The 66,606-nt window shown below is 49.2% G+C and overlaps 1 protein-coding gene and 3 long non-coding RNA genes across 5 annotated transcripts in view; 3 read left to right on the forward strand and 1 right to left on the reverse strand.

Moving 5' to 3' along the window:
- Nucleotides 1-2,162: 2,162 nt before the first annotated feature.
- Nucleotides 2,163-8,391, reverse strand: LOC121137225. Of its 2 annotated transcripts, none has more exons than XR_005874459.1 (6): nucleotides 8,163-8,391; nucleotides 8,004-8,024; nucleotides 7,593-7,655; nucleotides 4,712-4,788; nucleotides 3,879-3,999; nucleotides 2,163-2,405 (listed from the first exon to the last, which is right to left on the reverse strand). It is a non-coding gene; the product is annotated as an uncharacterized LOC121137225 (long non-coding RNA). The 2 variants fall into 2 exon arrangements; XR_005874458.1 differs by having other exon boundaries at nucleotides 7,555-7,655.
- A 1,773-nt stretch (nucleotides 8,392-10,164) lies between these two features.
- LOC121137124 lies at nucleotides 10,165-11,980 on the forward strand. Its single transcript, XR_005874353.1, has 3 exons — nucleotides 10,165-10,359; nucleotides 10,453-10,490; nucleotides 11,333-11,980. It is a non-coding gene; the product is annotated as an uncharacterized LOC121137124 (long non-coding RNA).
- Nucleotides 11,981-22,154: 10,174 nt separating this feature from the next.
- On the forward strand, nucleotides 22,155-47,405 carry Psen2 (presenilin 2). Its single transcript, XM_005078141.4, has 11 exons — nucleotides 22,155-22,239; nucleotides 31,720-31,879; nucleotides 33,969-34,183; nucleotides 35,804-35,945; nucleotides 38,559-38,626; nucleotides 39,233-39,453; nucleotides 40,376-40,474; nucleotides 44,289-44,372; nucleotides 44,699-44,800; nucleotides 45,258-45,376; nucleotides 46,680-47,405. Exons 2-11 carry the CDS (start codon nucleotides 31,739-31,741, stop codon nucleotides 46,833-46,835), a joined length of 1,347 nt encoding a protein of 448 aa, XP_005078198.2. The 5' UTR covers nucleotides 22,155-22,239; nucleotides 31,720-31,738; the 3' UTR covers nucleotides 46,836-47,405.
- Nucleotides 47,406-58,002: 10,597 nt separating this feature from the next.
- The window catches only part of LOC110342458, a 12,139-nt gene continuing 3,535 nt past the window's right edge, over nucleotides 58,003-66,606 (forward strand). Inside the window, exon 1 of the long non-coding RNA XR_002384532.2 lies at nucleotides 58,003-58,398. This is a non-coding gene — a long non-coding RNA (uncharacterized LOC110342458). The remainder of the gene's footprint in view (nucleotides 58,399-66,606) is intronic.

Here is a 66,606-nt window from a genome sequence, read left to right on the forward strand (position 1 = left end):
GGATGCTCTATGCATGGGAAGGTAAGTAGCATCCAACACAGTGCACAGAAACGATGTCATCGGCAGGTGACGTGAAAGTCCTAAGAAGGAACCATCGGGTCACCTTGGTGGGAAGGACATGGCTCTTCAGGAAAATTGGTTTTCCCAGGGCAGTTTCGATTTGGATTCCTTTGTCTGTATAAGATCATTCAACTATGTGTTCCAGTTTGGGCTCCCAAGAGTGATCACTTTCCAGATGCTGGATCCCTGTGGAGAGTCAAAGTGGAAGCCCTGCACATGCTGTCCATTCTGACCTGTAGCAATCTGGGATTGTGTCTGCTCTGCCTCAGTTTCCTTAGTTCTCAGTCCTAGGGGCCATACCTAGGCCTGCTGTTTACACTGTAGCGACACTTTTTGGACCTTTGGTTGGTGGACAGTTCACAGGGGATGGAGAGAAGGGGCCCTGATGCTCATCATATAATTCATTAGGGCCCCAAGGGGTGAGGGATGTTTGGGTTTGCAGTAGCCTACCTTCAGGTGGCATAGGGCGTGGCCTGAGAGCAGGCAGGACCAACAGAGGCCACTCCTGGCTTGGAGTGGTGGCCCAATAGTGTCCAGAAAAACTGACCTGTCAAATGAAAGCACTTTGTCTTCCGGAAGATGTCCAGTGAGGGAAATCATTTAGGGGAGGAACAAAGAGAGAGAGAGATGCTTAAGAGATAGTACTGGCTGCACCCTATGGTGAGTCCACATCTGGAAGGAGCCCAAGCTCTGGAGCTGGGAATCTACTTGGATGAAGGGATGTTTATAAAACCAAAAATGCGGCGACTCAGGAGAGTGGGGAAGGGCATGGGGAAAGCAATTCTTCAAAGTTCTAGAAACAAGTAGTGCTTGTGCTTCCTAGGTCCCCAGAAATTCAGAGGCCAAGAGGGTCTAAGAAGCCAACCAAATAGAAGAGATGATGAAGTCAGGTCAATAGGTGCCATAGGCAGCTCTGGGTTTGATTCATTTGGCAAATATTTAGTGAGTGCCAGTGTATGCCTGGCAATGGTATTCCCAAAGTGATAAACAAGGAGGCCTCACACTGTCCTGGGGAGTTCACCAGGACCGTTCAGTTTGTCTTGTGTGCCATTCCCTTTGGGGGTTGGGAGTACAATAAACTATTCAAATTTTAAAAACTCTGTTTAGGGCTGGGGACAGCTGGCACTGAATCTAGATCTCCAGAATCCATGTACAAACTCAAGGTGAAAACTCAGCTTGGGAGGAGGAGGCAGGTGGATCCCTGGGGCTTGCTGGCCAGCCAGCCTAGCCTACTTGGTCACTTCTAGCCCCATGAGAGACCCTGTCTAGTCCCCGCACCACACATATGTGTTTAATTGGGAGGATGAACTGTATGTTGTCACTGTGTTTGACGCCAGATTTTATACTGCAAACTTATTTAAATTCTTCCCTTGAGGGACACTTTTCCTCTGTGTAGCCATTTTTGCTGTGTGTGTGTGTGTGTAAAGAGAAGAATCTGTCAATAGGATCTTGTTCTGTTAACCAAGAAGGAAAATTCTGAACAGTGTATTTTCTATTAAAAGGCTTTTTTAAATGTGGGGGTGGGCAGTGAGTCCGTGCATGCATGCGTAAGGCTGTTCCCAAGCCTGACAACCTGAACCCACTTGGTAGAAGGAGGGAACCAACTCTTGCAAGTTGTCCTCTGTCTTCCAGAGACACACCATGGCGCGCGAGCACACGCGCGCACACACACACACACTCACACACACAATCTTAAAAATGTAAAGTGCTGAGGTGTGGCTCAGTGGTGAATGCCTGCCTAGCGTGAGTGACACACACACACACACACACACACACTCACACACACAATCTTAAAAATGTAAAGTGCTGAGGTGTGGCCCGGTGGTGAATGCCTGCCTAGCGTGAGTGACACACACACACTCACACACTCACACACTCACACACACAATCTTAAAAATGTAAAGTGCTGAGGTGTGGCCCGGTGGTGAATGCCTGCCTAGCGTGAGTGACACACACACACTCACACACTCACACACTCACACACACTCACACACACAATATTAAAAATGTAAAGTGCTGAGGTGTGGCCCGGTGGTGAATGCCTGCCTAGCGTGAGTGAGGCCCCAGTTCCATCTCCAGCATCACAATGAGCAAACAACAACTAAATGAAACATGCTGGTGCTTTTTATCTCACAGAGGGGGAATGGACGTGCCCTGGGCTCGGCTCCTGGCAGTGGCTACGTAAATGGCAGTGTGTCCCTTTCCTCACCTCCCCCTAGCTTGCCATGAGCCGGAAGAGTCAGACTCCAGGGCTGTCGCAAGGCATCTTCTCTGGGGTCTCCCTTTGGCTTTCAGCAGAGGCCTCAGCCTGATGGTGGTTCCCCTTGGAGTGGGCGATCCGGGACCTGACAGAGACCAAGAGTGAATAACAGGAAGCTCCACTTCCTCCTCCTGGGGCCTGAAAATAAGTCAGGCCCACCCATGGGCTGTTCCTGAGCCGTGCTCCCCAGGAGCCCAGGGACCTGTGGGAGCCACCTGTCTAGGCGAAAGGTTCTCCGACTGGGATGTCTGTTTGTCCAGAGCCTTGGGAAAGAGGGCCTTGTAAACTGTGAGGACTCAGTTACTTCAAAACACTTCCAAAAGGGCTTCTCCTCCCGGTGGCTGACCACTGATTTGCCTGGAAAACAGCTGCTTCCTTCTGTTTCCTAGGGAAGCACCTTTGTCCTTTTGTCAACCTTCCTGGTGCTTAGGTGACGCACAGCCCTCCCAGAGCCCAGCTCTTCAAGATGGTCCTCCCCATGAGGGAGCACCTCTGGGCATAACTATGTTCTGCTCCCCGGTGTAGAGAATGGGGGGGCTCTAGCGAGGGGAGCAGGCGGCACAGCACTTGCTGTCTGAGGGTCTGTCAGGTCCGCCCGGGAGCTCTCATGTGGAGCTAACAGCTGGCTGATATCCTTCCTGAACAAACCAGGGAAATCCACACCAGCTCTTCAGATAAGGCGAGGGAGCCCCTGGCAGCGCCAGGCAAAGACTGAGCCGGGCATTCGGAGTTGCTGGCAACGGTCTCCCTCAAGACTGGTTGGTTCCATAAACAGGAGCCACTCTGGGGATTTGTGGGAACCCGAACACAGGAAGAGATCCAAAGAGCAGCCTCAAAGAAAGCAAATTCTCATTCTCTCTGTCTCTGTCTCTCTGTCTCTGTCTCTCTGTCTCTGTCTCTCTGTCTCTCTGTCTCTGTCTCTCTGCCTCTTTCTCTCTCTCTCTCTCTCTCTCTCTCTCTCTCTCTCTCTCTCTCTTCCTCCCTCCCCCTCTCTCCCTCCGTTGATTGATAGAGAAGCTGGCCCTGCCCATCTCCTTTGTTCTCTCCCACCTGCTTGCTCTGACCAGACCTCCATACTTTCTCCTCCTCCTTCTCCTCCTCCTCCTCCTCCTCCTCCTCCTCCTCCTCCTCCTCCTCCTCCTCCTCCTCCTTGTCCAGTCCCCATAGAAGGGATCATGGAGGCAGGTCCCCTTAGCAGAGTGGTGGGCACGACAGTGATGGGTGAATTTCCACAAGACCTCCACAGGTTGCCCTGTGGTGGGCGTTTGGGTAAGACGAGGAAAAGTAACACACCCGATATTTAAAATTCTTTGATTGGGTTGGGGTCGGGCTTGGGGGTTGGCATTCTTACTGATCAGAGACTTGCCCACAATTTTGGATCAAGTATCCGGTCTCTACATCATGCCTGGAAGATGGGTGCAGATATGTGACCACCTGGGGTGTGAGGGCTGTTAGCAAACTGACAGAGGTAGGGATGACAACAGGATGGCGGTCTTGCTAGCTCTGCCCTGGCTCCGGGACAGAGCGGACGGTGGAGGACTTCTTACTGTGACCTTACGTGCAGAGAAGCAGGCGTGGCAAGGTTGCTGGCGCCCCAGGAATGCAGCTTCACCCTGGTTCAGATCCAGGGAGGTGCTCGACTGCTGTTGTGCTTGGACACCGTAGCCTCTCTGGGGGAGCTGCAGAAAGAGTGTGAAATGAGTCTGGGGTTTCTGATTTTCCGTGGCGTGGCACAGTGAGGTGTTCTCTGGAGTTGCCTCTGTCCCCTTGGCCACACTCTCAGGTCTGTTCTGAAGGGCCTGGCTAGAGCAGCCCCAAGGGGTCCTGAGGCTTGCTAACAAAGGCAGTTGGGGAGGTGGCTGAGCTCACTCCTGCTTACACAAATGGAAAATCTAGGCAGACATTTGACTGCACACAACACCCCTCTGTGAAGACGGCTGATCTCCAGCTAACTGCGTGCATTCCAAGCCGGCTTTAGCATAGTCACAGCCATTGCTTGGTAACAGGCAGTCGCCTGACTGTGCCCTTCGCTGAACAACCCTCACTTGAATAGCTCCTGAAGCAGCTGATGGGGCCTGGAGAGGATGACCTTGAGCCCTATGGCCTGCGATTTCAGGTGTCTTTGAGAGAAAACCCACGGCAAACAGATGGAGAGAAATGCCGAGGGGTACAAGGTCAGCAGCGGGAGCCACTCCCTGTCCACTGCCTTGCTCCTGACTGGGGCAGCACAGGCTCACTGTCACTGTCAGAGAGGCCGGTATGGCCACAGAGGTCACAGTCAGAAATCCCACAGCTTAAGGTAAAAACAGGACCTTCCCTCCTCCTCACCCCACCAAAACATCTCAAGACTTGTCAGTGCCAAGGGCCCCTTCCTCTAGGACAAAGCTTGACCTGTTTCCTCAGCCAGGCCTGAATCCCACAAGAGACTGGAGACAGCCCCTCAGCTCCCATTAGGACTCTGCTGGGACCTGGGGATAGATAAAACAGTTACTTGAGAGAACCTAGACAGTCACTTGAGGTAAAAATCGTCATAGGCGATAACCATATGACTTTTGACTGGAAGTGATCTATCTAAATTTATGTGACCAATGTCCCTGGTCACTCTGTTCCTTTTCTTGTCTTTAAATTTTTATTTCATTACTTGTTTGTTTTGAGACAGGATCCCATTATATAGCTCTACTGCACTCGAACTCACTTGTAGACCAGGCTGGACTCTGAACTCAGAGATCCACCTACCTCTGCCTCCAACTACTGGGATTAAAGGTGTGCACCACCAGGCCCGACTAGTACTTCTTTAAGTCTCAATATTAGTGCACCCTGAGTAAATATTAAGGTCATACAGTATCTTTTCCTGATACTCGCAATTTCAAAGTCAAAAAAGTCTGTCAAAAGTGGTAAGGGTTTTTGCTATATACCAAATTATTTCCCAAAGTATTCATGCCATTTTATAATGTCACCTTCGGTGCATAAGGGTGCCAGTCTCACCTAGCTCTACAACATTTATTATTATTACTATCATCATCATTTCTTTATTTTTATTATCATTACAGTCTTGAAGATCAAGCCTGGGTCATCTGCACACAGGAATGAGTAGATGAACTGCCCCCCTCCAGTTTTTGTGTTGTGCTTTTTGTTTTGTTTTGTTTCTTTTGGTTTTTCGGGACAGGGTTTCTCTGTGTAGCCCTGGCCATCCTGGACCAGGATGGCCTCCAACTCAGTGATTTGCCTGCCTCTGCCTTCTGAATGCTGGGCTTAAAGGTGTGAACCACCACCGCCCAGCACACTTTTCCCCCTTTTAACCTAAGTTTGTAAGACAGAGATGAGAGCAAGAGCAAGGCTTGGGGAATCCATGGTCATGGGGAGTGTGAGGGCTCTACCATTTCCTGCAGGATCTGGCAAGTCACCCGACAGCTCCACGCTTTTAAAGAAAAGCACATAGGGATGGACCAGTAGGGGAGTGCTTGCCCAGCATCTACAAGGCTCTGGATTAAATCAAATGCCCTGTACAAGGTGGGAGAGGAAGGAGAAGGGAGAGTGGGGAGAGGAGGGAGTGTTGTGGAATATTATTCTAACTATGTAAAGATGTGTTACATTTGCTTAGGCTGCATTTGTTTACTGGTGTATAGACGGGCTGCATTTGTTTACTGGTGTATAGACGGGCTGCATTTGTTTACTGGTGTATAGACGGGCTGCATTTGTTTACTGGTGTATAGACGGGCTGCATTTGTTTACTGGTGTATAGATGGCTGCATTTGTTTACTGGTGTATAGATGGCTGCATTTGTTTACTGGTGTATAGACGGCTGCATTTGTTTCACCTTGCCTTCCTGAGACACCTGCTTAGTTTACTAAAAAGCTGAACGAGGGGTAGGAGGGCTGTCAGGCAGAGAGAATAAGCAGGAGGAGAAATCTAGGCTCCAGAGAGGAGGAGGAGAGAACGAGGAAGAAAGAAGGGACAGGCCTGGGACCAGACGCCAGGCAGCCACCAGCCAGCCAGACACAAGAAGCTGTGAAAGTAAGATGTACAGAAAGAAAGAAAGGTTGAAAGGTCCCGAGGTAAACCGTAGATGAAGAAAATTAGGGTAAGTTATGGGAGCCAGCGGGACAAGCGTAAGGTGGAGCATTCATAACTGATAACAAGTCTCTGCATCTTGACTTGGGAGCTGGCTGGTGGCCTAAAAGAAAAGGCCCAGTACAGGGAAGAAAGGGACATGTGGGGAGGAGGGAGAGAGAGAAGGAAGGGAGAAGGAGGAAGGGAAGAGAGGAAGGGGAGTAGTGCCAACTTAGTAAGTTTGGAAGATGCTTTGGATAGCATGAGTGACGTGTCTGAAGACACAGACGCAGGGCCTGGAGGGCTGGCTCGCATGGACCAGCCCTTGCCGATCTCCAGAGGACCAGAGTTCAGTTCTCAGCACCGCACTGGGCTTCTCACAACCATCTCTAACTCCAGCTCCAAGTGGTCCACACCCTTTTCTGGCCTATCCAGGTACCTGCACACATGTGTGCACCCTCACACGCAGAAACAAACATCCTTTTTTTATTTTAAGGCAAAACTCATTCAGAGTTGCCTTGATATTTTCCCTGTAGTTTCTGGTCTTAGAAACTTTTCTTGCCTGCTTGCCAAACCCTTAATTAATAATATTATAGTTCGGTTCAATATTTAGGGAATACTTTAAAAAACATTTTTAAGTGCTTGTCTTTTAGTTAGACTGGCATTACTTTGGCACATTGAATAAAAAGGGTGTTGGCCACATACGAAGTTTTCTTGGTTGCACATTTAATTCTTATACATAAAAGGATGTTCTTCTGGTTTCAAAGTACCTTTCAAGTTGGGGCTGTGCTGTTTGAACAGGGCAGACCCTTGTCCACACTGCAGGGTCACAGGAGTCCCTCCTCACAGGTCCAGAGATGCCTTTGACATGTGTGTCTGTCACAAGCCCAGGTGACTCACTCACTTCAGTGTCCCTTTGCCCCTGGATTCCCTGAGACACCAGAGCATCTGATACAATGTCACATTTACTCGAGTCAATGAAGAGGTGCCTGTGTCTTGTGACTGTGAGAGTCTAAAGGAAACCTTCACCTTAATAGTGACCTAAATAATATCCCTAGCCAACAAAGCTGCATCCCTCGATGCCAAGAAGGTGAATATGGTTTCCCTAAGGAGAATATTCACCAACAGGAGATATTCACAACAGGGTTGGCAAGACATCTACAGGTCAGGCCAGGCACACCCACCCAGCCACTTTGATGATGATACGTATGTCCAAACTGACCAGATTCATTCTAGTCCCCCAGAACAGATGCCCCTCACCGCAAGACCCTGCCAGCTCAGTAACCTGCAAGAAGACAGAAGACACGATGTCTGTGAGAGCAAAATAAACATGAGCAGTTGTTATTATTAGTGTCTTGTTCCATCCCCACCCAAACTGAGGTGACATGCAGATGAGAGACGGATACAATTTGAGAATAATTATTAAACATGTCTGAAGATCTGTTCGACATGGTCATGGTTGAGGCATATCATTTCTCACCAGCAAAACGCCTGAACATAAAGAAGCTCTGTAGCTGCACTGATCCTGGATTACACCCTTATGTTTTGGTTTTAAAAATCCCCGATTAGTAGCTTGGGTTAGTAAATAGTAGTAGCTTGTTGGGTGGGGAGCACCATCTGTTTGCCGTTTGACCTTCATTTTTAGATCTGGAATCTGTAAGAAGAATAAAAGCAAAGTTAGGGGTTCCGTTACAGTTAGTTAGCTACCCTAGAGGAAGCCAGAAAGAGCTGGCAAAACAGAAGTGGAGGAGAACACGTAGCTCCCCTCCCTGCCAAGGGAGAGGTGACTCACCTGGAAGCTCCGCCCAGGCAGGAAAACCCTTCACGCTTGCGCATTTCTTCAGCCCTGCACCTGCTGGGATCTCCTAGCTGGCATGGACTCTGTACAGTCACCTGGTGTCCCCAGCACAGGACACCCTGAGGCCTTTTTCCTACTCAGTCAGATGCCAGCGGGTGTGGCCAGCTTCAGTTACAGAGCGAATAACAAAAACCATTTCACCTCCCCTGCTGCGGGGCACCGAGCTCCTCAGAAGGCTGGCACACCCCAGAGGGACGTTGCATAAGCTCCGGACCAACCCTTTTGGAATTACCACTCCAGAAATGAAAACCCTGGCTCTTTGATGGCCATCTGTTCTGTGTTTGCCACTGGTCCATCCTTAACATTCCTGTCTTTCTTGCACACCCGTGGCATTTCTAACAGAAAGACTCACAGGGTCATCACGCCCCTCTGCTTTGGGAGATGATACTGGGAGAGATCACACTAACGTATTCATAGGGAACAATGGCAACCTAAACCGTTGAAAAGATTAAAATATTAAGCTCTATGCATAGGCACAGCGTAGGACATTCCTCCTATCCCATCCTCCCTTCTCTTAGGGACTCCCCAACTAGAACATTCCAAGTTGAACTCAAGTGCTCTTGTCATGTCCAAATTCCTCTGCTAGCAGCGGATCACCTGAGCTTATCAGGAAATGCTGGCCTCCGTGTTCATGCCATCTGGTTATTCAAACATTTCAACCCATGATTTACATGTGCTCATTAGGAGGCTTCCTCCATTCAAATGTGGAGTTGCCAGGGAGGATCTTTTATTTTTCCATAACCTAGAGATTTAGTTGAAATGTGAAAATCTCCAGGGAAGAAAGGCAGGCAGCATACTTACGTGAATGTCCCCAGCTTGTGTTTCCTTTTGGAAACATGTTAGGTGGAGCCCAAGTCTACCATAGACCAGTGAATTCATCTCCAACTTTTAGTTTGCTGGAGTCCTTTCTGGTCTACAGAAGAGGTGTGATGAAACCAGAATCCTCAAAGTGGGATTGGCTGTGCCTAGTACAACCCCCAGCACCCATCACAGGTTCCTTCAGTCTAACAGGCCATGGGGTATCCGGAAGACTCAGGCAGGTGTCCTTCAGGAACAGGAGTAATGGGGTAACACACAGATTGCTACTTCATTTTTCCTATTAAAATTGTTCCCTAGCCAGGCATGATGGCACATTCCTGTAACACCAGGTAGAGGCAGCCAGATGAAGTTCCAGCCAGTCTCTACTATATAGCAAGTTCAAGACGAACGTTGGCTACAGGAGTTCAGCCAGCCTCTACTACATAGCAAGTTCAAGGTCAGCCTTGGCTACAGGAGAGCCTGTCTCAATAAAACAAAATGTGTTTCCTGTGGACCCTTTGCAGTGTTTCAAGTGGAAGCATGTTGAACTCCATTTTATCATTGCAGTATATTGTCATTAAAATTGAAGTTATAGAAATGACACTATAATGAGAATGAAGACAGTGGTTGCCTGGAGCTGAGGGTAGATGGAGGAGTTGGCAGTCAAGAGCAGGGAGGACCCTTCAGGATGACAGAGACAGTCTCCATCTTGAGCCCAATGGTGTTTGCACAGGCATCCCACTTGATGAACATCACTGAACTGTATATTCACTTTATCGTGTGCGAATTCTTCCTCTGCCATAGGAATGTTCAGAAGGACCGGAGCTTGAGAGGTCGTTTTAAACAAAGCCGTATCAGTGGGGTATACTATATTTACAAACAATAGCGAATTCCTTCGGGGAGGGAAAGGAAGCCCAGAACTAAAGGGGATGTGTTGTTCATTCCAAAGCAGGATGTGTCCGCCTGCTGCGATTGTGCTTCGCTCGATGTCGTTTTCAGAAGCCCAGTAGGTAATTTTGGTATTTTATAGATTATTGGAGAGCAACTACATCCTGTTTCCTGGAATGCAGGAAGGGCTGGGATCACGATCTCACAGCACACACAAACAACACAATGCGTAGGTCACTCGGGATGGGCCATCTTGGAATGAGGTTGATGCTGCCAGCCTCGGAGAAAATGAACTGGTGATCTTTTCAGATTGTCCGTTGCTAGCTTTGGGAGTTCAAATCCCACAAAACAAGTGGTCTGTGTGTCTTAGTTACTTTCCTCTTACTGCAACTAAACACCCAACCGAAGCAGCCAAGGAAGAGTGATTTTGGCTCAGAGTTTTTAGGTACGGCTAGTCATAGCGGGGAAAGCCACAGAGGCCACACTCAGGAGCCAGAGACAAACGCTCATGCTCAGCTCCCTTTTGTATTTTTTCCAGGACCCCCAGCCCATGGAATGGTGTCACCCACATTTAGGGTAAGTCTTTCCACCTCAGTTAACCTAATCAGGAAGTTTCTCACAGACTTGCTTAGAAGTTTGTCTCCTGGATGATTCTAGATCCTGTCTAGTTTGCAATCGATATTAGCCATCATAGGAAAGAAAGTTTGCATGTTATTATAGTGTCAAGAAGTATTGTCCTGATGCCCCCATAATGTGCACGTTTCAGGCATTAGTTAAACTAAAACACACAGGCTTGTGAGATGGCAAAGTGTCTGGTGCACAGGCTCGGGGCCTGAGTTTGGATGCCCAGCATCCAGGTAGCGGCTGAGCATGGTGGAACACAGCTGTAACCCTAGCACTGGATTCTACCTCTGAGATAGGAATGGGAGGGACACGGTGTGTGTGTGTGTGTGTGTGTGTGTGTGTGTGTGTGTGTGTGTGTGTGTGTGTGTGTGCAGAGATCCATAGGTCCCAGAAGATCCCCAGGAATTTGCTGACCAACCTGTGTGGCTAAAATGATGGGCTCCAGGTTTAGCAGAAGAATATTTTAGAAAATAATATGGACAGTAGTTGAGGAAGACAGCTATACTGAATTCAGGTCTCCATATAGGCACAAGGAAGCATGTAAATATGCACACACATATACAACAACACACACAAATAATAATAATGTTAATATTCATAATAATAATTAACTTCAGAAAAATAATACCCTCTTATCCCTAGCGATTATGTCCATTCACTCAACAACAAAATTCCGCATTGTGGCAGAGGGCCTGGAGCAGCACAGTAGGCACATGTTAGCTCTAGCTGTCTGATGAGAGGCTAGCTCTGGGGAAATCGAGGAAGCAATGTTTTGATTTTCTTGTACTTCACAGAGGCTGTCCAAGAAGGCACATGTTACAAAAGCAATGCACCTGCTCCAGGAACAGGAAGGGACAAGGATCCCCTCCATGGATGATCTAATGGCAGAGGGGACAAAAGGCATCACTCGAGGACCCCTCCCCCCACTCCGTGTTCACTGTGTATCCCAGGAAGTTCTAGCTTTGTCAAGGACTCTCTTAAAGGAACACATACTTGGGAACACACATTAAGCAAAAGTGAATGTGTGAATGTTTGGTTGGAACTGTATCCACATCAGCCATGATTTCAGTTATTACAAGGGATCAGCAGCCAAGGTGAATAGAGCCCACTGGGTAGGAATCCTGGTTCTATCAGAACTCTGCTTGAACTTTTAACTAGAAATAACAGGCCCACAGCAAACCTTCTGCAACCAAGCTTCCTCGTGTGGCAAAGGCCAAGCATCCCCCCCCCCCAGCAGCCTGTCTTCCTGCTCTCCTTTTAACAGGCTTGCTGCGAATATTGACTGTTCCCCTTGCCATTCCCTCATCAGTGACCAGTCTTATCTTCCCACCCTGAGAACATAACCATTAGAACTCATTTCTTGAGAGTGCATTTCACTGAAGGAACATTGGAAAGATCTGATGAAATGCCATGTTGATTGTTATTAAATTGTGAATTGTGAATGATGTCTTATGCTTCCTGGAGATGTTTTTATTAATTCTCTCTCTCTCTCTCTCTCTCTCTCTCTCTCTCTCTCTCTCTCTCTCTCTCTCTCTCTCTCTCTCTCTCTCTCTGTGTGTGTGTGTATGTGTGTGTGGTCATGCCATGGTTCATATGTGATAGTCAGGACAGTTTGTAGGAGTCAATTCTCCTCCTACCATCTCTCTCTCTCTCTCTCTCTCTCTTTCTCTTTCTCTCTCTTTCTCTCTCTCTCTCTCTCTTCCCGAAATGAGACAGAGACAGGGTTTCTCTGTCTAACAGTCCTAGCTGTCCTGGAACTACCTCTGTAGACCAGGCTGGTCTCAAACTCATGAGATCTGCCTGCCTCTTCCTCCTGAGTGCTGGGATTAAAGGCTGTGCCACCACCGCCTGGACCACCTTGTGTGTTTTAAGACTGAACTCAGGTCATCAGACTTGGCAACAAGTACCTTTTCCACTGAGCCATCTCACTGGTCGTCTGAAGACTTTTAGGCTGGGCTATTTTACCTTAAGCCATAAGTCGTGGTGCAGCTTCGGGTGGGGTGCTTGCCTAGGATGCATATGAGCATGAGTTCTATCCCTGGCACCACAAACCGCCCTTCTTCTGGTCACTGTTCTATTCAATCGAGACAGATTTTATGAAAGAAAGCATTTAACTGGACTTGCTTCCAGTCTTGGGGGGTGCTGGAGAGGTAGCTAAGAGCTACACCCTGATTCACAGGCAGCGGCGGCGGCAGCAGAGAGAGAGAGGCCCTGGGCTAGGTGTAGGCTTTTGAAACTTCTGAGCCCACCCCCTGTGGCACACTCCCTCCAACAAGGTCACACCTACCCCAACAAGTCTACACCCCCCTGTCCTTCTCAAATAGTGCCACTCCCTGGTGATTAAAAATTCAAATATATGAGCTTATGGGGGGCATCCTTATTCAAACCACCACACCATCCGAAGGTAGAATATAGGTGATGATAATTATTTTAAAAAATCTGTAGTACTGGGGAAGGAAGAAGCCTCCCTGGCATTAGCAATCTCCAAAGGAAGCCATAGGCAAGACGGTGACACTTTCTCATGAGTTGCAAGAACCTTCACTCATGGCACCCCCCACCCCCCAGATCACTCATGGCACCCCCCACCCCCGGAGAGTGTGGAAACACTGCTAAGAGGTGCAGATTTGACTTTTCAGTCGCCACGGGTCTTAGCGACTGCCCGCCCCCCCCCACTTCTCCTACACTCTCTAACTCTCTATATGCTGTTGAATTTTCTGGTCAGCGTTCTTGGCTCCGTTTCAAGAGCTGCTTTCAATGTGGAGGCCTGGGATAAGCACCTCCTTTACAGCCATCCCCACGACACTTCTGGTTTCTGAAGTGATGTTGTAAACTGTCAAGTGACTCAGAAATCCCAGGAGCAAGTCCCTGATGGAGTGCAGAGGGAAGGATGGCTTGGCCGGAGGCTGACCCGGGGAAGGAGGCACATCTCTCATCAGCAGCTCCTGGAAGTGTGTGTGGAGGCCTGACTCCCAGCTGGCCCATCCATCCCTCAGCTTGGCCCAGATTCCTGAGGGAGGGAGAAGAAGAGAAAAATCAGGTGACCAAGCAGCTCATCCCCTCCCCCTGAGAAAGCAGGAACCCACCCCTGGGGAAACCAACTCAAACTCCAGCGTCTTTCTCACCGGCATCCAAGGAGACTGCCCACCACCCTTCATCTCCCCCAGGCAGTCCTTTCTAAAGCCAACCTGCAAACTCCATGTTCACCTCCAAGCTCAGTCGCTATCTGAGCCTGTCTCCTCCATGGCTACTCAGATCCAACAAGGTCCAGCTGCTCTGTGGTGGCTGTGACGCTCTGCAGCTGTAGCTGGGGACTCATCGGCATTGCATTTCACCGGACAATTCTGCTTGGCTGCCAAAGGATCAGGCTTCACCTTCCTGCATTAGAACCAACAGGCTACTACCCTGCCAGGAGGCGACACATCCGAGCAGAAGAATCTGCAGTCTGAGACTGGGTAGCAGACAGATTTATGGACAGTCTTAACCAGTGGTTCTCCACCTGTGGGCTGAACAACCCTTTCGCAGGGGCTGGCTAAGACCATCCTGCATATCAGACATCTACATTAAGATGCATAGTAGCAGCAAAATTACAGTTGTGAAGTAGCAACAAAAATAATTTTATGGTTGGGGGTCACCATAACCTGAGAAACTGTATAAAAGGGTCACAGCATTAGGAAGGTGGAGAACCACTGATCTTGACAGAACCATAAGGAAGGCCAGGAAATCAGATCCAGAAATGCTACAGTGTAGGATGGTACTCAAGCCCGGACGACGGGAAATGAGCCACGCCAAGGACACGGGGCAGGGGAGTCATATGATAGCTTATTAGAGAGAGAAGTCAGAGTCGTATGATACTTTATTAGAGAGAGAAGTTAGAGCTGTATGATACTTTATTAGAGAGAGAGAAGTCAGAGCCGTATGATACTTTATTAGAGAGAGAAGTCAGAGTCGTATGATACTTTATTAGAGAGAGAGAAGTCAGAGCCGTATGATACTTTATTAGAGAGAGAGAAGTCAGAGCCGTATGATACTTTATTAGAGAGAAGTCAGAGCCGTATGATACTTTATTAGAGAGAGAGAAGTCAGAGCCGTATGATACTTTATTAGAGAGAGAGAAGTCAGAGCTGTATGATACTTTATTAGAGAGAGAGAAGTCAGAGCCGTATGATACTTTATTAGAGAGAGAAGTCAGAGCCGTATGATACTTTATTAGAGAGAGAGACGTCACTTACATGAGAAGCCAAGAACTGAGGTCAGCAGCCCCAAGCGTGAGCCAGCCCCTTCCTCCTTCCCTTTATCTCTCCTACCCCCCACGTACCTGTGGCCACGCCCAAATGGGCGTGGTCAATGTTCGTGAGAGCTCTCCCTACAAACCCTTCTTCCCATTCTACAAAGGCAGGTGCTGCTGACACCTGAATGGTGAGATAGGATACATACCAGTACCAAAATGACTGCCCTGGAGATCTCAAGGTACCACAAGAAGGTACCTCTGCTCACACAGGGGCCTCTCATGGGCAGAGTAACATGTCTGTGACCTACCTGTAAAACATCTGGCCTGGAAGTCCCTAAAAATAGGAAAAACAGTCATAAATGTGGCACATGTTCATCTTCTAACTTTAGTCACCACGGCCTGGAAACAGGTCCTTTATATATACAGGTGTGAATTTTGCATATGTCCTACACACATGCCCCTAAAACTTCATCTCTAGGTAACTTTTTTAAAAAAGAAATCCTTGGCTTTTTTCTTTTTTTAAGATTTATTTATTTATTACATATACACCAGATTGAATTGTAGATGGTGTGAGCCATCATGTGGTTGCTGGGAATTGAATTCAAGACCTCTGGAAGAGCAGTCAGTGTTCTTAACCTCTGAGCCATCTCTCCAGCCCCTCTAGGTAACTTCTAATGCCTAACCTGCTATAAGTCCATAATTACCGCACTGTACGAGTTAGGGTGAATGACAAGAAAAATGCCTACCCACTTTCAGTAAGGATGACATTTTTATTTTATGTGCTTTTGGTCTGTGATAGTGTGAATCTGTAGCCAGGGAACCCACAGATCGAGTTCTCTCTCTCTCTCTCTCTCTCTCTCTCTCTCTCTCTCTCTCTCTCTCTCTCTCTCTCTCGTATGTATTTAAAACTTACTCTGTTGTTTAAAAGAGGTACAGAGAGTTTCTTAAACTCTCTTAAATGCTGGTGCCTTTTTCCTGTCACCTGAACACAAATCCAGTGATTTGAAAAACGTACATTCGTTCTCTCACAGTTCTAAAGGTCATCATTTTGGAATCAGTCTCACTGGGTTTTAATGAAGGAACTCACGGGCTGACATCCCTTCTAGAAGAAACTGTCCCCTTGCCTTCTCAGCCTCTGTCACTGCCTGCTTCTTGTGGCTCATGGCCCCCTTTCTTCTCTGATGTCCTGTCTCCATCTCACAAGGACACCCTTCCCAGGGTGACCACTTCATCCCCAGAACACCGACTCAACAGTCCCTGTTTCATAACAGGTAGCCTAGTTCCAGGTCCCAAGGATTTATACCATGGGTTTATTTGGGACCAGTATTCAAGTGCAGCATGTCTCAGGGGAGGGCCGCTTGGCTGACTGCACAAAGGCCTCTTCCTGGCAAACTGACCATAGTCCAGAATCCCACCTCCATCCTTTCTGCTAGGGTTTTGTCAACCTGACACAGGCTGGAGTCACCTGGGAAGAGGGAGCCTCTGCTGAGAAAATGCCTCCCCAGCTTGGCCTGGGTAAGTCTGTGGGAGCATCATCTTGACTGATGGTTGATGTGGAAGGCCCCGGCCCTCTCGGGGTGATGCTGCCCCTAAGCAGGTGGTCCTACTGAGCCGGGTTGGAGAGATGGCTCAGTGGTTAAGAGCACTAGTCGCTCTTCCAGAGGACCCGGGTTCAGTTCCCAGCACCCACATGGCAGCTCACACCTGTCTGCAACTCCAGTTCCAGGGGATCTAACACCCTCACACCAGTGCACATGAAATAAGACTATATACGCATATACATTATACACATACACATACACGTGCATACACATACTGAGCCGGGCGAGTCAGTAAGTGGCCCTCCTCCACAGCCCCTGCTTCCTGACCCCCGGGTTTCTGCTTTGAGTTCCTGCCATGATCCCTCCACCATGGACTGTGACCTGAGAGGTGTGAGATGAAATGAACTTTCTTCCCAAGGTCACTTCTAGTTGTGGTTTTCTGTCTCAGCAACAGAAACCCTAAGGCAAGTACCAAGTGGTCCTTATTCCTCTTCAACAGCCCCTTTCTTTAAGAGGGAGTCTCTGGCATTGTGACCCGTGTGTCACCACTGAACACGTGCTGGGACCAGGAGTCCTCACCCCATCTCAGAGACCAGAAATGTCAGCTTGCTGTCATATTAAAGCGACAAAGGTTCCAGAGGACACAGTCTGACGGACACTTTCTCAGCTTGTGGTCTGTCTGTCCCCCACCTGAGGACCAGATAAGATGTTCGGGGGCAGGCAGATTCTGGAGCTACGCCCTGGACCTCAGAAGGAGGGGGCTGTATCTTTCTTTAACTGGCAGCTCTTAGGCTCACATGATCCTAATATGAGCTGCACTGGAGACAAAAGGGGGGTGCACAGCTTCCAGGGGCTCCTACACAGAGCTCGGCTTTCCAGAAAGCACCACAGAAAATGCAGCCCAGACAGCAACACACCGACTCTTCTCTGGGCCTGACCACTCTTCTCTCAGTTTGAAACCGTATTTTGTTATTGAAAACTCATAAGTGTGAGAAAAAGTCCATGAGTCTTTCCCCTGCCCCAGCTCCTGGTGGTGACCTCTTAGCCCACGTAACCTGCCTTTCACAGGACACTGACTTCCTGTGTCACCCCAGATCCTTAAGGAAATTGTCCCTTTGCTGTCTCGACTGGATCTTCCATCTGAACATTGAAAGCTTAAAGAGCCCACGGAGGGACAGGCCCAGTTAAACAGGAACGGGCGCCCCCTGTGTTCCTACAGAGACATCTCAACAAAGGGCACTGGCGCCCTCTAGTGGCCAAAGAAGCTGCCTCCTGTCCTGGCCAAGAACAGACAGGCTAGTGACAGTCTCCCAAGGATTCTAGACCTCTTAAAGACCCCTGCCTAGGATCAGGAGGAAAATGTATGCTGCTTGTACCTCATTACCATTGGTGACTCTAGGGAGCGTTGCCACTGTGTGAGATAATGTGTATATTTTCGCAACAATCACCTTCCCGAGTCAGACTTCATTATTTCTCCAACAGGTTAAGACCTCCAGCACTCTGTTCATACTCAAGTAACATGTGACCTGTAGACATACTGTGAGACATGCTGTGAACCTGGTAGGAATCCAGGTCCTCAAGGCTATTCTCTGGGGGACACACAGCTTTAGTAGGACAGCCGTCCTGGAGAAGTAAAGGACAGGCCTCCCACCTCCCAAACTCACGTGTGGAGACACACATCTGCTAGCTAAGTTGTTCTCCAAGTTGAGGTTGCCAATCTCGGTGAGCTTAAATCAGAGAGAAAATGTACTCCCATGGCAGGCACACTAGGGAGGGAATTGTAGAAACGAAATGCCTACTTAGCATTTGAAAAGGGCACCTCGAATTCACAGGACACTTAGAATTCACTAAGATGGTCATTATTAAGAAAGCAGGAAAGGAAGGAAGAAAGAGGAAGAGAAAGAAATGAAGAAAGGAAGGAAAGAAGGGAAGAGAGAGAGAGAGAGAGAGAGAGAGAGAGAGAGAGAGAGAGAGAGAGAGAGAGAGAGAGAGAGAGAGAGAGAGAGAGAGAGAGAGAGAGAGAGGAAGGAAGGTCAGTGCTGGTGAGACCTGAGAAACTGGAGACCAGTCCATTGTTGGCAGAAACGAGGAATGCTGATGCTACCTGGGGAGGGCAGTATGGTTGTTCCTCAAAAAACTAAAACTAGTATTACTGGAAGATGCAGCTACTCCGTGTCCGGGTATAGAACTACAAGGGTTGAAAGCAGGCTCTCAGATAGATGCTCATGCGTGCTTGCAACAGTGTTGTTTACAATAGCTAAGGCATGGCAGACCCAACCGTCCATCCGTGGGTGAACAGGATGAAGGGTTCTGTGTATCCACGCAGTGGAAGACTGTTTGAGGTGAAAAAATGATAAAGTTCTGATCCACACTACATGTAGCATCCCCAACGACAATTTACTGCGGGACTCAACATATGTAATGTGCATAATCACTAAAATCATGCGAGAGTGGAATGGTGGTTGCCAGGGTCTGGAGGGAAGGGAGGGACTTCAAATAGTTCCTTACCCAGTTTCACTTTCCAGAGTTTCAATTACTCATAAGTCAACTTTGAGTCCACCAAAAAAAAAAAAATCACATGGAAAATGCCAGAAACAAGTTTGTTTCAGGTGACTCTCCATTCTGAGTGACATGGCACACACAGTCTTGTGCTGCCCCACTATGCGCAACCCAGACGTCTCCTCCCTTGGACCTGTGGATCCGTGCTATATACGTTACCCCTCCCTGCTTAGAAGCGCTCTCAGTTTTACCAGATCAGCTGGCCTGTTACCACCATGTTTGTGTTCCAGGACCCTTATCTGACTTACCAATGGCCTCAAGGCCAATAGCAGTGACATAAAGAAGGCATCAGTGTTTAAACATCCAAGGACGGATTATCTCTGATACCGTATGCCAGCGCTGTGCAGTTTTGTTCCTGTGTCCTCTGGAAGAACAATGGGTTATAAAATTAGAAAAGAAAGAGGAGTGGGGGGGCGGTGTTGGGTGAGGAAGAGGCGGGACTTAGGATGGAGTGGGGAGTGGACCCGATCAAAATACACTGTACACCTGTATCAATTATCTAAACACATTGTTGATAAGAATAGATACATAGATAGCTGGCTCTTAACATTGAGCCGTCTCTCTAGTCCCAAGAACAGGAGTTTAAGAACCTCTCTGTACTTTCTGCTCATTGTGTATGTGTGTGTGTGTGTGTGTGTCCTACAGTTTTAAAAAGTTCTAGAAGGGGTTGGTGGTGATGGTGTTCACACAGTGAATCCTCTTACAACCATGGAGACTGTGCATAAAAGTGGCTAAATGATGATAAATCTTATTTTGTGTGTGTTTTGCTACAATTAAAAAATAAATAGAATACCCAGGGTGGTGGTACACCCCTGAAATTAAAGTAATTGGGAAGTGGAAGGTGGAGAGAGAGAGAGAGAGAGAGAGAGAGAGAGAGAGAGAGAGAGAGAGAGAGAGAGAGAGAGAGAGACAAGCATGCAATAAAGTATGGAAAGAACAGATGTTGTTTCGAGTGGAGTCACAAATAACAAACAGAAGAAAAATGGGTCAGAATTGGATTATATGTTACGGACCAGAGACAATTGCACACTTAGAAATACCACAAATGAAGTTACAGTAGCATTTTAAAAATATTTTAAGTGTTTTATGTAAACCAAAACTATCATTTGAATTTCGAAAAATTAAAAACAAGAGCACAACTGAGAGGATGATTTTCGAGTAAAGTCAGAAAATGTGTGGCAGGCGTGAGTTTAAAAAACAAAACAAAACCCAGAGGCTACCCAGAAGCAGTTTTATGTCCGGCATGGTGGCACACACCTTACCCAGCACCCCAGAGTCAGAAGCAGGCAGATCTCTGTGAGTTCCAGGCCAGCCTGATCTACAGAGTGAGCTCCAGGACATCCAGGGCTATTATACAGAGAAACCCTGTCTCAAAAAAATAAAAATAAATAAACGAATAAATAAATAAATAAATAAATAAAATCAGGCCGGACGTTGGTGGCACACACCTTTAATCCCAGCACTCGGAAGGCAGAGGCAGGCAGATCTTTGTGAGTTCCAGACTAGCCTGGTCTACAAAGATACACTGAGAAACCCTGTCAAAAACAAAACAAAACAAAAGAATCAGAGGACTATAATTTGTTTTAATAATGCATTGTGAAACAAGTTGTATCCATCAGATTGAGGACCCTTAGAGGAAGAAGTGATGTGCAGGGAGAAATAAATGCCATGGACACTCTCCCAAGGGCAGCCTGGAGCTTTGCTGTCAGCTCTCCCCTTGGCGGAGGAAGCAGGACTCAGGAGCAAGGGGCCCAGAGGCAACTGAAAGGAAACAGGGTCTTTGTGTGTCATTGGAAGCAGGCGTTTTCCCCTCCAAGAGCATTCTGGATGGATTAGAGAGAAACACAGGCACATACACACACACACACATAAACACTTACAAAAATAAATGAAAAAACATTTCCCAGATTCCTAGCTGGGCAAAAATTCTTTCAACTTAGATTGCATGGGGACTAAAACAAAAGATAAGCAAATAAAAGATAAAATGAGCACTTACAATTTTTATTGGTCAATTTAAGATACTGTGCACGTATTTACAATGGGGAATAAAAAGAGGGAAGGAACCCAGGAATATGTATTTTATTTTGCTTTCTGTATTTCTTTTAAGCTGCAAATTTAAACTATATGTATATGAATTACACATTATATAAAATATGTATATAAATTATATATAAATATAAAACAGATTTTAGATACAAAGTGCAGTGAATTTGGGTGGGTATGTATACCTATGTATCCTATAGCCCAACAAAACATACCACAATTCTGTCACCCCAGAAGTTCTGGGTATCCCTTGCACACACTGAATTCACTAAATTCCTTGAATTAAAATGGCTACTTTTTGGTTTGGTTTTGTTTTTGAGACTGGGGTTTCTCTGTGTAGCCCTGGCTATCCTGGAACTTGTTCTGTAGACCAGGCTAGCTTGAACTCAGAGATCTGCCTGCTGTGTTGGGATTAAAGTTGTATGTGCCCCCCACTACCTGTCTTTTTTTTTCCCTTAAGGCAAGGTCTAATGTATCCCAGGCTGGCCTTGAACTTGCTATGTAGCTAAGGATGACCTTGGACTCCAGCAACAGGATTACACACATGGTACGGAGGACCAAACCCAGGACTTCCTGCAAGCTAGGCAAGCACTCTGTTGAGCTACTTTCCTCAGCCCCAGGATGACAATTTTATGCTCTGTGAATTTCACAGTAATTAAAAGAGAAATAAAGCTACTGATGTACTATGGCAAATTGTTGACAATTTCAGATCACGCTACAGTTCCCAGATTCCATGATCACAGCCCTCCACCCCGGGCAGATTCTCGGGTCTCAATGCAATTTTATCCCTGTTCCTGTTTATCCAGAGTTCCTCACATCTCTGAAGCACTCTAGAAAATCCATCAGGAGAATGAATGCTCACGATGTTTGATTACTTTAGACCTTTATTTAGACTCCATTTTAAAGTACATGCAACCCGAGGGAGGGGCGGCCGAGAACCCTGAAATTACAAAGCAAGTACTCAACCCCCGTTCCCGTAGCACTGCCAGGCACCTAAGAAAAGGATAGGCACTGCCCAACTTCAAACTTCAAAGTCAGTGTGATGTCGCGGTCTCCAGGGCAAATCACCGCACGGGTCTGGACTTTCTGCACCCAGTCTATCTCTTTAAACTCGGGAAGGAGCCAATTACGTGGGGGAGGGGGAGGGCGGGAGGGGGAGCTTGGCACCGCCCAGGGGATGGGACGGAGGCGGAGCCAGAGCAGTGAGCCCGCCCCTACCGAGGGCGTGCCCGGGGCGTGGGTGGACCAGAGTAGTGGGCGGGGCCGGCGCTAGCCCTGGAGAGGCGCTCCGCCCGCGGCGTAAACTCAACCCTGCGCCGCGGCGGAGCAGGTGAGCCGAGGGCGGGGGCTGGGTGCGAGCGACCCGGTACCTGTCACTGATCGCGGGTAGCCAGCAGCATGGAGAGCCCGGATGCAGCAAGGCCCTTCTTGCGTACGCCCCTGACCGCTGCAGCCGCGGCCCCCCTCGGGGTGCCCAGGTCCGGGCTCCAGGCTGCGGCCCCGGCGGCGATCGTGGCCTTTTTGGCTGGCGCGGGGGCGAGGAGAAGGCACCGGGGAGGCGGCAGTGCGGCCGGACCAGGACTGGGGCTTGGAAGGAGCGTAGGAAGCGGCCCTGGGCCTCTAGCAGCGTCCGGGTGTCCTCAGCGTCCCTTCCTGCCTCGGGAGCCGCAGGCAGGGTAGGCGCGGAGCGAGGTGTTAAAGGGCCAGTGCACGTGGGTATCAGAGTTGTATTGACGATGCATTTTGGTCTCTGCTACCTAGGTCTAACCTGGTCCACCTGGTCTCTGCTACAGATGACAAGGGAGTGGGGACTTCTTGTGTGAGGAGCGGGGCGCAGGACAGGGCCAGAGGCTGGCGTTCTGTTACCAGCTGTGTTTGGGTGTTTTGTAAGTCTCTTACAGCAGTGGGGAGACGCCCAGAATCAAGCCTTTGAAGCCGAAGGAGCTCGAAAGCAAGATCTAGTTGCCACTGAATTGTACTGATGAAGAAACTGAGCCTAGGGCTAAGGATGCAGCTCTATGGTAGAGTGCTTGCCAAGCATGCGCGAGGCCAGGGGAGGAGAGGGAGGGTGGGACAGAACAACTCTCAGAACTAAAAGTGCAGTTGCCCAAGGTCTCCTGGGCAAGATACAGTAGAGCCGGGCTTACAGCCTGGTGCCTGGGCCTCTGCTTCTGCTGTCCAGACCCAAGCCCTTTGCTAGTTAGAGGAAATGTCTTAACATCTCTGCTTAGGTATTCGCCTTTAAAGGGATGAGCTGCTGGTGAAATAATTGCATCCGTTTACAGATGGAGGATCTAAATCAGAACAGATGCAGACCAATTTAACTCAAAATGGACAGCCATCCCCAGAATAGTCTGTTGGGGACAGAGAGACTCCAGCATCCAGAATGGGTGTGCTTGATGTCTATATAGTCCCTCTGTGGACACCTGGGCCTCCCGGGCTTTCAGCCAAGACTTCTGGCAGTAATTAAAGGTTCTGTGTAAGCTGCTCCAGGTGCGTGAGGCTCAGGTTCCCCTTTGGGGGTAGGTGACTTTGTGGGAGCTGGGAACAGTATCAGGTCCCGTGTTTTCAGTTGGTGAAGGGCCCAGCGTCTTGACATGAGTCCCGTGGTGACCATCCATCCAGGTTCATTCCATGGCTCCCAGGATGGTGGCTTGGACCAGGCTGGCAGGAATAGAGAGTGGGGAGGAGGGCAGATGGGATGGAAGCTGTGCCAGGTTTAGAGAACTATATCCTACTATGTTGACATGCCCAGGCCCCAAATATAGGCTGTACATGTTTGTATGTTTCTCCTCCCTGAGCTGAGACAGGCCAGGATGAGGGATGCTGTCAGAGGCTGCCACTTGCTCTGTCTGATGACCTGGCACAGAGGGTCTGGCTGTATACCGTCCAGTGTCCCTTCTGTGGTTGCTGGAAGACCTGTAGCACAGTTTCCTATGTGAGTTTCTTGCCAGATTTGACCTTTCCTGGGTTATTGGTGTAATAACCATGTGACATGTCCATGTGTTAGGAGTTGGACATTCATGATAAGAAGCCATTTTGTCCAGTGGTTATCACAATTATTATAAAAAGTTAGTAATGGGCCCAAAAGACGGCTCAGCAGTTAAGAGCACTGGCTACACTCCCAGAGGACCCATACTCAACATGGATGCTCACAACCATCTCTAACTCCAATTCCAGGCCAATTTTGGCCTCTGTGGACACTAGACATACATGTGCTGAACAGACATGCATGCAGACAAAATACCTATACACATAAAATACAATGAAGACTTTTAAAGAATTTAGGTAATTCGATAGCTCATGCCTGTAATTCCAGTGCATAGTCACCCAGGCAGGAAGACTGTTGTGAGTTCAAGGCAACTGAGCTACATAATGAGACACTGTCTCAGATAACAAACAAAACAAAACACAGAACAACAATGTAAATCACCAAACAAAACTGAAATGGTTATTATGACTCTTTTAAAGTCAGGGAACCTGAGTTCTGGGGCATTGTTGGGGGGGGGAGCATGACTGCCCAGCTGTGTGGCTGCACTGCCTGCCAGTGCAGGATTTGGACATTGTTACATGTTTTGTCTTTACCTTTGGAGTTGTACACAGGCTTGCCACAGGCACGTCTTATCTGTGTCTACACTGCTACCCAGAACATTCCTGTGAGACCTTCTTTAACAACTGCCTGAGAACCTGGGAGAAAACAAATTTGTATTTTGAGACAGGATTTTGCTGTGTAGTCCTGGTTGATTTGGTACTCTTTATGTAGCCAAGGCTGGCCTTAAACTGATGGCAATCTCCCTGCCTCAGCTTCTTTCTCCCAGTGCTTTTGATTTTAGACAAGTGCCACCACTGCAGCTTGCCATTATGTATGTATGTATGTATGTATGTATGTATGTATGTATTTATTTGCCCCCTAAAGAAACCAAACACAAGGCAGACATGATGGTGCACCCAGGAGGCAGAGGCAGATGTATCTCTCTGAGTTTGAGTAAACCAAAATTCCTGTGATCTCAGCACGCGAAGGCAGAGGCAAGAAGATCCAGAGTTTAATGTTATCTGGGCTGTGATAGTGAGTCCTCCTGTTAGAAAATCAAAGCTGAGTCAAAAGGGAGAGGGAGGAGAGAAGAAGCCACCAAAGCTCTCTCTCTGTTTCTCTGTCTCTCTGTCTCTCTGTCTCTCTCTCTGTATGTGTGTGTGTGTGTGTGTCACACATGAATCTTTTTAATGAAACCTTCTGTGGCTGATTTTTCAGCTGTTGCTTTGAGGTTAGGCCACTGCTCATCTGGGACCCCACCGATAGCAAATGTTTCTGCCTCTGTTGCCACCTGTCGTGGGACTGTGGCCCCTGGGGAGTGGTGCTCAGTCCACATGCAGTCTCCTCCCCAGGCTTAGGGATGACATCACTGCCACTTGGGGAAAGAGTAATTCCAAGTCCATCCTCGGGATAGAGGCCTTCGCTAGGGAGACCGCTCTCTGGAGCCTGTCCATTGGTTGAGAGAACAGGATTGCTTTTTTGTTCATCTTTCCCGTTTTTGTTTGTTTCTTTGAGACAGGGTTTCTCTGTGAAACATCCCTGGCTGTCCTCGAACTCTGCTTTTGTAGACCAGGCTGGCCTGGATCTCGAAGAGTGAGTTCAATCCGAGTGCTGGGATTGAAGGCGTGCGCCACCACTGCCCACCTTGTTTTCCTCGTCTTGGCAGATGAAGGAATCTAAAGGCTTCCCACCTTCCTATTACATCTTAGCCAGACACTTCCTCATGTTTTTAAAAATAAAACTAATACATACTTATTCTAAAAGCTTGTCTTTAAAAAGACATCCCTTGGCCCTCAGCTCAGGAATAACTGCTCCGGGTACATGCAGGTACTTCACAGATGAGGTCTGGTGGGAGGTCTTCTGGTCATTGGGGGTGTGAGGGTTTCACTTTTTTTACTTTCTGCGCCTGACTGGAGTGGTTTTGCTGTACCACAAGCCCAAAGCCACAGGCCCAACTGACCCTGGGTTCTGTTGTAAAACTGAAGCAAAGTAAGCTATTTTTTAAAAAAATGTAAATTGTATCCCAGGTGTGTGTTTTAGGAACAGAGAGCTACCAGATTTGATGGGTGTGGCAAGTCAGTCAAAGTTTCTCTTGTTTCTTTTAGCAGTCCTGAGTCAGGACTCTTTCCCCCTTGTCTTTGAAATGACCCAGGAAAGCCCTATCTCCTCCCCTCATTGCCATGGGTTGGCAGGTTCATCTGCAGGCTCACCTGCAGACCTGTAGGAATGGGAGATGGGGGCATGCAAGAGAGACTTCACTGAGGGCTGTAGGCTGGCACGATCGGGGACTGAGATATACCCTTGTCCACGGCAGATGTGCCGTCTTAATCCACGAGTGTGCTCCCAATACGCCTGAGGGGGTGGCTGCCTGGCCTGACAGGGCTGCTTGGACAGGGAGTGGCGTTCTGAGGGCAGTTGGTCTCCATCTGACTCCTTCAGCCCCCTTCACCTCCAGCTACCCTGGGCTTTGGTTTCCTGAACAGGGCACTGACTGATGTCGCGTAAGACACTCAGCCTATGGACGAGCCCTGTCCTTTGACAAAATGTTCCCATTGTCCCCGCTGAGGCTGGGTGGAAACAGGATGTCCCTGAGGCCTGGCCCTCCTACATGTTTCTGGTGGCTTAGCAGTTCCCTGGCTTCCTAAGAAGGGCACAGGTTAGCTTCAGTAACCCCCTCTCAGTGATCTCTCCTGTCTCCACGATAACTCCATCTGTTGAACACCCACTGTGGCTACATGCTTTACACCCCCAGACTTACAGGGAAGCCTATTCAGGAAATAGCTCCTGTCACCTTGCATGGTCAGAAGCTGCCCAGGACATATGGTTCATGTCACACAAATCTCTGTTTGACCACTGGCTGCTGTGTCTCACTTAAAGAAAAACTATTCTACTTTTTACTTGAGGGTGGTGTGGTAGAGGCACTCACTCTCCCTGTTCCTTCCCCCTAACTACCCTTCTCCCAGGTGTCTGCAGGAAATGAGGAAAATTGCCCCAACCCAGGCACTCCAAGAGAAAAATAGGTAATGGAGCTTAATCCAGAGGCTAACACAAGGACTATGAGGCCCACTTGGGGGTCTGGGGTCTGGCACACTAACTCCAGTTAGAGTTTCCCAAAGTCCAGGAGAACCATTCAGCAAGTGCCAGGTGGACCAGCCAACTACAGTCAGGTGTAAGTGGATAGAAGCAGGCCTGGAATCTGTGAGATGTCTCGGGGGAAACCCTTCCCTAGTGTAGAGGAAGACTGGGACTTTCCAGAGGTCATGGGAATGCTGGGAAGTAGCCACGTGACCACAGAAGGTGACCTTTTGAGAGCCAAGGACATTGTTCTGTGGGCCCTTTGGGAAGGTGTCCAGAATCCTCGCGCTTTGCGGCCCTCATGTAGCTTCCAGTTCGCTTTTGGAGCATGATTTTCCATGAGGCTCTGGAATTTTCTGTGGCATTTTAAAAGCTTTCCTGCCAGGGCCACTGGGTTTAAACATTAGGGCAAACCGGTGCTCTCCTTCTGTGAGAAGCAGGTTGAGGAAACTGGGTCACCTGGTTTCCATGATAACCACAGGCACCAGCAGGCAGGGGAGTTGTGGATCAGGGTCCCTGAGTTCAGCTAATCAACATTTTGATTCCAGTCAGTGAGTTAGTAAAAGTCCGAAGAGGGTGCTTAATCCCTCAGCCATGGGGCAGGCAGGGCTTCCAGAACACTCTGCCCCCTGCAGGAGCCCCTGTTTCCCTGTGGACCCCCAGGAATGCGAGCTGGGTTAGTGTGTGTCAGCACCGGTAGGAGCTGTCCTCCAACCCCACCTGTGCTGAGTCAGGCTCCCCCAGGAGCTCTTTGCAGCACTGGGATGTGGTTGCAGATCCAGCGGGGTTGTTTATCTGGGCATTTGAGTGGTGATTTCTCCCCTCTGAGGATTTCAGTGCCATTAGGCTCCAGAACAGAGAGGCCTCCCTGACCCTAAAGGGGAGCCAGGTGGAGAAGCATCTGTTGTCATTCAGGGCTTTGGAGAAAATGTCAGTGGCTTCCTGGACTCTCATCCGTTTCCCCAGACCAAACTGGTGATCCAGGAGGGAGAGGGAACCGCATGTGTTGATGCCTACTGTTCCCTTTTACAGCTCAGTAGCTTGTCAGGTATGAAGGCGCAGCACTCCGGAAGCAAAAGCAGAACTTTGAGTTCCAGGCAGTCTTGGTTTACTTGGTTTACTCATCTAGTTCCAAGCCAACTAGATAAATAAGAACTTATCTCAGAAGAAAAAAAGAAAGCAGTAGGTTAAACATGCAACCATCTTGATTATCAAAAAATAAAGAAGTAAAAGTGAGAGGAGCTGGAGATGTGGCTCAGTAAAGGGTTTGCCTAGCGTGCAAGCTCTGGGCTCCGTCCCCAGCACACTGTAACCTGGGTGTAGCCGTGCACACCTGTGATCCAGGCTCTTGGGAGGTGGAGGCAGGAGTGTGGTGATACACTATTTATGATGTAATAAAGCCGCTGGAGATCAAAATGCAAAACTAGCCACAGCCATAGAGCCAGGCAGTAGTGATATACACCTTTAATCCCAGGACTCGGGAGACCGAGATCTCTGTTAGTCCAAGGCCACACTGAGCAACACAAAATTGATCCGATCTAAAAGATCTCAGCACTTAGGATTGTACACCTTAAATCCCAGCACTAGGGAGGTGGAGGCAGGAGTGATATGGCTGGGTGGAGAGAGGAATATAAGGCAGAAGGAGACAGGAGCTCAGAGAATTGCAGTCTGGTTTTTGGTGGGGAGATTGCAGTCTGGAATTGCAGCCTGGGGCTTGGTGGTGAGTGGTGTGGTCTGGGTTGCACTCTGAGGATTCATGGAGATCACACATTTGGTCTGAGGAGGGAGTAAGAGCTCTGATCGTCAGCTTGAAGCTTGAGCCCCAATTATCTGTCTCTGGGTTTTTATTATTCGAGATCCACAGGAGGATCAGAAGTTCAGGGTCACCCTTAGCTACACAGTTAAGATAGAAGCCAACCAGGGATACATGAGAGGCCCTGTCGGAAAAATTTTAATGGAGAAATGCAGAAAAATACAAAGCAAAAACAAACAAAAAAAATCACTCAAAATCACACCAGTCTAAAGAAAATGACTTTTAATGTTTTGTAAAATTTTTGCCAGTCTTCTCTCTCTCTCTCTCTCTCTCTCTCTCTCTCTCTCTCTCTCTCTCTCTCTCTCTCTCTCTCTCTCTCTGTGTGTGTGTGTGTGTGTCTGTGTGTGTGTGTGTGTGAATTCAGATGGTTATGAGAAAGTTTACATCTGTTAAATGTAACTTCACTTTAATCGTTACTAGTGTTATTTGAAGTAAGACGTCAGTGGTCCTGTGATAGTCCCCACCAGATGAACTTGCTGTGGCCCCCTTATGAGCCGAGGAAGATTGGTCCTCTGATGTGCAGATGCCCCGAGTGGTGATGAATACCAAAACCTGTGGAAACCGTATTTTGTTTTCTGAACATACACACTCATGATAGTTTAATTTATAAATTGGGCACAGCAAAAGGTTAATAAGAACAAACAATTAGGACGATATACTGTAGTGAAAGCTACTTAGAATGTATGAATTGATTACTCTGGAATTTTCCATTTCATGTTTTTGGGCCTCAGCTGACCACTGACATCTATAACCACAGGAAGTGGAAGTGCAGATAAGGGCGTGTGTGTGGGGGGTGTTCCTGTGCCAGGGAAAAGAGTCAGAAACTTCAGCCATTTTTACTTTTATAATAACAAATAACTACAGCACATATTTTTGTATGAGTTTATTTTTCTTAGATAAAATACCAAGAAGTAGCATTTCCTGGATCAAAAGGTCTGAGTCTGCATAGCTTTGAGGTTTTCCTATTTTCGGTACTGTACATATAGTTTACACACACATACATACACACTCACACTTTTTAGTACTATATGTATAGTTTATACACACATACTGTTTAGGTATTATATAGTTTACACATACCACACACACACACACACACAGTTTTCAGTACTATATGTATAGTTTATACACACGTTGTTTTCAGTACTATAAGTATAGTGTGTGTGTGTGTGTGTGTGTATGTGTGTGTGTGTGTGTGTGTCTGGGCGTGCGCGCGTGTGCGCCAGCATCTGACACCCAGACTTCCAGCCCTCCTCTGGTGTTGAGAAGTGTTTACTCCTTCTTTCTTCCTGATTCTGTCTGACCAGGCCCTTTGCTCAGGACAAAGAGCTGTGCAGTTTTAATCCTCATTCCCGCAGTCAAGTAGTGCTGGGCATGGGAGTGGGAAGTACTGGGTGAAAAGACTCCCTTTCCCTCCTGAGCCGGGCCCAGCCCAGGCAAGCCACGAGTGTGCAGAGCTGCCATCTCAAAACACACTGCCCACAACAAATTGGCCTGTGAGGCTGTGTCCCCTTAAACTGAGTTCTCTTGTGTAGACTGTAGGCGCCAAGGCCTGGCCTCCAGGAAGCAGAGCCACTCCCCTGAAGTCCTTGGGCTCAGTTGAGCTTCCAGAATTCCAAGTGTTAGGGCAATAGACCACACCCACCTAGGACATGCTCTGCTGTGTAGCCTAGGTGCTACCCTCCTAGGAGATACCTCGTGCTGTAATTTAAGGAAAGCCGCACACAAGAGAAAGACACCATGTGGCAGGGTTCAAACAGAGGGGCTTTTTTTGGGGGGAAGAGATCATAAAAAGGGGAAGGGAAGGGGGAGACCAGCCTCTGGAGACAGGAGCAGCAGGAGAGAGGAGAGAATAAAGGGGGGGAGGGAGAGAAAGAGAGAGATGGGAGGTGGGCAGGGCTCTTTTCAAAGGGAACATAGTAAATGTGCACAGGTGGTGCTCTTAGTGGCTGCAGCTGAAGGCGTATCCTGTCAGAACCCCAAGGACAGGCCAGTACAGATGCCTGAATGCTAACACCCGGGCTGAATTAAGCTCCCTTCCCCTTGGTCAGACACCCAGACCCTTCCCTGGGATGATCTACCCTACCTAATTCCACCTCCCGTCCCTTGGTGGTACTGAGGCAAGATCATGTTATGTTCCCATCCTGTTTATGTACTTGAATAGTTCCTCATCTTAGTCCAGCTGACCAGTATCTTAGGTTCTGTCCTGTGTGCTGTCCCCCTTCTAAGCTCCTTCCACCAGGCTACCTTCCCCATCGGGCCACTTACCCCATCACAAGGACACTTCCTCCTAGCCTCTGTGCTTCCCCTCACACCAGCCAGATGGACACTTGTCAACACCCAGCTTTCCTTGAGATGACATGGGCTTCCTTGGTATGGCGTTCCTGACCTGCCCACTCTCCCCCAGGCAGGAACTTAACCTCAGCAGAGTCTTCTCCAGGAAACATGAAATCTCTGCTTCTTAGATAAAGTCCCTTCATCATCTTCGTGTTATGTCATTTGTCATATTGGAATTTTTTTTACGGGACATGAGTACTTCTTATTCAAGGTTAAAAGCCCCAGAGCCACGCACAGTAGATTTTCCACAGATGTTTATTGATTGAGCAAACATGTTGACAGTTCAGAGTGACCAGGACTTTTCTGTTTGGACATTTTGCTCCGTGTGATAGGAGTGTCTACTCAAATCAGTCTCAGACAAGGCTGCTGTGGCCTCCTGCTGGCTTTTGAAACTCCTGTTTTAGCAATTGTCTGACATGTATATTTAGGAAGCTTGTAAGAGGCGAGACCTGTACCGGGTGTTCAAGCTCCCCTGCCCGCCATCTCCCAGGTCCCTTCCTCACTGCCTTTGCCTGTCCGGAAAGTGGGACACGGTCCTTGTGTTTATTTTCTAGGTGCTTCTGAGGCGGGACCATGCTCACATTCATGGCCTCTGACAGCGAGGAAGAGGTGTGCGATGAGCGGACATCCTTGATGTCGGCCGAGAGCCCCACATCACGCTCCTGCCAGGAGGGCAGGCCAGGCCCTGAGGACGGGGAGAACACTGCCCAGTGGGTAGGTCCCACCCGCAATCGTTGGCCTGAAAACAGAGCCATTGTGAGAGAAGAAAAGGAAAAACAAAACAGGGCCATGGGGGTCCTATGGTTGTTTTTTTTTTGAAGATTTATTTTTGTTTTTAGTTATGTGTATTAATGTATGTCTTCGTGGAGGTATATGCATGTGAGCTCAGGTATCTATGGAGGCCAGAAGGAGGCGTCATAGCCCCTAGAGCTGGAGAAATAGGTGCGAGCCTCCTGACACGGGGACTGGAGACTGAACTTAGACCTTCTACAAGATCAAGAGGTGCTCATAACTACTGAGCCGTCTCCAGCCCCCTCCCGTGTCTCCTCAGTTCTGAAGTTGGGTCTGACGTGTCTCCCTAAGACTTTGGTGCTGAAAGCCTGGTCCCCAGTGTGCTATGCTTGGGAAGCAGTAGAATCTTTAAGGAATGGAACTTTGTGGAGACCTTCCGGTCATTAGAGGGGGCAGAGCTTAATTGTAGGGCCCCAGCTGCCTCCTCTCTTTCTGTGTCCTGACTATGTGGTGAGCAGCTTGCACCTTTGCATGGTTTCAGCCAGTGTGGTTATCACAGGCGTAAAGCAGGAGGGCTAATCCAAGCCCGACTGAGACTTCTAGCCCGTTTCTTTTAGATACTGAATTATCTCAGGTGTTTCTTATAGAGAGTGAAAGCTGCCTAACTCATGGATGAAACCAGGCATTTTTCCACTCAGGAAGAGCAAATGAACATAAAAACGGGTCAGAGTGGTGTCCACTGGCCATTACCCACCTGCGCCTTCTGTCTGTAGGGGCTTGTAGTAGAGCACACCATTACAGAGCACAGTGGGCTGGCTAACACACTCTCTCACCTGCCCCCATCACCTGCCTTCAGATGCAGGCTGCTGACCCTAGGTACTTTGGGTCTGGCTTCTTGGGACAGGCCAATGGCACGGAAACATTGAGATGATTGGACAAAGCTACTGGGAGGGGAGGATTTGAGTAGGTGGCCAGACAGGGTAACCGCAGCTGAGTTGGCCAAAGTCAGGCTTGACTTTTGTAGGGAGAGGTGCTGCACTGTGAGCCTTACTGTTGTAGCCTCGGGGGTAGAGTCAGCTAGTCAGTTTGGCCGTGTCCCTCCTGGTCCGCACACCGCATCTGAGGTTGCCTGGATCTCATTCCTTGTAATTTAAAACTTTTCCACGCCCAGGGGCCCTTTCTTCCTCCAGCCACCCTTAATCCTTAATGCTGAAGTCTGAGCCCCTTGCTCTTTGTTCTCATTGAGCTTAGCTGGTGAGTGAGCCTCAGTGGGGTCTCACAGTTCAAGGTCACCATCAACCGGCTCTCCACAGTGTTTTCTCTCCCGGTCTCCACGTATTTTCTCTCCCAGTCTCCACGTGTTTTCTCTCTGGTCTCCACAGTGTTTTCTCTCCTGGTCTCCACGTGTTTTCTCTCCTGGTCTCCACAGTGTTTTCTCTCCCGGTCTCCACGTATTTTCTCTCCCAGTCTCCACGTGTTTTCTCTCTGGTCTCCACAGTGTTTTCTCTCCCGGTCTCCACGTATTTTCTCTCCCGGTCTCCACGTGTTTTCTCTCTGGTCTCCACGTGTTTTCTCTCCTGGTCTCCACGTGTTTTCTCTCCTGGCTGCCTGTGCCTCTTAGTTGCTTGTTTCCTGCCTACTAGACTTTTTTGCTCCTTGGTCTCAAGTGAACAGCTAGGTTGGAACTCTCCCTGCAGACAGCTGGTCCTGAGGAGCCGTGTGTTTTGATGTTCAATGAAAAGCCCCCTCTAGTCTCGTCCAGTTAGCCAACCAAATGTTTGGTCTCCGTTTCCCTTCTACCCAGCCTGCCCAATGTGGCCATGTTGGTTAGCGGCCTTAGCTCCTGGCCTTGGGAAGGGCAAGGGTCTTTGATGTGGCTATGCAGGCTAGCTCTGAACCTTCTCGACTCCTGTCCTAAACTTTTTCTATGTCCCGAGACCCAAATCGGAGCTCACACTTCTCATGCCTTAAAAAGCAGCACTTAGCCTTCTCAGTTCTACTTCCAAAAGCCCCTGCAGGAGCAGCTCACCGTAGGGGCTTCTGTGTCCCCTCACTGTGTGGTTTCCTACAGAGGAGCCAGGACAGCGACGAAGACTGTGAGGAGGACCCAGACCGCTACGCCTGCAGCGGGGTTCCCGGGCGGCCGCCGGGCCTGGAGGAAGAGCTGACCCTCAAGTACGGGGCGAAGCATGTGATCATGCTGTTTGTGCCTGTCACACTGTGCATGATTGTGGTGGTGGCCACCATCAAGTCCGTGCGCTTCTACACAGAGAAGAATGGGCAGCTGTGAGTTGGGGGCCCAGCTTGCATTGGGAGGTCGGGGTGGGGATTGATCTTAGGGGATCATAGGCTCTCTCAGCTACTGTGCCTGTAGCTCCGTGCTGGTGGCCGGCCATGGAGACAGTGACAAAGACTGGGCTCATACCCTGACTCACTGCCTCCTATCATGTGACTTGTCTGGGCACGTATCTGACCTGTGTGCCTCCGTTTCCTTGTTTGCCACGGGTTTAATTCTGGGGCTACCTGGAGGATTGGCTGGGCTAATCCACATGAAGGGTGCCATGCCCCAGTGTTCACCAAAGGCGAAACTGAATCTGAATGCAGGCCGGCTCTGGTACCATCACACTGAGCTCCATGTGCCAAGTACCCGGTCCTGGCCCACTGTGTCTGAAACACATGGGACCCCAGTTGAGTCTCCTCCTGTCTGGGTCTCTGTTCCCTTAGATGTGAACAGGGTCGGAGCAGATGATTTCTCAGCGTACTCCCAGCAGACGGGGAATATTTAATATTTAATAGATAGAGAATGGAGCACTCCCTAACTTAGCCCTTTCCTCTTCCCTCCCTGGCTCCTCACTGAGTCATCCTCAGCATCTTTGCCTTTAGAGACTTGCTGTTCAGTTTGGGTTTTGATCATTTCTATACTTTAGGGAAGAGGAGGTAGAAGGACTCCCACCCCTAAGAAACGTGTAGCCTGTGGGGGGCTCGTAGTGGCACAGATGGAAGGCTTTGAGAGGACAGGGCCCGCATAGCTCCTGGCAGGCTGAGCTGGGAGGAACAAGGCCTCTGTGAACTGATTCCAGAGCTGCGGCAGTGCCTGTGGCTGCAGTTGGGGGAGCAGAGGGTGTGGGATGTAGGGCGGCGATGGAATGTATTGTCGGAGTTCTCTGGGGGAACAGAACCAATGAAAGTGGATTATGAAAAAGGGTGTGTTAGATTGGTGTATACAATAAAGTAGTGTAGAGCGATACATTAGATTGCTGTATCCAATAGCAGGTAGTCCAACAATGACTGTCTGCACATTGAAAGATGCTGAGAACCCCAAAGCTGCTTAGACCATAAGGGCCTGATACCTCAGCAGTCCCAGTCGTTGCTGAAGGCCTGGAAGATTCCCAGAGAGCCACTGGTCTTCGGTCCACATCGGAAGGCCGAGGTTCCGGTGTCAGCGGAGGGCAGCAGCAGCAGCAGCAACAGCAGCAGCAGGAGGGTAGATGCATGCACTGATAAAGAGCAACACAGGCAGGCAGAGCAGTGCTGCTTCTCTCTAACCTCTGTCCACCTGGGCTGCCAACAGAAGGAGCTGCCCACCCCAGGGAGGGTTAATTCTGCCCAGAAACTCCCTCACAGACCCACTTAGAGGCATGCTGCTTAGTTGATTCCAGATCCACTCACTGTGACAAAGTGACTCATTTCACAGAGAAGCAGGCAGGCAGTGTTGTAGGTAGGAACAAGAGCTGAGGGCCTGAATGTGGAAGAGCTGAGTGGAAGGGCCAGGTGGGATACAGCCTGTCCTTTCTGTCATGATGTCCCAGTTATCATTGGCCCTAGAGGCAGAGGCCACTCATGCAGATAGTGATGGCCCAGCCAATGCCAGGGTTCTAACTGAGGCTCTTCCTGTGACCTCTTCAGCATCTACACGCCCTTCACTGAGGACACGCCCTCGGTGGGCCAGCGTCTCCTCAACTCTGTGCTGAACACCCTCATCATGATCAGCGTCATCGTGGTCATGACCATCTTCCTAGTGGTCCTCTACAAGTATCGATGCTACAAGGTGAGGCCTGTGGCCCTCTGCCCCGCCCCTCTGCCCCGCCCCCTCGACCCCACCCCTGCTGTGATGTGGACTGAGCTGGTTCCTTCTCTCTGAGGAGTAGGTTGCCTTTTCATGCTCTCTGACGCCATGGGAAGACGACCTCATGTTGACTTTGAAACTGCATGACCCCCACCACCCACCGTCTCCTGAGCTCTTCATCGAAGTATTTCTGACACACTCTCCTGCTCTGAAGTTAGTTTTATTTCTTCTGAAGTTCTGATTTAGCTCCTTCACCACAAGACTTTCTCTAGGCTTCTTTTTATCTTTCCGTCTCCCTTTAGCTAGGGACGCTCGTGTGCTGTGTAAAGGTCTCTTGGCCCTGGAAGCCTTTGAACTGGATTCTCCTGCAGACCTTGAGTCTCCCCATGGAGTACTGGAAGAGTCACATCCCGTGTGACCCCAGTTATAGACAACATCATCCCCAATGATGTCATACCCCCATCCCAAGATCCCCAAATGGGGATTACATTTTGGACCTTGCACACACTAACACACTAGTCAAATGGCATACCGCTGAGCTGTTCCCTTAACACGTGTGCTGGAAAGGGAACGTGTGCCTGCCATGGCCAGAAGTCAGCTCTCTCCTTTTATCCTGTGGGCTTCAGGAATTAAACTCGGGTCCTCAGGCTTGGCAGCAAGCGCCTTTACCCTCTGACCCATCCCTCTGCCCACTTCCTGTAATTTTTGTTGACAAGGTCTTGCTAAGTTGACCAGGCAATCCTCCTGCATCAGCTTCACCAGTTAAGCTGGCGTTACACACCTGTGCTACTAGGCCTAACTGTGCCATCAGCTTTTAGATACTGGATTTGGGCTGCAGGCTTTGAAACCATAAAGACTAACAGGAAGTTGAGCGAGGCATTACCTATTCAAAACTGTTGCCACAGACATAGCATGGTCCTTTGTGTTCTGGCCGCTGTGTGTTTGGAGCAGGAAGAGAAGCAGAGGCCGTGGTGCAGGGAGGGGGCCAGCCGTGGGCCCAGCTGGGTTGAACCGTAGGAGAGGCTATCAGGAAATGTTCCATGGACCGAAGCTTAGCTCATCAGTAGCAGCTGCCCCTGTGAATGAGGCAGGGCTTCCTAATGGGCAAAGGAATGTGGGGGAGGGCGGTTTAGACATAGAAAACATGGCAATGAGCTAGAAACAGCATGGCAGAGAGCTCCTGCTGTGGTCAGTGTGTGTCACGTGGCCAGTGTCTTAGAAGTCAGGGTCATTGGGAAGTTCCGAGACAGGCAAGCCATAGTTGGGGTGAAGACTGTGAGTAGATTTCCTGAGGCCACACCTTCCCTTCCCCTAAGTCTGGGTGTGCAGCCCAGCCCTGGCCCTTCCTCCAGGTAGATTGGGTCAAAGACCCAGTGGGCTGAGCTGGTGACCAGGTTTAGTCCTTAGCAGTGATGAGAGGCTGGGAGGAAGTGGCGCCATCTTTCCCTAGTCTTGTCCTTGACCCCTCCCTGCTCAGCCAGGAGAGGAGCGGCGACTCTCCTGAGGACTTGTCTGGAACTCCTTAGTGGGAAGGGATGGCCCTCTGTCAAGCCCCTCAGGAGGCTTGCCCTGCTCAAGCAGTCTGAACAGCAGCCAGTGAGTCCCTGACTGTCTGGATTGGCCTTCACCTTGCCTGGGAAATACTGTCTGTTTTTGTGATGTCTCCCAGCGGGAACTCGGCGGGCTCTCTTCAGGGAGCTGGGGTGCTGTTGGAAGTAAGGACTGCCAGCATGTTCTTTGCACAGGAGGAGTGTGCAGAGGCGGGCCAGCCCGGGCTGGGGTTCAGCAGACTCTTAGGGTGCTCATCTCCTCCAGACACTTGTAGGTGGCTAGGGAGAACTCCGTGAGGGGCCCAGCCCCCTTTCCTGTAATAGGCACGAAGTAGTCTAACCGAGAAGCATTTCCAGGCTCCAGTTCATGGTTTTAGAGACACTGCAGAAATGCGTTACCAGAGTCAGCATTGGAACCTGTGCCTCTGGCAGCCCTGACAAGCCAGGCTTGGCTTCTTGCTATCCATAAGTCAGTTTTAAAAAGTCAAGTCAATAGTAAAATTGCATAAAATGAGATTTATTCAATGTGACCACATTGGGAAGTAGGACAAAGAAGTGCAGTGCCCCCAATCCATTGACTCCCCGTCAATCCATCTTCCTAAATAGAAGGTCAGAGATCTGTATAGCTGAGCAGTCTCAGTCTGGGCTTGGGCCTGCCCGTCATTGCCAGGTCTTCACGTTTATTCTGATACACTGTCGAAAGTATGTGAAATCTCTCCTGGAGACCAGTTCCTCTGACTAGTACCAAGCTTCGCTGTTTTCCCTTTGAAAGCGTGAAATTCCTCGGGAAATTTTAATTCCTTGGGTTTTCCTCGAAACAGGGTTTCTCTGTATAGCCTTGGCTGTCCTGGAACTCACTATGTAGACCAAGCTGGCCTCAAACTTGGAGATCCACCTGCCTCTGCCTCCCAAGTGCTGGGATTAAAGGTGTGCACCACCACCACCCAGTGCCGGCTTTGGTAGCCGAAGGGAAGGACAGATGGAAGTATCTGTCTGTCTGGAGTGTCGCCATCCTGCTAATGGCCCTCTTATCTCTGTTGTCCAGTTCATTCACGGCTGGCTCATCATGTCCTCCCTGATGCTCCTGTTCTTGTTCACCTATATCTACCTCGGGTGAGTGCCGGCTGGTGAGCAGCCACTCCCTGTGCACAGCTGGATGAGAGTGGACTGGGCAGGGAAAGGTAGTCACCCTCAGGGGCAGCTGCTCCAGGAGCCTAGGCCTCCAGGCTTTGACACAGGAGTGGGCTCCTTGGTAGGTCACAGGTTTCTTTCTGGCTTTTGACTTAAGATGAGCCTAATTAAGCATGGTGAAGCCTTCTCAGAACTTTTAGCCTATGGACACCTCTCAAAGGTGCACTCTACTTGTGGGGAGGGGCGTGGCTAAGCCTGGGTACTTCCTACTGAGTCTGCCCTCTTGCTCTTTGATTTTGGATATCAGGCTAACCCAGAGGGAAACGGCTTTCAAGGGTCCCATCTTTGCACAGGGTTTCCCAGGTGGGTCCCACACATGACCACGTGACCCACGTGCCAGCTGTTAGTTTACTCCCCACCACATTCAAGAATCTCTGAGTGCTTAGGTGTGGGGCCGTGGAGACGGAGGATGGGAATGTCGTAAATCAAATCCAGATTGGGACTGAGGGCACCAGACAACTTAGGGTGTGGCACCCTCCCCACCCCCACCCCGAGTGACCCATACCCTGCTCCTCCTTGGGCCTGCAGGGAAGTACTCAAGACCTACAACGTGGCCATGGACTACCCCACACTCTTCCTGGCCGTCTGGAACTTCGGGGCGGTGGGCATGGTGTGTATCCACTGGAAGGGGCCCCTGGTGCTGCAGCAGGGTTACCTCATCATGATCAGTGCTCTCATGGCCCTGGTGTTCATCAAGTACCTGCCGGAGTGGTCTGCCTGGGTCATCCTGGGCGCCATCTCTGTGTACGGTAGGTAGCTCGGGCCCGGTGGGAACCTGGGGGAATCTGGAGTGGTGTCTTAGTTACCCTTGCATTGCTGTGACCAAAATGATTGACAGAAACCATGTAGGGAAGAAAGATTTGTTTTGGCTCACGGTTTCAGAGGCAAGGGAGCCTGGCTCACTAGGAGTGAGCGACCGAGGCTTCTTGCAGTGGCCCAGGAAGCAGGGAGCTTATGGGAGCCAGTGATCTGCATTCCTTAGCTAGCCCCCCACATCCTGAAGAGTCCAGAGCCTCCTAAGATAGTGTCACCAGCTAGAGGTGAAGCATTTAAAACACGAGGCTGTAGCGGACGTTTCACAATCAATTGACAGCAGGTGAGAAGGCACGCAGGACATTTCACCCCATCCTGAGAAGGCCTTCCCACAGACTCCCCTTGTGATACTTGGGCATATACCCCAAAGTGCCCACTCTTACTGCCCTCAACTGCCGCTATGCTCAGAGCGGGAGTGAGCCCCTGACTCTGAGGGCACTGTGCACGCTGCCGCTATGCTCACCAAGCATGGACGAGCGGGAGTGAGCCCCTGATTCCTCAGGGTGAGTCTGAGTGCACTGTGCATGCTGCCTGTCGCCAGCCTTCGCTGCGAGCTGTTGTTTAAGCAGTGTTAGTGCCACGACTCCCACTTTAAGGATAAACATCTTGAGGCGTAGGGAAGTAGGACTTCCAACACCGTCCTCTGGGTCTCGGCACCTTGCTTTCCCTACTTTGTGGTTACCTACTCTGGCTCCGGCCAGTGCAAACTCTGGATTGGTGGGTTTGGGACGCCAGCCCAGCAGCAAGGTATGCTCTGAAACTCACTTAGGTTCCTGGTGACAGAGAGGTGGCCCCTCTTTGCACTACTTGGGAATAAAGGTCCTCTTTAATATGACAAGGATATCTCTGTTTTCCCAGATCTTGTGGCTGTGCTATGTCCCAAGGGACCACTGAGGATGCTGGTGGAAACTGCCCAGGAGAGAAATGAGCCCATATTTCCTGCCCTGATATACTCATGTGAGTGGTCCCATGCCTGTGCTAGACCGTGGGGGTCAGCAGGTAGCCTTCTGTGGAGACACTGTAGTTGCTCGTTATTTTGATAGTTGACAGGATATGTTCTCCATCTCAACCAAAGGCGAGAATCAAGTCATGATAGCATTATGAGAGCCGCCACCTACAGGAGGGTTCTATTTCTAGAGACCCTGGTGGGCTGGATCTTGCCCGGGAAGAAGGTTTGGAAGTCAGGTTGGAAGTGGGATACTGGAGGGATGTGGACAGTCCTGTGACCGTGTTCTGTCCGCCATCTGGCAGCCTGCGCTGGGTATGGGCCACGTCCCTGTGAACCTGCTGCTTTTAGAGTCGTGTAACCGCTACTCAGTCCTGCAGCTCTGGAGCCCTGCTCCTTCCTGGGACGGCAACTCAGCGGTGGAAGTTGGTCATCTCTGAAGGGAGGCACAGGGGCTGTCTCAGCCTTGGGGTCATGTCAGAGGGATGTGGGTTTACCACAGATGCCACCACTTTACACTGAGTCCCTACTCACTGGTGGCCCCGTGACGGACATGTCTTACAGGAAGCAAGATTGTGTGACCTGGGGCTCACAGAGTTCTCTCTCCAGGGTGGCAGTGGCCGTCCTCTGTTGACAGTGGGTCTGTCTACGTATAGAGCATGTATGGAGCCCGTGATTCTGGGTTCTAATGCCTCGGGTACCCAGGAAACCATCTGCAGATTTGGGTAATCATAATGCATGAGGGGTCAAGCTTAGAATGGAGAGTTGCCAGCATCATGCCCCTTGTCTTGAAAACACATGGAGGGATGCTCTGAGGATGAGGGACGGATGGTTCCCCTCAGTCTGAGTGCCTGAGGCCAGGCACTCCCTTGTGTGCAAAAGAGGCTCTTTGTCCATGGAGAACTCATTCTTGGGCAGAGGTGAACTAAGGAAATAGACACGTGTGAACCAGGAGATAGCAAGTGCCTTTGAAAGCTAGGCGTGGGCAAGGGGGCCAAGGACATCAGGGCCACCGGGGAGGCTCTTTTGCAAAAGGTGGCCAGGGAGCCCTCATAGGTCACACTTGGCCAGAGCCCTGACTTGGGTAGGGGTTAGCAGTAGGTAGAAGTCTGGAGGCCAGCACTTGGAGTAAGGGGACAGCCGCAGATACAAAGACCTGAGGCAGGCCTGGCCTGGGTATGCTCAGGGAGCACCCAGAGTCCAACGCGGCTAGAGCGGATGGGAGGAGAGGATGGTGGTGAGGGGAAGGTCCTGACAGCATAAGCCTTGCAGCCCTCAGTGGCCCTTTCCCTGAAGGAGGGGAAGCCCCTGAGAGGTCTGGGCCGATTTCACTTCCCAGAATTTGGCAGTTTGAAATATGTACACCATACCATAGACACGTTCTCAGGCTTCCAATGGGCTACTGCCCTCAGCTCTGAAAAAGCTGATTCTGTTATTACACACCTCTTAGAGGTGATGGCTGTTATGGGTATACCTAAAATGATAAAACTGACAATGCTCCAGCATGTCTCCAGTAAATTGGAACAATTCTTCAAATATTATAATATAAAACATGTAACTGGTATACCTTACAATCCCACTTCTGACACCATTATGTAAAGAGAAGCCTTCCCGCCAGCCTGGTTCCAGAGCCGCATCAGTCCCAAATAAACACACAAGAGGCTATATTAATTATGAAGCTGTAGGCCTTGCTTGTTTCTTACTGACTAGCTCAGACTTAAGTATTTATCCCATAATTGCTAATCTATCACTCTGCCTACTAAGTGGAGAGCAAAGCGTGCATGGACAGTTTGAAGGCAGAGAAACAACCCATGAAGGCGAGCATGCCTTGTTTAGGGACTAGCAGAGACTGTGAGGTGAAATGAGTTCTGGAGCATTCTACAACAGGACTTGCCAGGGTTGTAGGGCAAGGTTAATGGCAGTACTTAGCGTCCAAGCAACAAGGAAGAAGACCCCACTGCCTTTTGCAGAGACGGGAAGCTGGTGGGACAGGTGATAGGGGTGTTGACCCCGGGCTTTGGGCCGTGTGGAGTGTGAAAATCTCACTGGGGAAATAGAAACATGGAGTAACAGACTCTGAGAGGAGTCAGTTCAGTCACTAAATACCATGTGATCCAGCAGTTTCCATGGCGCCCATGCACCCAAGAGCAGGGGCTAAAACAAGTATTTGTACGTTGTGCCCGTATCAGTGTCATTTGTGGTAGTTCAGAGCTAGAAGTATCCAAGCGTCCATACAAGGGATTACAAGAAGATTCTGACCGAGATGGTATGTGGGTGAACCTTGAGGACACTGGGATTAGTGAATTGATGAAAAGGAGGAACTGTATGACCACATGTGGTCTCAAGAGTAGGCAAAATTACAGACATCAGATCGATTGCGTGGTGACTAGGGGGTCTGAAGTAGGGAGGAAGCTGTTTACTGGGTACAGAGTTTCGGTGTTGTAAGATGAAAAGAGCTGAGGTTAGTTTCACGGATCAGAATACTGAGTACCACTGAGTCGCAGACATTACGTTTTAAAATGTTCATTTTGTGTGTGCACATGTCTGTATGAGCATATGAACATGTATACACCCCATGCACAGAGAGGCCAGAAGGAAGACATTGGCTCCCTGAGAGTTTACAAGACCACTAGCTGGTTAAAGGTGCTGGAGTGTGAGCTCCGCTTCTGACGACTGTGCAGCGGGTGCTCTTAACCATGAACCAGCTAACCAGCTCTCCAGCCTCAGGACTGTGTTTGGCCTGCATGGATAGGTTTCACATGCATGCAGTACCCATAGACGCCAGAAGAGGGCATTGGATCCCGCAGAACGAAGTTACAGACACTTGTGAGCTGCCGCCATGTGGGTACTGGGAAATGAACCTAGGACCTCTGTAAGAGCAATATTGTTTTTTGTTTGTTTGTTTTTTCTTTCTTTTTCCAAGACAGGGTTTCTCTGTGGCTTTGGAGGCTGCCCTGGAACTAGCTATTGTAGACCAGGCTGGTCTTAAACTCAGAGATCCGCCTGCCTCTGCCTCCCAAGTGCTGGGATTAAAGGCGTTCACCACCACCACCTGGTGCAATATGTGTTTTTTAACCACTGAGCCATCTCTCCAGCCCCTCATGGCTGCATTTTGTGTTGCATTGAAAAAAAAGACAATTTTCTAGCTATAGTGGCAAGAATCATGGCAGACAGGCTTTTTGAAGGTTTCTTCTGTTTGACGGAGTATTGGCAGCTGAAATTGCAACCAAAGGTGGAATTATGCATTCGGAAAAATCTCAAGGAGCAGCTTTGCAAGCAACTGTAGTATCTGTCTCTAAAGGAAAGGGTGGGGGGAGTGAGCTGGTTAGTGTCGGGGTTGGAGACAAGTCCTCTCCCAGAGCATGGAGGTACCACAGTAGTTCTAGACCACAGGATCAGTTCTTACTTAGAGACAGTGACATTCTTGGGAATGTGTGGACGGAAATCACTGTTGAAATGGCATCACAAGAAACTGCCTGTCCCACTGATGCTCTGAGCTACTTCATCATGTAAATCATTTCCACGCCTCCCTTTGTGTGATAAACTGAAACCTAAAAATAAGAGAAAAGACAATTTAAAAGCAGACACAGCCCACCAAGCTGCTCATTGCCATTGTTATTTGAGAGGAGGGCGAGAAAGACAAAGGTGAAATGCCCATCCCCACCCAGCCTGGACTCCTGCCCCCGCAGCCTCCATCAGCCAAGCGTGAGCACATCCTGTAGCATGGTGAGGCTGTGCAGGCTGCCCGGGGCCACACACTGGTTCCAGGTCAGGGGCAGCGACTGTTGGTACTCCCTGAGACGTGTCCCTTTGCTCCTTCCGTAGCTGCCATGGTGTGGACAGTGGGCATGGCAAAGCTGGATCCCTCTTCTCAAGAGGCCCTGCAGCTCCCCTATGACCCAGAGATGGGTGAGTACAGGGCTCACAGCCTTGTCTCAGGGGGATCCTCATCGGCACCCCGTGTGGCCTGGCCCCTCTTTGGGTTAAGGTTCAGAATGGCAGTCACATGATCTGACAGCCAGACATTGACATCTGTGTCAGTTGGACTGTCCATCCTATGCCCAGCTTTCCACCTCAGTTTTGCTGGATGTTGTTGGGGGGAGGCGTGGGGAGCCTTGAGGAGGGAGGGTACTAGGGGATCTTCTGGATTTTGGTAGCTTCTGACATGCCTTCATCTCTCTCTGCCAACCCCCCACGGTGTGTGATGACGGTGGTCCTTTTTCCTGGGTGTTCAGAAGAAGACTCCTATGATGGTTTCGGGGAGCCCTCATACCCCGAAGCCTTTGAAGCCCCCCTCTCTGGCTACCCAGGGGAAGAGCTGGAAGGAGAGGAGGAAAGTAAGGTGCCCGAGTTCAGATGGCCGCCTTCCCGGGACAGCGGGGTGGGAGCTTCCTCGGGTCTGCTGCGGCCATATATCTGTGTTCTGGAGGGTGGTGACGTTGAACCTATTTAAAAATACCTGCTAAAGCACACGGCGGCCTGCAGTGATTGTCCCTTTCTCCCTTCTCTTCTAACCAAGTGGCTTGCCTAAATTCCGGGCTTCTGCCTAGGCTGCCTTCTCTTGGTCGTTGTCCCCGCCCCCATCCTTTCCCGGGTAGTCCATCTTGCGCCTGGTCTTGGTAGTTCTGTGGGAGGATACATTCATCTTGCCCCTTTCCCCATTTTGCTGGGCCGCTTGGCTGGTGCCCGGGCCCTTCACTTCCGCTGCTTTTGTTTGTTTGCTTTGCCTGCTTCCTGATGAGGTGCTGTCCATCAGTAGGATTGGACAGGGGCCGCTTTCTTTTCTCCGTATAGGGGGTGTGAAACTTGGCCTGGGAGACTTCATCTTCTACAGCGTCCTGGTGGGCAAGGCGGCAGCCGCGGCCAATGGAGACTGGAACACGACACTGGCCTGCTTTATCGCCATCCTCATTGTGAGTGGGGCGCACGGTGGAGGGGACACATCTTCTGGGGTCCTCACCGGGCATGCATAGCTGCAGGCTCCCCTCTTCGGGGCAAAGGCAGTGAGGGGAGAGCTGCCCACCCCAGAGTGTAGTCACCAAGACATGCTCCCTCCTGAGAGAGGGCACCCGGGGAGGGGCAAGACGCTTCGATCTCACTGACCTCAGGGACCTCACTGCTCAGGTCTGGATGAAAGCTGTAGGACCTGGTCCCGTAGCTTCTGGGTTGTGGATTGTCCAAGGTTCATGGGAGACAGAATAGCTGAAGGCCTTTACCTGTAGTACAGCCAGGGAGCAGTGTGAAAGGATGCCCTGCCCATTCCGCGGCTACATGTTCCCTGTGCCACCAGGACCACATAGAATACTGAGTCCTGGGTTCTCCAACCCCGGCAGTAGTGTAGCCTGGAGGCTGTGACAGCTGCTACTCAAGCTGGGGGACATATCTTGCAATGTCATCTTAGAGAATGCTTCCTTTTAGATGTTGGGAGAGTCCCTGAGAGGGCTGTCATGCCTTGTGCTGCCCTTGGGTGGAAACCTTGGGTAGGGAGCACAGTTAACGCTGGTGCTCTGTCCAGTGCTCAGGGAGCACAGTTAACACTGGTGCTCTGTCCAGTGCTCAGGGAGCACGGTTAATGCTGGTGCTCTGTACTCAGGAAGCACAGTTAGCACTGGTGCTCTGTTTAGTGGTCAGGGAGCACAATCAACTCTGGTGCTCTGTCCAGTGCCCGGAAGAGCTTGTTTGTATCCACGCAGGATAACAGACCCGGGCTCCTCCCCTACCACACTGTCTGACTTGGGGCCCATTGTCCCATGGGCAGGGCTGGTACTTTGGTGCCTTTCACCCTGGATGCCAAGGGTGGAGGTAGAAAGGGTCACTGCCATGCTTGCTTCCAGAGGGCTGGGTTACATAGAGTCTCCTGTTTCTTTGGTGTCTGCTGCTAAGCAACTCAGGATTAGGATTTCATTTAGCTCATCTGCATTGCTTGTAAATGCATGTTCCCCAGAGAGACACTCTTACCATCCTGTGCGACTGTTGTCCCTAGATGGAGACATCACGTGGCCTGGCCAGAGGCCACATGGCCTGGCCTGGCTATGTCCACCCTTAGCCGACACACAGGTGTCCTGACTAAGGGGTATGTATGAGGGGGGCCCTGCCCTGTGTCCCTTGAGGGGCTGTCACATATCTAGAAAAGACAGCTGCATGCTGTCTCGGTTCAGGCCAGTCTCCGCCCACCGTGGTAGAGTCACCACCTTCTCTCACCTTGATGTCCTGCAGGGTTTGTGTCTGACTCTCCTGCTGCTGGCTGTGTTCAAGAAGGCCCTGCCCGCCCTCCCCATCTCCATCACCTTCGGGCTCATCTTCTACTTCTCCACAGACAACCTGGTGCGGCCTTTCATGGACACGCTGGCTTCTCACCAGCTCTACATCTGATGGGAGACAGGGCGTGGCTCTGAGGGCTATAGGAAGCTTCTCTGGATGCAGGTGTATAGTTTTCCACCCTAGTGCCATATATTTTTTAAAAAATACAACTTTTCTTTCCTTACAAAAAAGAAAAGAAGGATTTAAAAAGTGTCGTGTTTACTTTGTGATGAGGAAGCAGAAGCTGCTCTTGGGTGCTAGCTGTCTTGTCACGCGACTGTGGCTTCCCTGCCGGAGTGTCTGTACCTCAGTGGGATGCTCAGAGCGTTCATCTTCAGGGATGAGGTCGCGGGTGTGGAGGAGGTTGGGGAGGATGCAGGACCCATGCGGGTCTGTCATCCTCCAGGGTTGACCAGAAGGACATGCGCATCAGAGGGGACCAGGAGGCATGGTCAGGAAGGGACACTAAGTGCCACCACCCGGACCAGAGGAGAAAAGCCAGTTTGCAGTCATGGATGTGCTTTGTTTGTGATGTCTCTGTTGCTTTAGTACCTTTAGAAGCTGAGTTCTGTTCTTATGACAGCAGTGACTGCTGGGAAGTGGCCTAATAGCAGTGCCAATAAATAGATGCTCCTGTTGGAATGTGGCTGTTTGGTCCCTTTGTTAACATTGACCGCTCCCTGCGTCCTGGGGCTCTCCAGAGGTGGTGTGCACTGTGTACCGGGGAGGGACTTAACCCTTTATCAAGGAGAGATGCTTGACCGCCTTTCCTCTCTACACTCAGTTCTTTAACTAGAAAGTTCCACAGCGGGGTATTGGGAAACACTGGGACAGAAGTCTGCTGGGTCCCCACAGAGCCCTGGCCTTGGCCTTGGTAGGTTTTATGGACCGTCAGAAATGCTGCCAGGGAGTTGCTAAAATGCTGAGTGGTTTTTTTTTTTTCACGGAGGTCTTCTGTTAGGAGCCAGCAAGCCCAGATCCAGGGGGCTGCCTGGGTTCAGAGAGTCAGGTGAAAGGCAGGCCAGCTTAAAGAGATGTTTATTATGAAAGAGCTATCTGGGGATGCTGGGGACAGGCCTCACTCAGGTAAAAGTGGAAGTAGAGGTGTGTCCCCACCACCGTGTGACATACTGACACCAAGGGAGTGAGGCAGTCTTGGTTCCCAAAGAGCACAGTGGTTCCCTGCTCAGACTAGGTGTTGGGGAAGCAGGAAGTGAAGAATCATGGGAGAGAGAGGGAAAGCTCCCTGAGAAGACTCAACCTGATGACCTCGCAGCAGGAGGACACAGCACATGGTGGAAACGACCGGGTAGATTCTAACATTTGACAGGGAAGGGGAGCAGGTCTGCAAACCCCACCCCTGCCCCTCGGAGCCAGTCAGCTAATAACTTCCTTATTTGTCTCACAAATAAAACTGCAGGGTTCTAAAGTGACTTTTTAAAATGATGTATCAATCCTATTTCCTGTCCCCATCCTCAGGACAATTTGTTCATTTTTTAAAAATTCTTTGACAATTTCATAATAATATACTTTGATCATCTTCTCCTTCCCCCTCCCACAGGAATCCTTCTTCCACCAATTCCCCCTCTTACATTTGTATCTGCTTTTGTTCTGTCTGTGGCCCGCTGCCATTAGGGCTGCCTGCGGCGTGAGCGTGGGTGAGGGGTTGTTTACCTGAGTAAGGACTGGTGGCTACGGGACTGGGACTCCTTCCCAGCAACTGTGAGCTGCCTGTGACTCCTCTGGGAGGGCTGGGGCCTGACTCCTCCCTCCCTCTTCCTTGATGGACTGAAGATAGTCTATACTCTGGGCTGTTTTTGTTTGTTTGTTTTGAGTTGTTTCTTTTTACAGATGTTTTTTTTTTAACTGTATAGAAATAGTTTCATTCTGTAGGTGTGTGTGTGTGTGTGTGTGTGTGTGTGTGTAAGCGATTGTGTGTATCCATGGTAGGGATGAATGTGCTGTCCCATGCTAAGCGAGCACTGAGCCCCACTCCAGCCGGATGGCCTTCCACTATCATATCCCGGAGGCTTGCCTGTGAACTCTGGTTCTGATGTTTGAATTTCGTATAGATCCCACTGTCTATCCTCGTGTTAGTGGGTAGTTTGGGCTTTTGCAGGGTCTCGGCAATGAGCAGGGCATCACCTTTTGTGAATTCGGAGCTGGTCCTTGAAAGCCCCTGTTGCTCCCTTCGTGCTTTGTGTTTGACTTCTCAGGGGCAGCCCCAGCGTCCTCCCCCAGCTCTGCCAGCACTTGGTAGTGGCAATCTTTTCATAGTGGTCTACAGGATGGCTGTCATGTCTTTTAAGTTGGCGACTGCATCCTCACACGTGGGGCTGCGCAGCTTTCATCTTCTGCTAGCTATGAGCTCACATCCTTTGCCCATTTTGCATTATTTGTCTCTTTTTTCCAGCATCCATGTCTCTAAAAGTACACAGCTCTGTAAAGGTGTTGCTAGCCTCTTAATCACTCAGTCACCGCAGCACAGTGACATTTCAGGAATGACAAACTGCGTTATTAGTAATGTCATAACCATCGCTGCTTGGGTAAGTATGTTACATGATGTTTGACCAGTGACCAAAATCATGTCAGTACGTTCTTTCATTTATTTAATTTTTTTACATTTACTCTCCCTCCCTCCCTCCCTCCCTCCCTCCTTCCCTCCCTCTCTCCCTCCCTCTCTCTCTGTCTCCCCCCCCTCTGTGTATGTGTGTGTGTGTGTGCCTGTGTGTAAATGGCAAGCATCTGGAAGCTGGAGGACAACGCATGCTCTCTCTCTCTCTCTCTCTCTCTCTCTCTCTCTCTCTCTCTGTCTCTCTGTGTGGGCGTGTGTGTAAATGGCAAGCATCTGGAAGCTGGAGGACAACACATGCTCTCTCTCTGTGTGTGTGTGTGTGTGTGTGTGTGTGTGCATGCGTGTGTGTAAATGGCAAGCATCTTGAAGCTGGAGGACAATGCATGAGTTAGTTCTTTCCTTGTACTATATCAGTCCCAGGGTTTGAACTCACACCATCAGGCTTGGTGGCAACTGTCTTTATGGAATGAGTCATCTCACTTGCCCCTATCTGTCTTGTCCATCAAGAAGCCTGGCTGTAAGGGTGTTGCAAACTGTCTTATGTGACCAGCCCTCCTACCCTGCCCCCCCCATGAGGGGAGAGGACTTTTGCTATGCCAAATTAGTGTGAAGATGTGCATTGCTTAAGGTATCTTTTGCCTTTGTGGTTTATCTGCCTTTGGTTCTTACAAAATCATTCTGCACCCTCGAGGGTCTCTAAAAGTTAGTGTTTTTGTTCTGATGATAGGATTTTTAATTCAGCTGAGATTTTTATGGTTGTTTAGGAGGGAGCTAACTGGGGCTTTCTGGTTCTGTAACCAGGTGTCCAGTGTATAGCAGAACTCTCCCAACATATGCCACATTTCCATAAGCAGGCCACGGACTCCTGGACTCGGCTCTGTCCTGCTGCACTGACTCTCCAGTCCAGAGCTTGCCATGTGAAGGAAGTCGCAGTACTCGGTGGGGAGAGAAGACACCACCCCTGACAGAACCCAGCCCCAGGACCTCGAGGCAGAGGGAGGTCAATGTAGAACTGTACCCAGGCTCCCCAAAAGATGCAAAGCTTCCCGGTGGCGCAGCATGGAACACGGGGATTGGCGCACACGGCCATCCTGTGAGAGGGCGACCTGGAGTGGAGCCCACACCATGAGAACGTGACTCATTGCCCTTCCAGTCCTCTCTGTCCCCTGGCCCCACTCTCCACCGTGGGCAGGAGGATGGCAGTTGTCCCCGCAATCGCACCCCCTCAGCTGTCACACCATCCAGCCCTACCCCCCCCCCCACTTCTCACCCCTGTCCTTTCTAATCATCGTTCTCCCCCTACAGAAGAGAAGGCCGTTCTGACTGGTACTTACTCACACAAGCTGCCTGTAGTATTCTTTTCCACCTGGAAGCCATCCTTTTGGATAGACTCAAAGCCCTACTACACCCATTTCTGTTTTTATTTAGAGGTCACCCCTCCCCACTCTCTCTTTGGTTATTTTCTTTTACTCTAAATGTGTTTATTTTGGGGGGGTGTCTGTTTTTTCTCATCTCCGCTGACTCTGTGTCACCAGTGTGATCCTGTCCACTCACATGACTCCCCTGCTTCTTGCCTCCCCCAGTCTCTCCTCTTCCTCGCTGGCACAGCCCTAGTGTGTTCAGCGTGCTTGCTTTACGTTACGGCCTCAAGCCCCAGCACTGTGGAAATCTGACTCAGCTCTGCTGGCCAGGGCCAAGCTGGAGTCCAGGGGGGCGGTCCTTCCCAGAAGCTGCTTTCTTGCGTCGAAGGGGGAAAGAGCGCCCTCGGTGGTGATCTGTCTTTGCCTTCTTATTTTCTTCTTGCGTGGGACACAGACGTGATGTTGTGAGATGGTACAGCCTCTTTGTCACCGTGAAGATAGGCGCCTCTGGCAAAGTGTGCCGAGCAGAGATGGAAATTACAAGGAGGCTGGTGACTTGGTGACCTGCTTGAATGGATGCCTCGCCCCTCCGGCTCCTGCAGCCTTGTTACATTGTAAAAGCAAACCTTTCTCTTTCTCTGACTAAGCCATTGTAGTGTTGTAGGACATAACATCAAACATCAAACGCAAGCCTGGTCTAATTCCCAAACGTGTTTCTGTGTCCCTCTCACACCAACCATTGCTCTGCTACTCAATCTCCCTCTCCCTTCTCTTGCTTCCACCAACACCTCAGATATGCTCCCCTAGTGTTCACCACCCCAAAGTGCTTGTCTTAGCAGCTTGCCCACAATCTTCTTAGTAAGCGGCTTTATTTAAAAAAGGAAAAAAAAAAAGGTCAGGTATATAACAGAAATAAAAGGAAAGGGCCACAACTATGCGTTGGACAGGATTTTGATGTTTCCTCATGAACATGAACTTTGTCTCCCAAGTGAGGGACTTCTCATGCACTCCAGCACACAGGACATCATAGACACATATTCCCTCCAAGGGTTTGTCTCCAGCATCCCCACTCCTGGTAGCAGATCCTACCTTTATTTGGTTAGAAAGAATTGAGCCATTTAGATGACCTTGTGACAACAGGTCTTTTGCTTATAACCACAACTATCTTTTAAGAAAAATGAGTCCTATTTGGCTTCTGTTGACCCAGGGTCTGACGGGGCTGATTGGAGTAGAATGGCTATGTGGATTAATTCTTACAGAAGAAGCTGCTATGACCTCAATAGAGAAGAAAGACAAGCTCTTTGTTGTCTAGTTTTGTTTCAAAACAGCACAGGCTAGAACTATCTGAAAGATGGGAACCTCAATTGAGAAAATGCCTCCATAAGATCCAACTGCAGGGCATTTCCCTGACTAGTGATGATAGAGCCCCCCCCCCCACATTGTAGGTGGTGCCACACCCCTGGGCAGGTGGTCCTGGGTTCTAGAAGAAAGCAGACTGAGCAAGTCACGTGAAGCAAGCCAGTAAGCAGCATCCTCCATGGCCTGTGCATCAGCTCCTGTCTCCAGGATCCTGCCACATTTGAGTTCCTGCCCTGACTTCCTTCAATGTGGAAATGTAAGCCAAAAAACCACTTTCCTCTCCGGGATGTTTTGGTCATGGTAGTTCATCATAGCAATGGTAACCCTGACTAGGACACTTTCCTAACCTTGGGTCCAGTCATTCAACCTGAAGTGGTGAGAGTAAACAGGGGGCTTATGGGAATCTTGGTGAGGATGTGTTTCTGCCTAACCATGGTGCTCAGCACACCTCTGTCTCCTCAGTCTGGACATCTTTGGAATTCAGAAGATTCTATTTATGTGCTGCTTGCTCTCCTGACATTCCCTCTCACATTAGGTCTCTCAACCCCTGGAACTGGCATTACAGATATTTTTCAGTTGCTATGTGGGTACTGGGACTGAGCCCAAATCCTCTGCAAGAGCAGTCAGTGCTCTCTCTTTTTTTTTCAAATAAGATTTATTTATTGTGTATAATGTTCTGCCTGCATGTGTGTCTGCAGGCTAGAAGAGGGCACCAGATCTCATTACAGGTGGTTGTGAGCCACCATGTGGATGCTAGGAATTGAACTCAGGTCCTCTGGAAGAGCAGCCCATGCTCTTACTGCTGAGCTGTCTCTCCAGCTCTGCAGCCAGTGCTCTTAACCACCAACACATCTCTCTAACCCCATTTTGGAGTGTTCTTCATGGTAAGCAGGAATTTGGTACCCCCAGTCTTGGTTCAAGTCTGCTGCTGGAAAACACCTGCCCAGTTTAACCAAGCCTGTTCTTTCACATCTCATCAACTCAAGGAGACAGGAAAGTGTACACAGGGCATTGACCTCCACTCACCAGTTCCTAAAACAAGAAGTCATGGGACTGTGGTACCTACAGAGTTCATTTCTATTCTACTGGCAGTCATGGGCAGATGCTCACTGGGTCTCTCTGGGCCTCTGTTTCGTATGTTTATAAAGTGAAGGGTTTAAGACATATTGAAGATCCCCCAACTACAGGTTTCAAGAGCCTATGCCCAGCTACTGAGGAGGCTAAGGGAGAAAGATCACAAGTTCAAGGCCAATGTGGGCATCTTAGTCAGAGGCCCTGACTTCAGTCTCCAGGACTACTTTTTAAAAAGACTGAAGAGAAAGGGGTACAGGTACAAGCCAAATAGCATTTCAGTAGGTTTAAAAAATGATAGAACTATTCAAAATATTTCCTAACGGCAGCAATGATGGAGAAGTCCTGTGTATATGTCAATAAAGCACTGTTGGCCAATAGGGAAGCAAGATAGGTGGGACTAGGAGTCCAGGAGGACTCTGGGTAGGAGAAACACAGGAAGTCAGGATGTAACTGCCATAGGGGTAAGAAGCCCGGAAGCTTTTCTCTGGCAAGAGAAATACTTAGATTAACAATTATGGGATAAATACTTAAGTCAGAGCTAGCCAGTAAGAAACAAGCAAGGCCAACAGCTTCATAAATTTTTTTTTTTTGGTTTTTTGAGACAGAGTTTCTCTGTATTGTTTTGGAGGCTATCGGTCCAGCCCGGCCTCGAACTCACAGAGATCCGCCTGCCTCTGCCTCCCGAGTGCTGGGATTAAAGGCGTGTGCCACCACCGCCCGGCGCCAACAGCTTCATAATTAATACAGCGTCTTGTGTGTCATTTGGGGACTACAATGCGGCAGAGCCCAGGTGACTGGTGTGGAAAAAACTAAAGCGACTGGCAAGGAAAAGACTTCTCTCAACACAGCAGAGTCCACTCTCTAGAATAAGACGTGGGGGCAGACATCCTGCAATCAGCTGGGAAATGTGGAAGGCACCAGACACTGGCTGGGCTCTGCCTGCTGTTCAGTCCTGGCCATCAGTTCTTACCATCCCAGGCCCACATGGGTTCAGGGCAGTGCCCAGGCTAGTACAGCCGAGGGACTCCATGAGCAGTGGCCACAGACAGGGCCTGGGCAGATCAGTTCTGAAGGGCAAAAGTCCTTCATCCACACAGGAACTTGCTTGCCATCTACATGGTGTGTTCTAGGCAACACGGAGGCAGAGCCTGGTCTCACAGCCTTGGGTGTTGATTCTCTGAAAGATGTTTCCATTTCCAGACACTCAAGACAGACAAAGGAGAGTTGCTTGGATGAATGCGTGCTATGATCAGGTTGGAGGGGAGGGGATTCCAGCCAGCTACACTGCAGGATGGCTTAACACCAGGTACCCATGAGTTCTTCCAGGAACAACCAGGAGGCTGCAACTACCTAGGAAGAAAAGGAGGAAGACCAGTTAATTGCCATTCACTGTGTCTGCTACAGGGCAAGCTTCCCACTTTGTCATGAAGTCTCAAGAGAGCCCTTACCAGATGCTAAAAAAAATACAGGCACTGTTCTCTTGGATCTCCTGACCTCAAGAACCCTGGGTCAGGCAGAATTCTATTCTTCATAAATTGCCAGGTCTCAAGCATTTTGTTATAGCAATGGAAAGTGAGTTAAGTCAAGAAATGGTAGAAAGGAGGATGGCTAACTGTTTGGTCCAATAACTTTCATTTTTCTGTAACTTAAGTACCATGTTGTTTATTGATGAGTAATAGTGATGAGTCTCAATTAATTCCTGTTAACTCAGTCCTGTGGGTTATCCTTTTCTTTGTTCCTGCCCTCTTGTGTGTGTGTGTGTGGTGTGTGTGTGTGTGTGTGTGTGTGCGCGGGCACGTGCGCGAGAACACAAACCAAAACTGCAATCATCTTCACCGGTTTTAAGTGTACAGTTCAGCAGTGCTGGTTGCATTTGTGTTGTTGTGAAACAGAGCTCTGAAACTTTCTCATCTTGCAAAACTGAAACTCTGTACTCATTAAACAATCCCCACCCTCTGCCCCAACTCCCAGGCTCCTGCGCCCACTAACCTGCTAGCTGTTTCTATGGTTCTGACTACTCTAGATCCTTCCTATGAGCTGGTTCATGCAGCGTTTGTCACTTTGTGTCCGTCTTGTTTAAATTAGCATAGTGTCCTCAGGGTCGTGTCTGTGTTGCAGAATGGGAAGAACTTTTCACCCCTTGTAAAAGACTGAGTCATACTCCACTGTGTACATGCCCTGTTCTTTATCTAGTCCTCTACTGGTGGACATTTGGGTTGCATCTGCCTTGTGAGTTGTTGTGTCTTGTTTTACATTTTGTCCATTACATATTGTATCAGGGAGACTGCACATGCCATGGTGGACACATGGCAATCCCAGGGCAACCCGTGGAAGTCCGTCCTCGCCTTCACCCTTGTGTGAAGCTCTTTTACCTGCTGGGCCATGTGGTCAGCTTATCCTGAGTGGTTCTGTAAGGAACACAGGTGCTACATACCTGCTTGACAGCTTTTTGGATATGCTCCCCACCCCCAGCAATGGGACTGCTGCTCACACAATATTCCAACTCCTGACTCTCTGAGGGGCTGTTTCTCATGTGACTGTACCACTTTGCACTCTCACTGGGGTCCCTGATTTCTCTATATCCCGACCAACACCTTTTAGCCTGTTTGATTGACAGTGGCCATCCTAATAGGTGTCTCACAGTCACTTTGACTGTTTTGGATTTGAGCATCTTTTCACATGCTTTTAGGCTGTTTGTGCCTTCTTTAGAGAAATAACTACTCGAGTCCTTTGGCCATTTCTCCCCAGTAGTTAATGCTTTTTATTTAGGACCTGCCGCTTGGAATGGTCGTATTCAAACACCTTGATGTTTTGCTGGGATGGCTTGAAGAACTCAGTATTGGGCATGCGGTCGTACTACATGAACAACTTGGTGTTACATAGCACAGGGGGACAAAAATGTGACCCCCGAAATGCTGCAGCACAGAGTAGAGCTGCTCCCTGGGTCTTGAGGTGGAGGAGCTATGTGAGGCAGAAGGGGTTTAGAGAACCCCACCTCCACCATGGGGGAAGAGGTATTCCAGAAGAGGGACTGCAGTACAGGGGGTGCCATGTGGGACAGCTGCCTTCAGACGACAAAGGCGTTACAGGGTGACTCGTGGTCAGCAAGCTGGCAGCTAAGGCGGTGTCGCTGGCCTTCGGGTCAGCCAGAGGTTTCAGATTAAAGGTCTGTATCCCTGTGATCAGGGATTAAAGACAGCTCAGCCTGGGCCAGTCCCTTTCGCCCTCGCATGGCCTTCCTGTTGAGAAAGGCGTGATGCTGTCGCTATTCAAGTTGCCACTCTGAAGCAGAAAGTGCCAGGTCACATATCTCTGGGCCACGAGATTCTTTATTGTCATGCAGCCCCACGGTCAGAAATGTTTCAAAAGCTGTGTCCTTGGGGACAAGGCCATTGCTAAATGCACGTCACTGGTCGCCATGTGCAGCAGGGTAGTAAGGGTATGGTCAGCATGTTGTTGAATCCCATGCCCTATGGTATCTGCATGAAGCTTTCCTCCCACATGTCCCTCGGGTCTTCCATGTTGGCTGTGCCCTCTTGGTGTCTGACGGGGGCAGGACCCCAAATGTCCGTGTCTCCATCTCTCCTCCACATACATCACTCCTGGTGGACATCTGTGTCATGCCGTCCATTGTGCTTCTTGTTGCAATTTAAAGATTTCTTCTTACATTTAACATGTGTGGAGGGTGGGCTCAGGCACATGCCTCAGCACCTGACCAGGACAAGAAACTTGCATTTACGGTTTATGGTTGGGATCTTATATTTGGACCTTTAATCCATTTAGAATTAACTTTTGATATGGAGAAAAAGTGAGGGCTCTACCGCATTCTTTAGCAAATGAAAAATGCACTTTTCTTATCTCCATTCATTGAAGAAGCTGTCTTTCTTTATTGAATGGATGTGCTTCTTTTGTGGGAGATTATTTGATTATTGTGCCAACTTGGCACAAGCTGGAATTTTCTGAAAGGAGGGAAACTTTGTCCGGTCCTCCCCAACAGGTAGAGCAGGGGAATGGCCTGTCCAGCTGGTATCTTCCCTGGGGCTGAGCAGGATGGTGAGTGTCAACGACTCAGACCCTCCCCCCATTAGTTACCAACTGATAGGGAGTCTGTTGAAGCAGGATCTTCATTTATTCCAACAGGCAGGAACTTATATAGGACTGAGGTAGGGGATGGGAATCTTAGGATAGGGTAAGGTGACATGAGGAGTAAGGGCCAATAGTATTCCACCAAGCAGGCAGGTAGCTAGGCAGGGGGCAGTCTTACATCAGGTCTGGCTGAGTCACCCCCACATGAGGTTACAGGTTAGATACAGGTTGCCAGACTCTAGCCAGACTCAGAAGGTTACACTGGGCCTCCCATCCGAGCCTTTCTTAGGCCCAACAAATCTTAATTGAGAAATGCCTCTATAAGATCCAGCTGTAAGGCATTTTCTTAATTAGTGATTGATGGGGAGGGCCCAGCCCATGGTGGGTGGACCACGCCCGGGCAGGTGGTCCTCAGTGGTAGAAGAAAGCAAACTGAGCATCCCGGAAGCAGCACCCTCCATGGCCTCTGCATCAGCTCCTGCCTCCAGGTTCCTGCCCTGTGTGAGTCCCTGTCCTGACTTCCTTGGATGATCAACGGCGATAGGGAAGCATAAGCCAAATGAACTCTTTCCTCTGCAGGTTTCTTTGGTCGTGGTGCCTCATCACTGCGGTAGCAGCCCTTACTGGGACAGTAGTGCATTGAATTTCTGCATAGGCCAATTTGGCTGGTACAGTCTTTCAGTACTGTTAACTCTTCTAATGCATGACCTTGGAATGCCATTTTACTTATTCATGCCTTCTTTTATTTCTCCTCGAAATCTTCTGTGGTTTTTAGCATGCAAGTCATTCCTCTCTTTGGTTAGGTTTTTTATTCCTAAGTATTTTATTTTTTCAATGCTACCCCCAACAGTATTTTTTAAAGAGTTTGGAAAGGATCTTTTCTGTTTTGGAGGCATGGGGTGAGGTGGAGTTGTCAAGGGAGAGAGTTGGGACTGGGTGTCATGCAGCCCAGACTGACCGCACATTTTGTAGCCCAGGATGACTTTAATCTCCAGATCTCCCTGTTTCTGCCTCCTAAATGCCAGGGTTATATGCGTATGCCACCATGCTGGCTGTTACCCAGTTCTTCCTGTCCCACATCTAAAGTCCATTAAAGAAAAACAACTGGCAGGCTCTATTCTTCACGCCGGAAGCTTCCCTTTGGAGTCAAGCCGCCTGGGGTACTGTCCAGTCTCTGTGGGTGAGTGGTGCTGAGGGGGTTGGGACGCCTCAGCGTGGGTGAGGGGTGCTGAGGGGGTTGGGACATGGCAGTTCTCTTCCCAGCTGTAGGTGAGTCTTACTCTTCGGAGGTCTGGGCAGCCTTCCTGCCTAAGTCCCTCTAAGTAATAAATGAATCTTTAAAAAATTGAAAAGTTGTAACTAAATGCTATTCTTTACACTCAAGTTTTTTCAAAACTATTTTGATAAAAAGCCATTGTTTATGTTAACATGGTGCTTATTAATTTAAAGGAATCAATCAATAACATCATTTAAAAAATTCTGACTTGCAGTTTCTACTAGGATAGAATTAGCCTACCAAATGGGTTTTTAGAGTCCTTACGAGGATCTACCTGACTACCTGTATGAGAGGTCATGAGACCAGTGTGTTTGAGGGTTGCTTTCCCTAAGAAGGCTGCTGTGCTCATGGTGGCTTTGAAGTCCTGCTGTCCTTCACGCCTTTGTGTCCTTCCTGCTGACTTCATAGCAGCATGCCACATGGGGGCAGCAGATCCCGCTGTGAGCCACATAGGCTTTCACCGGGGTGTGTGTGTGTGTGTGTGTGTGTGTGTGTGTGTGTGTGTGTGTGTGTGTGTGTGATTAAGTCAGTCTGCTGCCTCCAGCCTCTTTCCGTATCTGGCCCAGGCACTGGACAAAGTCATGATCTAGGTGGGAGACTTAGCCCTGTTTTCCCATCCATATGCTTGGAGGAAGCGTTGGAATATTAGTCTACGCTTAGACAAGAGTCTGGCCACTTTGCTGGAGATATTTGGGGAGACCACATTAGCTCAGTGTGACAGAGTGGGTCACAGACAGTTTCCAGTCTCAGCTTTGACATGGAAGTGTTGGTTCTTGTGGGAATAGCCTTCTGGGAGAGCACCCTGAACCACTCAGTGGTTAATAGCGTACAGTTACGTGCTGGTCTAGCAAATTTCCCATCACTGTGACAGTACCTGAGATCAACAACTTAGTGGGAGAACTGTGGTTTCAGGGGCTTTGGTCTGTGGCGGCTTTGTTGCTATGGGGTTTGTGACAGTCAGTACATCGTAGCAGGAACTTGGGTACTAATGGGAGAACCCTATTCACTTTATGGTCACCAGCAACATGCCTCACCTTCCAGATTAGAATAGGCAGGCCACTACCATGCTATGAAGTGACGCATTTGAGCAGAAGAGTCTGCAGTCTGGAAGTTGGTAGCAAACAGATTCATCCAGAAAGAATCTTGACCCATGGTTCTCAACCTGCAGGTTGCGACCCCTTTGGAGGTTGAATGGCCCTTTCACAGGGGAGGCTTAACAGACACCCTGCTATCAGATATTTATATTATGATTCGTAAAAGTAGCAAAATTACAGTTCTGAAACAGTAACAATAATTTTGTGGTTGGGGAGGGGTCACCACCACGTGAGGAACTGGATTCAGGGGTCACAGCATTAGGAAAGTGGACCTTTACACCTAGGCACAGGTGAAATTTTACCCACAACCGGTGCCTCATGTTGGCATCAGAGCAAGCCATGGGAATCTCTATCAATGGAAAGCAAGGCTGTCGGCTACTAAATGCAGTCTTTTAGCTTCCCCTTAGACTTCTCCAAACATCCTTAAAGCAACCCGCTGAGCTGGCTTAAATGTGGGCCATTAAAAAATAAAGTCACCAGATAAGGGTCCGCGTTGCTGGGGTCCACGCTTTTCTCCATGCTGTTGTTCTAGCTCTCAGATGTTTCTCCCTCCCCTCTAGGCAGTCATTGTCTGGTTCTGTCAACCCATTGATACTACAAATCACTAGCCAATGTAGGCCTGGCGACCAAGATAATCTAGGCTCTGAAGGTCAAGGCAAGGTTATGGTCCTGCTCCTACCAGGTGGAAACTGCAGTCTTGGGCAAGGCGCCTGACTTCTCTGAGTCTCTGTTTCCTCCACTGCCAGAGGCAGTAATAATATCATTGAGTTGGGAGAATCACATAGCATAAGGCATCTCGGAGATCAAGTCAGCGCTTGGATGGTAGCAAGTGCTTCACACAGGCTATGCCCAGCGCGGCATTTGAAACGCACTTCTATTTTGAGACTGGGTTTCATGTAGTCAGTCTAGTCTGGCCTTGACCTTGTCGCATAGCTGACGATGACTTTGAATTCTTACTTTTCTGCCTTCGCCCACTGAGTGCTAGGATTGCAGGTGAGGACCATCACACCCATTTGTAAGCAGTGGAGGGACTGAATCCAGGACTGTTGAGCACGCCAGGCAAGCATTTTACCAACATATGTCTCCAGCCCCGTGCTTAGACGTTTTGAAGGATGTACTGTTTTTACGTATTACCACTATGTTGTACAAAAGCTGTCTTGTGCTAGTTCCTCCTGTGGACTTTGGATCCTTTGCCCCCCCCCCCCATCTTAGCCCCTGCTAACTAACCCTCTGCTTTCTGCCTGCCTTAATCCAACCTGTTTAGATTCCACACATAAGCAAGGTCATCTGGTATTTGTCTTTCTGTGCCTGGCTCACTTAATTCAATGTCTCCCAGGTTTAGCTATGTTATAGAGAATCACAAAGATTTCCTTCTTATTAAGGTTATATTATTTTAGGGCATCCCATTATATGTCTGTGTCATATTTATTCACCCAGTCATCCACTGATGGGCACTTAGGTTGTGTGCATTTCTTGACTGTTGGGAACAGGTTTTGAAGGACATGAAAGAGTTTTAGAGAGACAATGCATCTTCTTTGGATATATTCTCTGTAGGGGGATTTTTGGATCACACCGTAGTTCTTTTTCGTTGGTGCTATTTCATAAGCACTTTTGTATGTGTTTGTATGTGATCCTTAGGTGTGAGTGTGGGTACAAATCATGGTGTACATATGGAGGTCGGACAACAATCCTGGTAGCAAGGGCCTTCCACCTCGTATGAGAGAGAGTCTCGGCTGTTCGCTGTGTGCATGCTAACTGGTCCGTGAGCTCCCAGGGATGCTCCTGTCCCCGCCTTCCACTCGTGTGAGAGAGTCTCGGCTGTTCGCTGTGTGCATGCTAACTGCTCCGTGAGCTCCCAGGATGCTCCTGTCCCTGCCTTCCACTCGTGTGAGAGAGTCTCGGCTGTTCGCTGTGTGCATGCTAACTGCTCCGTGAGCTCCCAGGATGCTCCTGTCCCCGCCTTCCACTCGTGTGAGAGAGTCTCGGCTGTTCGCTGTGTGCATGCTAACTGGTCCGTGAGCTCCCAGGATGCTCCTGTCCCCGCCTTCCACTCGTGTGAGAGAGTCTCGGCTGCTCGCTGTGTGCATGCTAACTGGTCCGTGAGCTCCCAGGATGCTCCTGTCCCGCCTTCTGTCACACCTTACGATTACAGTCATGGGCTGTACTCTGCTTTATATAGGCTCTGGGCTTTGAACTTGGGTCCTCACACTCGCATGGCACATGCTTTTACCCACTGAGCCCTCTCTCCCCAACCCATCATAAATATTGTGTCATTAAACATTCTACAGAAGTAACTTCAAAGGCTGCATTGTAATTTATTATATTGACGATTAGCAATTTTCATAACCATCTCTTTACTTTTAGGCTAACCCTTTTGCTCTTATGAATAAATACATAACCAACTTCTTTTTATGAAAAACAACTTTAGTCATATTTTGGGGGGTCCCTGCAAATGCTACAGCTGGCAGAGGAACTATCCATGAGGGACAAGGAGGAAATCGAGTTCAGCATTTCTCAGTTAGCAGGTGGCTCACACTTCCAGAGTCTGGCACCAGGCGGTTTATTTTAGCCATGTTTAAGCACAGCACTACGTTGGAAAAATGTTTCCTGGTGATAACAGCTCAGTCCCGCGTACACAATAAAGCTTAAGGCATGTTTACATTGAGACTCTTTACAAAATACGTATGACTTCTTTCATAAAGATGGGTACCTTGACTCAGAAACAGTGCTCAGGGTAAGGGTCTATGCAGAGTGGCTGAGGTAAACACAATGACTGTGGGAGTCAGGACTGGCCTGGCCCTAAGGTGACACAGAAGTCACTTGGGCTGTTGTGAAGCATGGTTTCATCTCTCGTAAGGATGGGTTTATGGTCTGAGAAGCAATGCTCATGATCTAGGAAGGGAGAGTCTGGGATAAACAAACATAATAATAATCTGGGCGATTCGGGTGAAGCCTACAGATAGCAAAAGATCACCAGGTTGTAAACCACATCCATCCCCAGCAATCCTAAAGAAGACAGGTAGATATATCCTTCCCTTGAAGAGACAAGCACATGTGTTTAAATTTCCTGCTTTCCCTAGTGCTTATCTGTGTGCATAAGGGCCTGTATCCTTTACAATACTTTAATTATTTGCTTGGGATAAGCATAGTAAGAATATGGATATTGTTAAAGCTAACTCTTTTAAAAGGAGGGCACAAAGGCCATCTGGCTGACGTTCTGGCTCTTAGCAGTCAGTTTTCACCTTTCCCAACACTCAAGTCCACTCATTTAACCATCTCTTTAGTGCACTCCTGTGTTAATGTCTACTTCACCAGTGAATACTTTTCAGATTCAGATTTTGTAGTCTTTTTGACAATCAAGATGACAGTGCAGGCCTCTTCAGCCCTCTAGCGCATTTCTACCCACTGAGATTTCTTCCAGGGAATGTTACCTTACTCTGACCTCACTCAGTATCCTTGGATATCCAGGTCATACTAAGGTCTTCTGGACAGCAAAGGGCTTTCTTGTAATCTCTTCAGAACCAAAAATTGTCCTTTAACTTTATTCCCTGGTTATCATTTCCTTCTCCTTAATTAAGGAGACTAAAGGGGTCTGCAGGAGACTGTTAGCTACCGCATAAATTAGTGTGTTCTTCTGCTATGTGGAGACACATATAGTTGGCATTTCGCAGCCTGGACGTGGCCGTGTAATTGCATTTCTGGTGGAGCAATGGCAAATGAGGTGAACACCACTACCAGGTGTGGCCATTGAACCCCTTGTGGAATAGTATAGAATAGAGGAGATGCCCAGGACAGCCCCGGAAGTCACAAGTGAAGTCACAAGTGACCATGCCAGACCCTTTCTCAGCCAGACCGGAAGAAGAACACCTTGCTGACCATCCAACTCAGGGGTGTGGATTTGGTGTGATTTCCCCTCAGAGGGTTTTGTACTAGAAACTCGTCCCTTGATGGTGATATGGAAAGGCTATGGGATCTTTAGCAGACAGAGCAGGTAATTAGGTCATTGAGGGCCCCATCTACAGGAAAGAAGAGTACTCATCTTATGGAGTACATTAGTTCTCCCAAGAATGAGTTGTTATGAAAGAAGCCCCGCCTGCTCCCTCATCCGTTGGGCTTCCTACTTTGCATTGCACGTGGCCACTTTTGTAGGGAATGCCATCGTGATGTCATTCACCATGAGGCCATCACTGGAGACTGAATTAATAGGCCATTCAGCCTTGGGCTCTTAGATTCTAGAACTGTGGGCTAGATAAACATCTCTTCTTTGTGGAATGTGTCTTTGGCCCTTTTGCTAATAGGAACAAAAAGGGACTAGGACATCACATGCTTTTGTATTTGATGATGGAACTATTTTTCTCTGATTGCAGAGAAGGATCACCTGTGATTTACAGCCACACTTGGTTCTGTGTGAACCATACTTCCTTTTATCTTGACTCACAAGATTAGCTGTGCACCCCACTTCCTCCAAGTTTCCAGACATTTCCCTTCCTTACCAATTCTTGGGGCAGCATCAGAGCGCTGCAGGCTCTTATGTGATGTGGCCTCTCACTTTCACCTTCCCAACACATTGCCCTGGTGGTGAGAACTGAGCCCAAGGAAGCATGTCTCTCCATTGTCTCCTCTGTTTTCTGAGACGTGGAGTTGTCATTTTGCAAGAATTTAGTAGAAAACACGTATAAAGAATGTGGTTGAATCTGAATAGTTGAGTTTGGCAGAAGAGTGGTAGAGGAATAATTGGATCCACAGAACAAAGTGAGAAATTTGGAGTTCTGGAGACATTTAAAGGGGTTGTGCTACAGAGGAGAGACTGGAAGAAGAGAGTAAGCAAGGCTGCTTCTTGATGGGAACCATTGTACAAAGTATCTGCATAGGATAGGATAAGGAACGTAGCAGAGCAGTCTAGACCCCCGTGCCCTTTGGAAGGGACCAGCACAGCCCTGGATAGGGGTAGCGCACAGTAAGATGGTCGCATGCCAGTTCAGCAGATTCAGGGCTCAGAGCCAGGGGCAATGATGATCGAAGGCTATTCCCTTCTTTTGCCTTGGCCTGCCTCCAGGAACTGACTGGCCTTTGGAAGACTTTAGACATCTGCTGGGAGTTTGAACCATTTTTTTTTAGAAGGCTTCAGTTGGCACACAATGTATCACACACACACACACACACACATTCACTGGTAAAAGAATACTGCATCTCTTGTCAAATAAGTTAACAGTGGCATAAACAGGCTCCTTAAAACATTCTGAGGTCAAGAGAGTCTCACGGTGTACCTCAGGATGCAGTATGAATACCAGGCTGAGCTCTGTCCCCAGCCTCTCTGACTCCGAGGTCCTTGCCTGGGATGAGGGAACAGCTGCTCTGGTGGAGGCCAGGGTGGTTCCTCACCCACTGTCCTCTATTACCAGGCATTCAGAGCCGCCCCTCCCTGCGGTTCCACAGTGCCCTGTGGGTACATCAGTGACTGATTCTGTCAACGCTCTGAGGTCACAGGAATGTTTGTGGGAGACGGATTTTGCACAGTAAGGGGAAACATGGGAGACACGAGTTCGTTAAGAAGTTCTTCTGTTGTCATAAAGATGCATTAACAGACAATATGTTAATACAAAAAGCATGTTGTTTATCTAGTGTTAGGAGGTTTTCTTCTTTCTCAACAAAGATTTAAACTCCAAACCAGAATAAATGAACAAAAACGTGGTAAGAGTGGATCAGCCATGCAGCCATGGCAGGGGCCAGGTGGGCTTGCCTGGATCTCTGTCTCCTTTCTTCAAGATCCGGAGTTCTGCCCTGTTGCTGCACTGACCAGGGCAGGAGGTTTCCTGAGTGCAAAGCACCAACATGCCAACTCTGAGACAAAACGTCGTAAATAGACCTAGAGCCTGATCCAGAGCCAGGCTCAGTGTCCTTGGGCCGGTTGTCCTCACGGACCAGGTCCCAGGTGGGGGTGGGGTGAGCAACTGCTGTGGAAATTTCCATGAGCTGTCCACCAGCTCTGGGAAGCTCTGGTGCTCCACATGGCATGGGGAGGACATGGGTTATGAAAGAGGCACAAGACATGGTCCCAGCTCATAAGGAGCAAGGCCCATCGGAGAGAGGACTTGAGAATGCTTGCCAAGAAAGCAAGGGACAAACAGGTTGCAAAACCTTAAACCACAATTGTCAATAAGGTCAAGGCATGGAGCCATCACAAAAGAGTCATTGTCACCTTCCGTGGAACAGAACTCCATTCCACTTCCTACAGAAAATACTGGAAATACAAACTGAATATTAAGGGTATTTTCCTCTTTTATAAAATTCAGGCCCTGTGAGTGTGTGTGTGTGTGAGTGAGTGATGTGTAAAACCACCAACCTTGCCATGATGTTGTATTCCTGCTGTAGTCTGTTGAGTTTTGACTCCAGTGTGGCACCTTTAGGAGATGGGGCCTAGTGGGAATCCCTTAGTTCATTGGAAGAGCTGCCTTCAGGAGGGACTAATGTAACTCCCATGAGACACTAAGATTTCTTGAGAATGGGTTGTTTTGAGCCTGGCCATTTTCTCCCCGGTTTTCTATTTGGACAATATACATGTTGGTTTTTGTCAACTTGACACATACCTAGACTTATTTGGGAAGAGGGAATATTAACTGAGAAAATGCCTCCATGAGATTGGCCTGTATGCAAGTCTGTTGGGGTCTTGTTCTGATCAATAATTGATGTAGGAGGGTCCAGTCCACTCTGGGTGATGCCATTCCTGGGCAAGTGGTCCAGCCTTGCATGAGAAGGCAGGCTGAACGAGCCATGGGGAGCAAGCCAGTAAGCAGCACGCTCCTCCATAGTCTCTGCTTCAGTTCCTGCCTCTAGTTTGCTGCCTGGAGTTCCTGTCCTGGCGTCTTTCAAGTTTGGGCTGTGATTAGGAAATGAGAACCTAATAAATCACTTTTGGTCATGGTGTTTAGCACAGCAATAGAAACTTAAGATAGACATGGTCTCTTTGTCTGATTTGGTTTCACCAAGGTGATATCTTCTATTAGACCATCACCGAACC

This window comes from Mesocricetus auratus, unplaced genomic scaffold (genome assembly GCF_017639785.1).
Source record: "Mesocricetus auratus isolate SY011 unplaced genomic scaffold, BCM_Maur_2.0 Super-Scaffold_100676, whole genome shotgun sequence".
Taxonomy (NCBI): Eukaryota; Metazoa; Chordata; class Mammalia; order Rodentia; family Cricetidae; genus Mesocricetus; species Mesocricetus auratus.

Bases quoted from the DNA above. Each gene is read 5' to 3' on its own strand.
- Psen2 (XM_005078141.4), top strand. From the start codon at position 31,739: ATGCTCACATTCATGGCCTCTGACAGCGAGGAAGAGGTGTGCGATGAG. The intron at 35,946-38,558 runs GTGAGGCCTGTG...TCTGTTGTCCAG, and splicing joins ACAAGTATCGATGCTACAAG to TTCATTCACGGCTGGCTCAT. The intron at 39,454-40,375 runs GTAGGTAGCTCG...CTGTTTTCCCAG, and splicing joins GGGCGCCATCTCTGTGTACG to ATCTTGTGGCTGTGCTATGT.